This window comes from Podarcis muralis, chromosome Z (assembly GCF_964188315.1).
Source record: "Podarcis muralis chromosome Z, rPodMur119.hap1.1, whole genome shotgun sequence".
NCBI classification, from domain to species: domain Eukaryota; kingdom Metazoa; phylum Chordata; class Lepidosauria; order Squamata; family Lacertidae; genus Podarcis; species Podarcis muralis.
The window spans coordinates 2,509,326-2,580,091 of record NC_135673.1 but is presented as its reverse complement, the minus strand read 5'-3'; the positions used below and the strand labels follow the sequence as shown (position 1 = coordinate 2,580,091).

Sequence of the window (70,766 nt, the reverse complement as noted above, 5' to 3'; positions counted from 1 at the left end):
TTCCCGCCCCCCCACCCCGCTTCGGAGCAGCGTTCCGAAGCGGGGTGGCTGGGGCAGGTGTTCCCGCCCCCCGCCCGGCTTCGCAGCAGCGCTACGAAGCCCGGGGGCGGGGGCAGGTGTTCCCGCCCCCCCACCCCGCTTCGGAGCAGCGTTCCGAAGCGGGGTGGCTGGGGCAGGTGTTCCCGCCCCCCGCCCGGCTTCGCAGCAGCGCTACGAAGCGGGGTGGCTGGGGCAGGTGTTCCCGCCCCCCGCCCGGCTTCGCAGCAGCGCTACGAAGCCCGGCGGCTGGGGCAGGTGTTCCCGCCCCCCCCCACCCCGCTTCGGAGCACCGGGAGAAGCGATCTCCCCGCAGCCCCTTGCTTCAAAAGAGGTCCGGGGGCAGACCTCTTTTGAAGCAAGGGGCGTTGGGGAGAAGCGATCTCCCTGCCGCCCCTTGCTTCAAAAGAGAAGACCCGCTGTCCCCGGGGCAAGCTTCGTTTTGCGAAGCAAGCCCATAGGGAAATTCGTCTTGCGAGGCAACTCGAAAACGGAAAAACCTTTCGTTTTGCGAGTTTTTCGTCTCGCGAGGCGTTCGTCTTGCGGGGTACCACTGTATATAGTTTTGTATCATAGTTGTAGTTACAGAATAAAAGGAAGATATTCTACAGAGCTGCTCTCTGAGTGGTTTATACGCTGCAAGACTCTGCAAAACTCTGCTGCACAACGACTGTATTATTGAGACAGTGAATCCGGTGCTCTCAGCTCTAAGCTGTGAGTCCACAGCACTGTGACCTGTTCCTGTGAGAAAGGAGGTCTCTGGCAGTGCTACCCAGCTCGCCTAGCCCAGTCGGGGTTGAGGTGCATGAGTCCAGTTGGTGCACTGGCTCAAGGGCGATGCTGACAGCTTCCTGTACCCTAGGCAACAGATAGCTGCAGGGAACTAAAAACTCCCTGAGTCCAGATCAGGCCAAATGGGCCCATCTAGTCCGGCACCCTGTTCTTGCTGTAGTGGCCAACCAGATACCCCAACGGAAAACCCTCAAGCAGGGCCCATGCACAACCACACTCTCCTCTCCTGCGGTTTCCAGCACCCAGAAGCATCGCTGCCTCTGACCATGGAGTTTGTAAGGCTGGACCCCTATGTGCAAAACAAACCCTACAAGTGCCCCTATTTTCCAGAGAGAGTGCTGGGTTTACAAAAGCTGTCCCAGTTTCTGATTTGATCCTGAAACGTCCCGCTCTTCTTTAGGATGTCCCTATTTCCATGAGAGAAATGTTGGAGGGTATGGAGTTATGCGACTCCTGAACCAAGGATATAACTATACAACCTTTAGAAGACATCTCAAGGCAGCCCTGTATAGGGAAGTAGTGTTGTTGTTTTTAAATAAGTTTATTTTTTTTATTATGTTTTTATATATGCTTGAGCTAGGGACGCGGGTGGCACTGTGGGTAAAAGCCTCAGCGCCTAGGGCTTGCCGATCGAAAGGTCGGCGGTTTGAATCCCTGTGGTGGGGTGCGCTCCCGTCATTCGGTCCCAGGGCCTGCCAACCTAGCAGTTCGAAAGCACCCCCGGGTGCAAGTAGATAAATAGGGACCGCTTACTAGCGGGAAGGTAAACGGTGTTTCCGTGTGCTGCGCTGGCTCGCCAGATGCAGCTTTGTCACGCTGGCCACGTGACCCGGAAGTGTCTCCGGACAGCACTGGCCCCCGGCCTCTTGAGTGAGATGGGCACACAACCCCAGAGTCTGTCAAGACCGGCCCGTACGGGCAGGGGTACCTTTACCTTTATATATGCTTGAAGCTGCCCAGAGTGGCTGGGGCAACCCAGTCAGATGGGTGAGGTAATAATAATAATAATAATAATAATAATAATAATAATAATAATAATAATAATTTATTAGTTATACCCTGAGTTTCCCCAGCCACTCTGGGCGGCTCCCAATCGAGTGTTAAAAACAATACAGCATTAAATATTAAAAACGTCCCTGAACAGGGCTGTCTTAAGATGTCTTCTGAATGTCAGGTAGTTGTTTATCGCTTTGACATCTGATGGGAGGGTGTTCCACAGGGCGGGCGCCACTACCGAGAAGGCCCTCTGTCTGGTCCCCTGTAACCTCGCTTCTAGCAATGAGGGAACCGCCAGAAGGCCCTCGGCGCTGGACCTCAGTGTCCGGGCAGAACGATGGGGGTGGAGACGCTCCTTCAGGTATACAGGACTGGGGCTGTTTAGGGCTTTAAAGGTCAGCACCAACACTTTGAATTGTGCTTGGAAATGTACTGTGAGCCAATGCAGATCTCTCAGGACCGGTGTTATGTGGTCCCGGCAGCCACTCCCAGTCACCAGTCTAGCTGCCGCATTCTGGATTAATTGCAGTTTCTAGGTCACCTTCAAAGGTAGCCCCACATAGAGTGCATTGCAGTAGTCTAATAATAATAATAATACAGCGGTACCTTGCTTCTCAAACTTAATCCATTCCGGAAGTCCGTTCCAAAACCAAAGTGTTCCAAAACCAAGGTGCGCTTTCCCATAGAAAGTAATGCAAAATGGATTAAGCCATTCCAGACTTTTAAAAACAACCCCTAAAACAGCAATTTAACATGAATTTTACTATCTCATGAGACCATTGATCCATAAAATGAAAGCAATAAACCATTTACTGCAGTCACACAATCAATCAATCAGTAGCTGAACTGGGTTCCACACAGTCACAAAAACAAAACAAAAAGAGTCACAAAAACCCAGACGCAAAATAAGTAGCAAAAACAGACAGACCTCAGCTTGACACTCAAAACGGAAGCGTGGCACTCAAATCGGAAGTGTAAACCCAAAACAGAGCACGTTTGGCTTCCGAAAACAGTTCGCAAACTGGAACACTTAATTCCTGGTTTGAAGTTTGGGTTCCAAGTTGTTTCAGTACCAAGGCATTTTGAGAACCAAGGTACCACTGTAATAAGAGTAAGAATAAATAGGACATCCCTGTTTTCAGCGGAAAAATGTTGGCGGGTATGCAAAGAGGAAGCAGCTCTTGCAAAAATGTACCAGCTAGAGGATGCAGCTTTTTGCCACTGCAATTTAAAATTGAGGAGATGTCTGCCTTGTCTGGACTAACAAGAAAAGTAAACTGAAACTTTTTACAGAATGCCTTAGGTCCCACTTGGGTTTTTTGCTTGGAGGGGGCTTTGTCTCCTTTTGGTGTCTGGGTTGTGTTATGTATTGAAGTTCTCACCCTGGCCACCAGGAGTATCGTGTAGATAGTTTTCACTCAGGTCCACGTCAGTTATTTTAGGCGGGAAACCCTGGGTTGTTGTTGCTACAATGTTGACAGCCGGCTGCCTATAAAAGCAGGCCGGCTGAGCTGTTTGCTGTTCAGTTCTGTTCCAGCTTACAAATAAAGAGCTGCTTTAGAGAAATCGCTGCGTCGTCTGCTATGTCTACCCACTATTCAACAGGTTAAGGGCATGTAAGTGATTTTGCTTGCTTTTGTGGATATCAGGCTCTGAGTTTTGCCAGTATTCCTTTGGGGAAATGGGCATTTTGTTGTATATTCCAAATGCGCCCCTGGGCCTAAAGGGGTTTGGGATGGGGAAATGGCCTCTGATGCAGGCATTTCTGTGTTTGGCAGTAATTCTGAGCACCGCCTCAGACTCTGTAGGAATGAGATGAGTCCCTGGTGATTCAGCGACCCAGTCAGAGTCCCGCCATGGGAAAAGGCATAAGTAAGTAAGTAAGCAAGCAAGTAATAAAATCGTATAAAGGCAACAAATGAAATTAAAATGAGATTAAAATTTCTGAGTCTACAAATTGTTTTAAAACAGTGCAGAAGTTTATCAGCTGTCAAAAGAACATACTATCAGGTCAATCCTAAGCTCACCAAATGAACTCCATTGTTTTCACTGTACACCAAGCAAGTGAGCAGAAGTGTGCACTGTAACAGTACTATATACATAGCCATGCCCTTTCTCTGAGGGTTCCTCTCCCTCCTTTTATCCCCACAACAACCCTATGGGGTAGTTTAGGCTAGGAGATAGTAGCTGTTCCAAGTCACTGCGTGTGTGCACACGCGCATGCGCACACAATTCTTAGTTACTCCACAACTTTCATCTTTTTCTAAAAAAATGGGGGGGGGGGACATTCTAACACCCTATATCTATCCTGTGAAAGGCACAAAGACAACCCCCTGACATTTCATCAGAATATTCATATAAACCCAGCGGACAGCTGAACTGCAAGCCCTGTTTTACAGCTATTCAAAGCCTCAGGCTTCAAAATGCAATCAAATCTCAAAGCACATGGTAAGCACATGGACACTTTTCGCAGCTGCGCCCGAACAGCTTGGTGCAAGCTGATGGACAAGAATTTTGGGTACTTCTGTTTGTTGAAAATATTTTTATCCTGTTTTATAGTAAAATAAATTTATTATTGTTATTAATTGCATTTATATCCTTTTCCTTCAAGGAGCTCAAGGTGGCTGACATGGTTCTCCTCCCCCCCCCATCTAACCCCCCCCCCCCCCAACCCTGAAAGGCAGGTTAGGCTGAGAGAGGCAGCAACCAGCCCTGGGTCACGCCCAGTGAGCTTAATGGCGAGCAGGGATTTCAACGCTGCCCTCTTCCAGGTCTTAGTCTGACTCTAACCACTGCACCACATTGGGGCATGGGAGTATGAGGCAAGGAAAAGCCAAAGTGGTGCCCTAGATGGCCAAACTAGGAAGACCCTGGTTCACTTGGCCATAAAGCTCTTTGCAGGACCCCATCACTACCTATGAGCCTACTAACCTATTCCAAGGGTTGTTAGGAGGGTTAAAAGGGGGGGGGCTCGGTATGTACTCTGCCTTGGACTCCTTTGAGGAAGGGTGGGGTGGTCATGTAATGATTCACGTACATCCACAAATGGATTTTTACTGTCCCAACTGTAAAGGTAAAGGTAAAGGGACCCCTGACCATTAGGTCCAGTTGTGGCCGACTCTGGGGTTGCGGTGCTCATCTCGCTTTACTGGCCGAGGGAGCCGGTGTACAGCTTCCGAGTCATGTGGCCAGCATGACTAAGCCGCTTCTGGCGAACCAGAGCAGCGCATGGAAAGGCCGTTTACCTTCCCGCCGGAGCGGTACCTATTTATCTACTTGCACTCTGACGTGCTTTCGAACTGCTAGGTGGGCAGGAGCTGGGACTGAACAATGGGAGCTCACCCCGTCACGGGGATTCGAACTGCTGACCTTCTGATCGGCAAGTCCTAGGCTCTGTGGTTTAACCCATAACGCCACCCACGTCCCAACTGTACCCTTCCTAATAAAGAAAGGAAATGACCCAGCGTGGCCAGCAGGTGGCACTGCAGCTGTTGCCAAACTATAAAGTGGCGGCAGCGGGGGGGGGGGGAGATAAACCTCCCTGCTCCCCCTGCTTTGAATAATTTGCAAGGGTGTTCTGAACCAGAGGCAAAGGTTGGAGCCCATCCTCTGCCTAGGACCATGTTGAGCTTGCAAAACTTGAAATGGTAAAGTGGGCAGCAAAGACACCATGAGTCCTCCTTATACAGGTAGTTCACAGTTACAGGTTGGTCGTGTTGGTCTGCCGTAGTCGAAACAAAATAAAATACATTTTAAAAAATTTCCTTCCAGTAGCACCTTAGAGACCAACTAAGTTAGTTATTGGTATGAGCTTTCATGTGCATGCACACTTCTTCAGATACACTTCTTCAGTTAGTTCACACTTAGGCTGGTGGCCCAAACCTTGATGCCTATTAATGATACTGAATGTTTTTGATCAGGGCAAAGATTTTGCTCATGGGGCAAAGAGGGGCAGTTCCATTGGGCAGCAGGATGCACAGGAGCAGCAGATTTTATTGGAGGGGGGGAAATCATTTATAAAATGATAGAGTGGGTGAGAAATATTGCTACATTGCCATACATTAATATACAGATGTGTATATTCTTATTAGGGACGCGGGTGGCGCTGTGGGTAAAAGCCTCAGCGCCTAGGACTTGCCGATCGCATGGTCGGCGGTTCGAATCCCTGCGGCGGGGTGCGCTCCCGTTGCTCGGTCCCAGCACCTGCCAACCTAGCAGTTCGAAAGCACCCCCGGGTGCAAGTAGATAAATAGGGACCGCTTACCAGCGGGAAGGTAAACGGTGTTTCCGTGTGCTGCGCTGGCTCGCCAGAGCAGCTTCGTCACGCTGGCCACGTGACCCAGAAGTGTCTGCGGACAACACTGGCTCCCGGCCTCTAGAGTGAGATGAGCGCACAACCCTAGAGTCTGGCAAGACTGGCCCGTACGGGCAGGGGTACCTTTACCTTTTATATTCTTATTATCCCAATCCACATATATAATGGTCAATAATCTAATACACTCTGTGTAAACTAATTCCAAATATCATTGTATTTATCCAAAGAAAGTGTGTCTATAAGCTGTCAGTTCATATGTTGCCAATGTTGTCATGTCGTCAAGACATTGATTAAGGGGAAATGGATCTCTATTCTCCCTGTTCATCAATACCAGTCTCTTGGCTGCCATTAGGGCACGTGGAATCCATTTTCACTGCCCTGTTCTCAGTTTCCATACAATGGGTATACTGTATAGTCCAAGATAAGGTTACCAGATTTTTTTCAATGATTTTTTTTCAATGACTCAAATGCAGCTCCCAGAACTACAGTTCCCAGAGCGGCTTAACAATCAATCCATCACCCTGCATCGCCATACCTCAGTTCACACCTCATTGCTGGACCAGCCTCTCCATGGTGTATTTTCTAGCCATACTCGAGCTGGTGAATGTCCTTCAAAATACGGGATGCCCAGAGCAGGACTCAGGGTGGGAAACTTATCTCTCATGATATGAACACAATGGGTTGACTCCAACTAAGTTCTACTCATGAAATCAACCCATTGAAATCAACCGGCCTTGATTTGTCACATTAATTAATTTCAGCAGGTCTACTCTGAGTAGGACCAGTGTTGGGTGAAACCCTATGCCTCTGTTAAGGCACCCTAAAACTGATGTCTCCAGCCTTGTGACCGACTCTTGTGGCTACTAACAGCCAAACAGATGCATCACGGCTTCAGCTTTCATAAACTAGAGTCCACTTTGTTGGATAATCTCCTGCCACAATCAATCTGTTGGTCTTTAAGCTGCCACTAAACTCTTTTGCTGCAACAGACCTAGCACATCCAGCAACCCCTCAGAAACACACAGATGTAATGCACTGCTGCATCTGCTCCTAGCCACAGAGAACCACAACCACTTTCCAACGAAGTGGTTTTTAAAGCTGCTTGTTGACCTGCAAAACCACTGCACTAGGTTCAAAGGGCAAATTATAGCCATTTATGGAAAGGTGGGACAGTCTCCCTTGGAAGGCAGTAGACTAGGCATCCCCAAACTCGGCCTTCCAGCTGTTTTGGGACTACAACTACCACCATCCCTAGCTAACAGGACCAGTGGTCAGGGATGATGGGAGTTGTAGTCCAAAACAGCTGGAGGGCTGGGTTTGGGGATGCCTGTAGTAGATGCTCCTTCCTCAGAAGTTTTTAAACTGGGGTTGGGTGTTGAGATTACTTTCGTTGAGATTCCTGCATTGCAGGGAGTTGGACTAGATGATCCCATCTCTACAAAGAATGCTGCTGGGGTGCTGAGCCCGTTAAAAATGTGTTTTCCTGCCCAGTCCTTTAAAGGTGGAGGTGGGTCTCCTTGCCTCATCAGAGCCATGAGTTTTGCTGCTGTTGCTGTTTCAAAGTTTATCTGCTTCACATAACTCGCTGCTTGTTGTTATATGTTTTATTTATAGTGCTTGTGCCCCGCTCTGGAAATATTATTATTATTACAACATATTTTATTGATATTTCTTACAGAGATGAACACGGCAGTGGGGAAATACAGAACCACTTCCAGATCCTGGAAAGAGTCTAAAATAGTGGGATTTAAAATAAAATAAAATAAATTTAAAGGCAAAATATGATAGTAAACTTTGTACAGTGATACCTCGGGTTAAGTACTTAATTCGTTCTGGAGGTCCGTTCTTAACCTGAAACTGTTCTTAACCTGAAGCACCACTTTAGCCAATGGGGCCTCCTGCTGTCGCCGCGCCGCCGGAGCACGATTTCTGTTCTCATCCTGAAGCAAAGTTCGTAACCTGAGGTAATATTTCTGGCTTAGTGGAGTGTGTAACCTGAGGTGTATGTAACCTGAAGCGTATGTAACCTGAGGTACCACTGTACATCAGGAGAGGTTACAACAGTGTAGGTACCACATTTCACAGGTAGTGGACATGAGAACATATAAAGCGTTTCTGGTTGATGGTGTTTACAGAAAAATGGTATATTATGGGCCAACATGTGAAATATACCTCAAGTTTGGGGTTGTTAACTATTTTAAAAGAAGAGCAATCTGACCTTTGCAATAAAAAAATAATTGCTTTTCTTTTAGTAGCAGCATACCTACTAGTGACACAGAATTGGACATTGCACATCTATTTTACAGGCATGCCACATTGTATAGTAGGTAGGTTTTTATTCCAGTCCATTTTTTCCCTTTAGATGCGTCATAAATTTGTCCATAATTATTGCATCTTGCGTGGGACGCAGGTCGCGCTGTGGGTAAAAGCCTCAGCGCCTAGGGCTTGCCGATCGAAAGGTCGGTGGTTCGAATCCCTGCGGCGGGGTGCGCTCCCGTTGCTCGGTCCCAGCGCCTGCCAACCTAGCAGTTCGAAAGCACTCCCGGGTGCAAGTAGATAAATAGGGACCGCTTACTAGCGGGAAGGTAAACGGCGTTTCCGTGTGCTGCGCTGGCTTGCCAGATGCAGCTTGTCACGCTGGCCACGTGACCCGGAAGTGTCTCCGGACAGCGCTGGCCCCCGGCCTCTTGAGTGAGATGGGCGCACAACCCTAGAGTCTGTCAAGACTGGCCCGTACGGGCAGGGGTACCTTTACCTTTACCTTTTAATGCAAAGATCCTGAGGATCCATGTGGATCCATGCTTTGTAACTACATTTTAAGTGGGGAGTGAAGGAAACAACAACAACGGGAGCGCACCCCGCCGCAGGGATTCGAACCACCGACCTTTTGATCGGCAATCCCTAGGCGCTGAGGCTTTTACCCACAGCGCCACCCGCTGTCCCAATCTTTGCATTGGGCCACCCCAAATTCACCATCAGATCACATAGCAGCCTGCCCCCCAAAAATCACACACCCACTGTTGCCTGGGGCTGCAATGGTGCAAAAACGTGGTTAAAAAGCATGGATCCACATGGATCCTCAGGATCTTTGCATTGAGCTACCCCAAATTCACCATCAGACCACATGTCTGTGGCCACAGCATGAAGCACAAAAATGATACATCCACTGTTTCATTCAGAATTTTTTTCCTTGTTTTCCTCCTCTAAAAACGATGTGCGTGTTATGGTCAGGTGCGTGTTATAGAGTGAAAAATACGGTAATCCTCAAACTGTGCAGATTATAGATATTTAATGAATTTATAGATCACTTTTCAGGCAAGAGGGATGGGGGAATGCCCCCCAAGACAGGTCACAACTCTATACAAATGCATAAACACCAAATTATATTATGAAGGCCACTTTAAAGCATTTAAAACTTCAATTTCCTTCAAAGCATAGGTCTTCAACCAGTGAGCAGGTAGCCACAGGTGGTTTGTGGCAAAGCTGTTGGTGGCATCTATGGTGGGTGGGAGCCAGAACAAATTACTGGGGCCTGGTGGTCCAGAAGGGGCCCCAACTATCATACATATATTTTATGTAATTCTTAACAAAATCTATTCTAAATGTTCAGTGCACACACAACTCTGAATAATGGCTTGCGAACTTGTGTCGTAAACCGAGCAATTCCGAAAATTTCCAACTCTTTACGAACATTTGCTTCTGCATTTTGATAGTTTGGCAGTGCAGTCTCATCGCAATATGCACAGTTGCGTTTTTAGGTTTTCATAAGTGAAACCTCATGCAAATACAGCAAAGTTGTTGTGAGATATACACTGTGTTATGTTTTGTTAAAGTTTAACATTTAAAGTGTACGGCAACGATTACGTGATTGCTTATATTATTGATATTAGTCATTAGGATCTTAATATTCTCAATGGGTATGAATAATATCATATCGATTATTAACATACAGATGAGATTACACATCTATTTCCTGTCCCATGTAAATATTTTAAGCTGGTCTGGAGTCCCTTTGCTTCTGCTCCGAAACTGACCCAAGATGATAGAGCCAACACAGTATCTCCCCTTCACTGATTTTGCTCTGCAATTAAAGGATTAAATTGAGGCCAAGGTTCTGAGTGGTGAAAATCGCAGCATTCCTTAAACTGCAAGTAGGAATTCTAGAGCCAGACTAGCCAGCGATTAAAAGAAATCACTTTGGTCAGAAGAAAATCCACCTGCAGTGAACATGGGCTCTCTGTGTAATTACTGTACACGTCTTGCTCTCAACTTCCAAAACTGTTTCCCACAAAGTCACTGTTTACGTTAGCTGCAGAAACCTCAGGCACAACCTACTTGCGCCACGCAGATTCTCCCCCCACCCAACCTCATAGAGGCTGCTTGCACAGCACAGGGTGATGGAAGAATGCATAATTGCGGGTGACATTTATTTGTTTCCAAGGCCTCTTGCAAACAGACGCAGGAACTGGCCAGCCGTGAAGGAGGCAGCAGGGAACCATTTCAGTGGCAAATGGTTTATCACCAGCTAAAAAACCTCACCACCACAGGTATGTGATGCAGGCGGATGACTGGGGTTGGGGGTTGCTGGGCAATGTGCCTGAGGTGTGCCCCCCACCCACGACAGTGAAGGGCAGGTGGACAAATGTCTGGTGTTAACATAAGCACCTTTAATCCGGCCTGGAAACAAATCAGCAACGAGTGTATAACGATCTCTGGCAGGCAAGCAGCCTGATAAGAAGCAAGGACTCTCCGTCAGTTTTATGCAAGTTTATTTACAAGCATGGCTTCCCACCTGCTCCCATTAACAGTAGTTGATCTGTCTGACTCACGGTCCCTCCCCCAACAGGAAGAACACCGAAATCCCGCCTTTCTTCTCCTTCCCTTCCGTTGTTCTCTGAGCTTCACCAGTCTCCTAGTATGGGGACTAACAGCTGGCCTGCCTCCTCCCCACTCCCAGAAGACATAGCCTCAGACTCTGGCTTATCTGCTGGTTGCCTTGCAACGCTCTGGCCGCTTTCTAACTCTGGCCGCTTTCTAACATTTGTACCCCACCCTTCTTCGAGGAGCAATGGAGGCAGAGCAGAGCCATCGTGGCTAGTAGCCATTGAAAGCCTCCTCCTCTGCGAATTGGTTTAATTCTCTTTTGAAGCTGCTCTAATCCTCTTTTAAAGCAAGTTTGACAGTTTAGCTATGCACTGCATGAAGAAGTATTTTCTTTTATTTGCCCAGAAAGAAATGAAAGAAATGAAACTGCATCTCCCTTGCTGAAGGAACTTACCATTTAGACCACATATTGAAAGCACCATGATACAGTGGTACCTCATGTTAAGAACTTAATTCATTCCGGAGGTCCATTCTTAACCTGAAACTGTTCTTAACCTGAGGTACCACTTTAGCTAATGGGGTGTCCTGCTGCTGCCGGTGTGCAATTTCTGTTCTCATCCTGAAGCAAAGTTCTTAACCTGAGGTACTATTTCTGGGTTAGTGGAGTCTGTAACCTGAAGCGCCTGTAACCCGAGGTACCACTGTAGTCCTTTAAACAGTCATGGCTTCCCCCAAAAGAATTCTGGGTGCTTAGTTTGTTAAGGGTGCTGAGAGGTGAGAGGAGATTCTGACCCATTCCCCTCAAAGAATTACAATTCTCAGAGTTCCCTAGGAACAGGAATTGATTGTTACACAAGTCTGAGAACTGTAGCTCCCTGAGGGAGGTTTCCTAACAACTCTCACCACCCTTAATAACTACAGCTCCCAGAACTCTTTGGGAGAAGCAATAACTATTTAAAGTGGTATCACAGTGCTTTGAATATGTGGTGTGGATGTGGCGTAAGTGCCTACAATTGCGGAAACAGGGAAGGAAGAACAAACCAAGGAAGGGCAAAGAGATTAGTGCTACCCCCTCCCCTCGCACCCTGATTACAGTTCACCAAAGGGGGAATGACTTATAAACGTTTCCGAGCACAATTCAAAGTGTTGGTGCTGACCTTTAAAGCGGCCTCGGTCCAGTATACCTGAAGGAGCGTCTCCACCCCCATCATTCTGCCTGGACACTGAGGTCCAGCGCTGAGGGCCTTCTGGTGGTTCCCTCACTCCGAGAAGCCAAGTTACAGGGAACCAGGCAGAGGGCCTTCTCGGTGGTGGCACCCTCCCTGTGGAACGCCCTCCCACCAGATGTCAAAGAGAAAAACAACTACCAGATTTTTAGATGACCTGAAGGCAGCCCTGCTTAGGGAAGCTTTTAATGTTTGATGCATTAGTGTATTTTAATAATTGTGTTGGAAGCCGCCCAGAGTGGCTGGGGAAACCCAGCCAGATGGGCGGGGTATAAATAATAAATTATGATGATGATGATGATGATGATGAGGTCATCTAGTCCTGTATCCTGTGGCGAACCAGATGCATAGAGGGAAACCACAGCTGGGGCCTGGAGGCAACAATGTTCTCATCCTTCCTAAACTGGCATTCAAGGTCACTGTGGCTCTGACCCTGGAGGTTCAGGTACAGACCTCCACAGCTTTCACCAACTATTAGTCTGTAATCCCTCTCAGGGCAGAGACCTGTTCTCTTGAACTCAGGAAAGCACGAAGGGGGAATGGGTGGCCTTCCATGTCCATCAGCCCCGGTCAGCACCACCAACAGTCAGGGATGATGGCAGTTCCAGTTCCATGCACCACCCGGGGTGGAAGGGGAAGGCTGCCGTGTGCACAGGGCCTAGTTCCAGGTTGGAGGAAACTTGCAAGGTCAGTGTGGTGCGGCAGTCAAGTGTCAAACTAGGACCTGGGAGACAAGGGTTCGAATCCCCCACTCGGCCTTGAAGATCCTTGGCAGTGACCCTGGGGGCCAGTTGCTGCCTCTCAGTGTAATCTACCTGCCAGGGTTGTTGTGGGAATGGATGGGGGGGGCGTGCGGGGGAAACCATGTACACCATTTTGTGCTCCCTGTAGGAAAAATGCAACAAATAAATAAATAAATCTAAGATAAGCAACGCATAAACATCTTCATATCCCCCCCCCCCATACGAACCTGCCCATGTTTTGAGATCTTGGGGGGAGGCCTTTCTCTCAGGCCTGCCATGCTTGGTGGGAACGTGAGACAGGGCCTTTTTGGTGGTGGCAGCTCCCATGCAGCTTTGGAACTACCTGTCTAGAGAAGCCAGACTGTCTCCCTCCTTGCTTTCCTTACATCAGTAGGCGAAGGCCTTCTTGTTCCAGCAGGCTTTTGGGAACTGGCTGTTGTTACTGAAAGGGCTGGTGCTGTTTTTATTTCAATTGTCTGTATGAATTTTATAAATTTTATATACGTAGATAGTTTTAATTCTATTAATGTTCAATGGTTGTTTAACGATACTTTCCCTATGTGTTTAGTGGTTCCTGTTTTTATCTGTAAGCTGCCTTGTGTCCAGATGGGGGCAAAGGCGGAATATAAATAAAGATAAAATAATAACAACAACAATTGGCCATTTAACAGCACAAGCAACACTGTTAATAACTAACTGCTATGCCACAGGCACTGTTTTTAAATCTCCACAATGTCTGAGTTATAGCAGTTACTATAGTAATAATAATAAAGTGGACTTTGGAGGGTGGGAGTTTAATAATAATAATAATAATAATAATAATTTTATTAAACCGATTAGTCTCCAAGCGACTTACAGCAAATATCTACCTACCTACCAGGACATACGCAACACAGCATCACAATACAAGGAAGGGAAAAGGGTTGTGTGTCATGCATGAATATCTATAACCATAAAAATATATATAAGCCATAAAAATAATAACAAACAACATTAACTAACACCCCTCCTTCTCTGCCCAATGGAGCAGCAAAGCAACCCCCCCCCCCAAAAAAAAAACCACCCCAACACACAAAATTAACCAAGCAGGATCGGGCATGTCTCTGAGCTGCCTGCCTCCGCCCTCGCCGTCTGCAGGAGGTCCCCTTTTCCTCCCCGGGAGGTGCCGTGGCGCGCCCGCCTCCTTCCTCCCTTTCTCCCCCGTCGCCTCCATTCCCGGTGCCCGCAGCCGCTGCCTCGCTTCAGCTCCGCCCCAACGTACCGCATCACTCGGGAAGAGGGAGACGCCGGGAGGAGCTTCCTCCATCTCCTCCTCCTCCTCCTCCTCGGCGCCCTCGTCCTGGGCGAGCCGAGCGCTGCGCTCCCGGCTGCTGCCTCCTGCTCTTTGCTGCGGCGGCGGCGGCTGCTGGCGCGCGCGCGCGGCAGGGACTCGCCGTCGGGGCGGCCGGGCGATGCTCTTTGCAAGATGCCGGTCAAGCTCAAGAACCGCTACAACCTGGTGGACGATGCGGGCGACTCGCGGGTGCCGCTGCACAACGAGGAAGCCTTCCAGCACGGGATCCACTTCCAGGCCAAGGTGAGCCGGGGGTTTGTGGCAGGCGCCTTTGCGCGCCTTTACGCACGGGATCCTGCGCTGCCACCGCTGCTTCCTCCAGGCCGGAGGTCCCGTCCCACCGCCCCACCCCGTCTGGCGACATCCCGGCCGGGATCTCTCCAGTACCCGCAGCCGTGGGGCGCGGATTGTCACCTCCAGAGAAAGAGGTCTGCCCGTGCATGTGCAGAGTGCTTCTCAAGACACGCTTTGGTTCCTCGCAAACAGCTCTCCTCCTCCTCCTCCTCCTCCCCCCTGCGGCGTGTTTGACTAGGAAGCTCCCGCGATTTCCCCGGTCAAAGCCGTAACTCGGAGCGCTGAGGAAAAGGGGTTCCCAGAACATGTGCAGAGCTTTTGGCTCGCGTTGGGCAGCGAACCCCTTGCATGTTTGCAGACGCCTACCGCCTTTGCTCCCAGTAGCAAGAGTACTTCAGGTTGTAGCCTTTGAATCAACACCTAAGAAGGCAGGAATCTCACAGGTGCAGCTTTCCCCCATCATTCCTGCATCCAGGGAGTGGGAATAATTCCTTATTTAAGATTTCTGCCTGTCGTAGAAGTTGTTACAGGTACAGAAGTCCTGTAAGAAGAGAGAGGCGATAACTCTTCCCTTCACCTTTTATTTGCCAGGGGAGAATGCAGCAATTTCATGTGCCTGTGAGGTGGGGGGGGGGGGCGCCTGAGCCCCCTAGGCACACTGTCCACACCTGGGCATCCAAGTCCACTGAGCCTCTGACCATGTTTCAGCCTCCAAGGCAGCCTGCAGGCCTTGTGCACTGGCCGGCATGTGCCAGACAAGTGCTGGGGCTCAAACCTACCTGAAAATGTGCGCCCCCTCCCCAAGCTCAGACTCCCTACTCCTAGCACTTAGGGAAGGGGGCTAGGTTCCCACCTAGGTGGCCATAGTCATAGCCCCTAAAATGGAGCCTCCATGTGCAGGGGCAGTGTGCCCTCTGGGAACATGGCTTGCAGGTTAACAACCTTCCTGGGGTCATCCAGCTGGCCGCTTTCGCGGACAGTGTGCTGGAGCAGAAGGATCTTTGGTCTGATCCGGCAGATCTCTCCGTTGCCTTGTAGCTAAATAGAACCTCTGTGTGTAGCTGCAGTCTGCTTCTGAATGCTGGTTACTGGGAGCAGCAGCTGCAAAGAGCAGGAGAGAGAGTACGCCCTTTATTCTCTGCTTCTGGAAATCCCTCAAAACGTGCAACTGCCCGTTGCTTAAATTGTGGTGCTGATCGAGATGGATGCTTGGCCCCATTGCAGGAAGGTTGCGCCGCTGTACATGGTCCGAGCCCCTGTTCCTAAGCCAGAGCGGAGAGCAGCAGTCTCCCAGGGGAAGGGGTGTGAGTGATTCCTTGCTTGTTGGATTCCTTGGGGGGGGGGGGGCTCCTTAGCACACAGGTAGCAAGAAGGTAGATTAGGATCTCCTGGGAGATATTTGGGTAACTTGGCAGCAGTAGGTGTTCTTATTACTAACTTCTGAATGCTTACCAGTTGCTGGAGGCCACAGGAAGGCAAGTGATGCTTTTGGGCACAGATCCTGCTTGCCAGTGGGGCGTCTGGGTGGCCACTGAGAGAAGAGTGGCCTGATCCGGCACGCTTGTCTTATGTTCTTATATACTGTTTTAAAAGAGTTTCTTGGCGGCTCTCATTTATACGTTCTTGGCTCTCTTTCTCTCTCTTTTATATTTTGGCTGCGTTGTTTTAATTTGTGTAAGCCACCCTGAATCCGAGCCTGGGGGGAAAGCGGGATATAAATAAATATAATTACAATAATGAATTGACAGGGCTACCTGCCTCTCAGCTGCCTGACAATAGCATGGGGGTGTGCCTTATACAGAATCGGGCCAACCACTGCCTTTCTAGCTCAGCGTCGTCCACACTGACAGGCAACAGTAGTGGCTTTTACAGTTTTGTCGATGGGAGACATTCCCACCCTAACCTGGAGAGATAGGGGATTTAGCGTGGGACCTTCTGCACGCAAGACAGGTGCTCTACCACTGAGCCACTGTTAACCATGTGCTAAGGTAGGTTGCGCTGTGGGTTAAACCACAGAGCCTAGGACTTGCTGATCAGAAGATCGGTGGTTCAAATCCCCGTGACAGGGTGAGCTCCCGTTGCTCGGTCCCTGCTCCTGCCAACCTAGCAATGCAAAAGCACGTCAACTGCAAGTAGATAAATAGGTACCACTCCGGCGGGAAGGTAAACGGTGTTTCTGTGCGCTGCTCTGGTTTGCCAGAAGCGGCTTAGTCATGCTGGCCACATGACCCGGAAGCTGGACGCCGGCTCCCTCGGCCAGTAAAGTGAGATGAACGCCGCAACCCCAGAGTTGGCCACGACTGGACCTAATGGTCAGGGATCTCTTTAGCTTTAAGGCAGGTTGCCAGAAAAGACTACTTGGGCTGGTGGGGCACCAGGAGTGGGGGATCATAGGTATAGACCTGACAGTGGTTTCTGGTGTGATCCCAGGTCCCAGGCTACGCTCAGAGAGTTACTGTGCAACGACAGTTACAATTAGTAGTCCAGAATCCTCATAGTGACCAACCATATGCCCCTGTGGGAAACCCACAAGCAAGATTAGAGGCAAGAACAGCCCTTTCCCCTCCTATGGGTCCCAGAAACTGGGATCCAGAAGCATTGCTGCAGAGCTGAGATGGCTAGCCCTCTCCTTCTTCATGAATCCGTGTAAGAGCATCACCAAGTACAGCTGACCTGCAAATCTTTCCAGCCAAATTTAAAAGGACTCCGGCTTTTATTCTTGTAGTGTTTGGAACTGGCTGTTCCCACACCCTGCAGTCAAAATGTGTTTATCCCAAAAGATCTGCCATGTCAGAGGGAAAAACAAAGTCAAGAGAGTCGGGCCAACCAATTTCTTTTTAATTACGTCCTAATCAGATGGAGCCAAGGAAGTTTATTCAGGGAGCGAAGGGCCGCAGATTCAAGAGGTCATAACGGTTGTATGATCTTGTTCCATATAAACTGGCTCAGTATGGTTTCATATTCAAAATTAATCTTCTCTGGTTTTCAGAGTTTAAATCTGTTGGGCGTTTTCCCTGCAGGAATCCTTAGGAACCTGCTCTGGGGTGGTGGGGAAAACTTCCTCACGCCTGGATCCAGTCTTCAGAAGTTGCCTTAACACTCAGTCAGACCCTTGGTCCATCCAGCCCAGTATTCCAGCTCTGGCAAGCAACAGTTCTCCCTAGTCTCCCTCAGCTATACTTGGAGATTCCAGGGAATGAGTCTGGGAACTTTTGCTTGCAAATCTGGTGCTTGTGCCATCGAGGCCTCAGCCCCATCTTCTTGTCTGAATTGAGACTGGTGTGATGGTTGTGTGCCGCCACATGTGTTCTATGAATAACTCTGTGGGTCTTGAAATCTGGGGGAAGAATATGCAGGCTGTGTTGCTGACACAGAATTCTTCATCAAGCAGAGCAGAAGGGAAACTGGTTCTTTTTAAGCCTAGAGAATGAAGGTTTCCATGGCAAAATTTAAGAAGTGTAATGTGAATATTTGCATTTGAAGTGGCATTTAAGGTAAGTGATGCCAGCATTTAGATCCCAGCTTTATAGAGGACTGAAAACAAAGTCTAACATTCCTTGGAGCCTCTAATCATGTTCTTGCCTGCCTGGGCAGCCAGTTGCCGATACCAGCTTGGTATCAAAATCCCGTTTGCGTCTGAAAATAATGCAAGCTTCCAAGCTATACAGAACCCTTCACAAGGCAGAATAGCAGTGGCAGTTTTGCCAGCTGTTTATTGTTACAACTGTGCTCAGCAGACGGGCAAGCAAACCTCAGTTCCGCCCTGCAAAGAGTTCTGTGTCAAAGGGACACGTGGAATTTGATTTGACCGTTTGACCTGTATTTAGCCTGTCTCCCAGTGTAGGTGGTGCAGAGAGAAACAAAATCAGAATGTGCTTACCTTGTGCAAAAGTAATTTGTAAATGCTTGCCAGGTGTGGCAGGGGTGAGCTCCAAGAGGGTCTTACGATCTTGACCTCTCTTATGGGACCACCCTTCCATTAAAGGCGCTCTGGGTGGCAGCAGGATGGTGGGAGGAGCTGTGTGGAGACTGACCTTCGGAGACAATAATGGGTGTTTCGGAGGGCGGGAGTGGGGGCTGGGGGAGAGAGATGCTTTAGATGCCGGACACTGTCATCGGCCCCCTCCCCCTTCTCAAGCTGTGCCACTGCTTTCCTCCTTTTTAAAATAGCCAGCTCCCCTCCCTGGCTGGGAATCTTCCCTTGCCAAACCCTCTCTGTCTTTGTTCCCAAAACCACAGTAAATCCTAAGATTGCAGTCCTAGAACCCAGTTGCTAGATAGTTTTAAGCCCTGTGCGATTGAGCCAAGCTGGTTTCTGAGCCGAATATGTAACGCAGAGAGTGGTGTTTTCTGAAGGAGTTTGAGCCCAGAAGCACATTAGCACTTTTAGAAAATATCTGGAAAAAATGGGAAAGGTGCAAAGGAACGTCTTGTTGATTTCAGAGGGTGGACGGGCTTTTAAAATGGTAATGGTAATATTATTATTATTAATAATAATGTGTGGTTTATCAGTCTGTTATTAACAATGCTGCTCATGCTTTTAAAGGAATGCAGATGTTTATCTTCGGATTTCCTTATATCTTGCAAGCTTCCTCAAGCCTGGAATTAACTATTAGAGTGCCTTGGTATTTAATAAAGATTCCCCGAACAGAACTTGTGGCGGAGCACAAGAATAGGGTAAAGAAAGCCAAGGTCACCAGTTCTTCATAGGAGAGGGAGATTATAGTCTTGGGAAAACATTGGTCCCTCTCATTGCTTGAGTAGTGATATTCTGATGGACAATTGTGAGAATGATCAGCACCTGATGGGGGGACGGACAGTGATTTCAGTGCATCAATTTCCCCCTTATGATTCAGGGTTATTGGCTTTTGTTGTTATTACAGTGGTACCTCAGGTTAAGTACTTAATTCGTTCCGGAGGTCCGTTCTTAACCTGAAACTGTTCTTAACCAGAAGCACCACTTTAGCTAATGGGGCCTCTTGCTGCCGCCGCGCCGCCGGAGCCCGATTTCTGTTCTCATCCTGAAGCAAAGTTCTTAACCTGAAGCACTATTTCTGGGTTAGCAGAGTCTGTAACCTGAAGCCTATGTAACCTGAAGCGTATGTAACCTGAGGTACCACTGTATTATGTTATTTATGCTGCGAACGTCCCTGTGATCTTCAGATGAAGGGTGGTATGAAAATTTAATAAATATAAAATAATAATAATAAATAATAATAATAATAATAATAATAATAATAATAGTCATAAATTAATTAATGAAGAAGAAAAAGAAGCAGACCCTCATTACTGCAGACTGCAGTCTTCTAGGGCAGTGTTCCCCAACCTTGGGCCTCCAGCTGTTTTTGGACTACAACTCCCATCATCCCTCGCTAGCAAGACCAGTGGTCAAGGATGATGGGAATTGTAGTCCAAAAGCAGCTGGAGGCCCAAGGTTGGGGAACACTGTTCTAGGGGACAGAGCCCTGTGCTTGTTTTGCTTTGTGGTTTGGCATTCTTACAGATCAGGCAGAGAGCACTGGCTGTTCATCATTTTTATGAAGGAAATACGTTTCACAGTTTCGTGGCGGTGGCACAGCTCTGCTTTGGACTGGCAGACCCTAAAGTGCCAAAGGTGTCTAGGAGTCTGGTCTCCGTGAAATAAGGCGGATTGCAGAGCGCCACAAAGACCCCTGCGCCCCAAGAGAGCTGGAATGGGGAACAGGGCCTGGGAGCATCTGGGGGTCCTGACCCTGCCTACCTCGCAAGGCTGTTGTGAGGTTAAAATGAGGAAGTGGGAAGCCATATACGCTACCTTGAGCTCCTTGGGGGAAAGGAGGGCTATAAATGCAAACAACAGCAACCACACAGGTGAAACTCAAAAAATTAGAATATCGTTCCTTTATTTCACTAATTCAACTTGAAAGGTGAAACTAATATACGAGATAGACTCATGACATGCAAAGTGAGATATGACAAGCCTTGATTTGTTCTACAGGTGAAACTCGAAAAATTAGAATATTGTGGAAAAGTTCCTTTATTTCCGTAATTCAGCTTGGAAGGCGAAACTAATACAGTGGTACCTCAGGTTAAGAACTTAATTCGTTCTGGAGGTCTGTTCTTAACCTGAAACTGTTCTTAACCTGAGGTACTACTTTAGCTAATGGGGCCTCCCACTGCCGCCGCGCAATTTCTGTTCTCATCCTGAAGCAAAGTTCTTAACCCGAGGTACTATTTCTGGGTTAGCGGAGTCTGTAACCTGAAGCGTCTGTAACCCGAGGTACCACTGTATATGAGATTGACTCGTGACATGCAAAGCGAGATATGTCAAGCCCTGATTTGTTACAGTTGTGATGATCATGGCGTACAGCTTATGAAAACCCCAAATGAACCATCTCAGAAAATCAGAATATTCAAAGAAATCAGCAAAACAAGGATTGCAAATGGAGCAAGATTGGACCTCTGAGGAGTAGAAGCACATCTTGTTTTGCATGTCATGAGTCAATCTCATCTATTAGTTTCACCTTTTAAGTTGAATTACTGAAATAAAGGAGCTTTTCCACGATATTCTAAATTTTTGAGTTTCAACTGTAAATAACGTTCCCTCCTGCAGCATAAACAGGAGAACAGGTTTGGCAGAGGTTCCCTTCTTGATCTTCTGGATAAGCTGCAGCAACTGTTTTAGCTCCAGCTCCCTTGAGCACCAGCCAGTGCGGTAGTGGCTGGCTAGGAATGATGGGAGTTGGAGTCTACCAGCATCCAGAGAAGAAGAGGAAGAAGAAGAGTTTGGATTTGATATCCCGCTTTATCACTACCCAAAGGAGTCTCAAAGCGGCCAACATTCTCCTTTCCCTTCCTTCCCCACAACAAACACTCTGTGGGGTGAGTGGGGCTGAGAGACTTCAGAGAAGTGTGACTGGCCCAAGATCACCCAGCAGCTGCATGTGGAGGAGCAGAGACGCGAACCCGGTTCCCCAGATTACGAGTCCACCGCTCTTAACCACTACACCACAGAGGGCACCGTATTGCTTCTGTACCTGGCCTGCAGGTGGCCAGTAAAGCAAAAACTGGTGCCCTGGGATTATGTGTTTTGCTCCTGGCATGGATCCAGTTGCAACCATGAGGAGATTTATGGGCGCCAGGTTGGCGGCCACAATTTAAAGACCCACCTTGGTCCATAGTTACCGTAATTCCATTTCCACTGTGTGTGTTTCTCCTTCTTGCATACTGGGACGAGTGAATTGTTGCAAGAGCAAGATACAGTCAAGCAATACAGTAGTTGAGATCATGTTGTTGTTGACCCCCTGGACCAGAGCACGCCAGGCACTCCTGTCTTCCACTACCTCCCACAGTTTAGTCAAACTCATGCTGGTAGCTTCCAGAACACTGTCCCACCATCTCGTCCTCTGTCGTCCCCTTCTCCTTGTGCCCTCCATCTTTCCCAACATCAGGGTCTTTTCCAGGGAGTCTTCTCTTCTCATGAGGTGGCCAAAGTACTGGAGCCTCAGCTTCAGGATCTGTCCTTCCAGTGAGCACTCAGGGCTGATTTCCTTCAGAATGGATAGGTTTGATCTTCTTGCAGTCCATGGGACTCTCAAGAATCTCCTCCAGCACCATAATTCAAAAGCATCAATTCTTCGGCGATCAGCTCTCACTTCCATACATCACTACTGGGAAAACCATAGCTTTAACTATACGGATCTTTGTTGGCAAGGTGATGTCTCTGCTTTTTAAGATGCTGTCCAGGTTTGTTATTGCTTTTCTCCCAAGACGCAGGCGTCTTTTAATTCGTGACTGCTGTCACCATGTGCAGTGATCATGGAGCCCAAGAAAGTAAAACCTCTCACTGCCTCCATTTCTTCCCCTTCTATTTGCAGGAGGTGATGAGACCAGTGGCCGTGATCTTAGTTTTTTTGAGATCATTGTTGTTGTTGTTTAGTCGTTTAGTCGTGTCCGACTCTTCGTGACCCCATGGACCAGAGCACGCCAGGCACCTCTGTCCTCCACTACTTCCCGCAGTTTGGTCAGACTCATGCTGGTAACCTCGAAAACACTATACCCAGGTTCATGGTTCTTACATTCCAGGTTCCTATGCAATATTTTTCTTTACAGCATTGGACTTTCCTTTCGCTTCCAGGCATATCCGCAACTGAGCGTCCTTTCGGCTTTGGCCCAGCCGCTTCATCAGCTCTGGATCTACTTGTACTTGCCCTCCGCTCTTCCCCAGTAGCATGTTGGACGCCTTCCGACCTGAGGGGCTCATCTTCCAGCGTCATAACTTTTATATGCCTGTTGTCTTTGTCCATGGAGTTTTCTTGGCAAGGATACTGGAGTGGCTTGCCGGTTCCTCCTCCAGGTGGATCACGTTTGGTCGAAACTCTCCACTATGACCTGTTCATCTTGTGTGCCCTGCTCGGCGTAGTTCATAGCTTCTCTGAGTTCTTCAAGCCCCTTCGCCACGGCAAGGCAGTGATCCATGAAGGGGTTTTGAGATCATAGAGTCGTAGAATTGTTGTGTGGGAAGCAACCCAGGGGATCCTCTAGTCTAATTCCTTGGCCAATAGACATTCTGTTGTGGCGACTGCAACCTGGATTTAAGGTGCCATTTGGCACCTAGCTTATATATCTGAATTTATAATACTAATGCCAGCCTCCCCCTTTCTTGGGACTTTCTTGAAATCTGAGTGTTCCTATGTGCTCCATCCACTGTTTGCTGTGTGCCCATGGCAGCCTTGGCCAAGCTGGTGCCCTCTAGATGTCTTGGACTCCAGCTCTCATCAGCCCCCAGGTGGGCTTGATGATACATTGACCCCAAATGGCTTTGAGGTCCCCCACCCCCCACCCCACAAAATTTATTTGGAATTGATTGTAAAAATCAAACAAACCAATGGTGACCTCAGAACGGTTTGCAGAAAGAGTGAAACAACGAAATTATCAGTAAAAACACGTGAAACAGCTATTTAAAACATTGAGATATTAATTTAAAGAAGTGGTTGAAAAATACTCGGAGTCCTGCAGTGATTTCATGCTCTTTATTGCAGCTTGTAAAACAGTGACTGAATTGCCCCCCCCCCCAACATCAGGCTTTTATATACATTATTTACACAATGAATCCCGTCTGATTGGCTGATTCCGCTTCCCTCCTGGAGCCCTTCTCCTGCAGGCCAATCAGTTGTTGCATTCTTCGATCCTACCAGCCTAATAGGCTGATTAACTTCCTCCTGGAGCCTGATTGGTCTTCGCCTGCAAGCCAATCAGTTGTTGCATTCTAGGATCCTACCTGCCTATTGTTCTAGGGATCCAAGCTTAGTACATAACAGTGATGAAACTAAAAACCAGATTAAAAGACTTGCCAATGTTCCACATAGCTGGGTAGGCTTAGCAGGTACCACAACCAGCAAGTTGTGCCTTCCTGGTGTCAAGAGGCAGGGAGTTCCAGAGTATGGGTAACACTGCACTAAAAAATCAATTCCTTACAAATTTGGAGCGGGTATTATGTGGCACCCGTAATAATAATTCCAGTTCCGCAGGTCAAAACGGCCGACTGGGCAATCTTATGCAGCTGAGTGCTATATGAATTTTATGAAATAAATATATAAATGGCTTCCCTTCTGGTGCTCAGGTACAAGACCATTAAGCAGGATTAGAATCCCCATTTCACCTCTAAGCCCCCACCCCACCGAAGCTCCTTTCCACCACCCTTGTGGCTTAAAGAAGGTTGAGCAACTAATCTCCAGTTGAGCAATGTTGGCACCCTCAGTTGCAAGCTTGATGGGTATCACTCGGGTCCAAGTCCGACGGAGTGTGTGTGTGTGTGTGTGAGAGAGAGAGAGATGGGCAACAGAAATCCTTCCACTGGCGTGCAAATTTTTGTACAGTCCTAGCCTGGTTCTCAGTGTCTTCACCTTGCCCTGCCGTGACAGAGCCTCATTAAAACGAACAATTTGCAAATCAGTTATTTCCTCCGGCGGGTACCAATTCCAGGCCGGCTGAGTTTGGCAAGAGGTGGGATTCTGTCGGCTTGGCTTATCTTGCGAGGAGCAGCATAATGCCAGGAAACGGAGGGTGAGGAAATGCAGGCCAGAACTTTGTTTTTGCAACTCATTTCCACCGCAGGGTCAAGGGTGTTATGACATCCCCAGGATAGGCACACATCAACTGATATGGAACACCCGTAGGGTTACTCAACAGACCAGAGGGTTGCAATCCAGCTCTCGCAGTGCAAACACAGAGCTCTGTCCCAGCCAGAGTGCTTGCAAATTTTAATGCCAGGCACCCAATCTGTGTGTACTTGTGTAGGCTTAGGCCCCAGGCTTTCTGAAGGACCGTATCTTCCCATGTGAACCTGTCCAGATTCTGAGATCTTCAGGGGAAACCCTTTTCACAGTCCCACAGCCTTGGTGAGGACACAGGAGAGGGTCTTCTCGGTGGTGGCTACTCCCAGACTCTGGTACTCCCTCCCTAGAGAGGCAAGCCTGGCTCGCTCCTTGTCTTTTTGCCAGCAGCTGAATACTGTTTAATTCCCACATGCCTTTGAGAACTGACTTTTTGAAAAAGGAAAAGGCTTTGAAATTATGCTGTGCTTCTTTTTTAAACTGTATTTTAATACATTGGTTTTTAATATTCCTTTAATTCTATTGCAGTCGTACCTTGGAAGTCGAACGGAATCAGTTCCGGAAGTCTGTTTGACTTCCAAAACGTTCGAAAACCAAAGCACGGCTTCTGATTGGTTGCAGGAAGCTCCCGCAGCCAATCAGAAGCCCCGTCGGACGCTCAGCTTCCAAAAATAGTTCGCAAACCGGAACAGTCACTTACAGGATTGTGACGTTCGGGAGCCAAAACGTTCGGGAACTAAGGTATTCGACTTCCAAGGTCCGACTGTATAGTATTTGTTGTTGTTTAGTCGTTTAGTCGTTTAGTCATGTCCGACTCTTCATGACCCCCTGGACCAGAGCACGCCAGGCACTCCTGTCTTCCACTGCCTCCCGCAGTTTGGTCAGACTCATGCTGGTAGCTTCAACAACACTGTCCCACCATTTCGTCCCCTTCTCCTTGTGCCCTCCATCTTTCCCAACATCAGGGTCTTTTCCAGGGAGTCTTCTCTCCTCATGAGGTGGCCAAAGTACTGGAGCCTCAGCTTCAGGATCTGTCCTTCCAGTGAGCACTCAGGGCTGATTTCCTTCAGAATGGATGCGTTTGATCTTCTTGCAGTCCATGGGACTCTCAACAGTCTCCTCCAGCACCATAGTATTTAGTTTCTGTATTTATGTTTTTAGCCTGTGTCTGGGGTGTTAGGGGAGGGGCAGTACCTCTGGTAGGGGGCATGTTGTGCTCCTTCTCAGGTAGTTCACCCCCCTTTGGTCCCCACCCTGCTCTCAGCTCTCACCTGTGGCTCCTAGAAGCTGCCGGCATGTGACAGCAGCCACAGTCCTGAGAACGGCTTCGAGTGGCCGTCTGCATCAGGTGAGGGTAGCCAATGGGTCGCAAACCCTCAGTGAGTTTGGGACTCTGTGTGCGAAGACAGCCTCCGAAAGATTGAGCAGACCTCATACCTACGGGACCGCCTCTCCTGGTATGTCCCACGGAGGACCTTACGGTCTTCAAACAAAAGCATCTTGAAGGTCCCGGGCCACAGGGAGGTTAGGCTGGCCTCAACCAGAGCCAGGGCCTTTTTGGCTGTGGCCCCGATCTGGTGGAGCGCTCTGTCACAAGAGACCAGGGCCCTGCAGGACTTGACATCTTTCCACAGGGCCTGCAGGACGGAGCTGTTCCACCAGGCCTTTGGCCACGGCACAGTCTGAACCCCTCCTTCTGTAATCCTCATAGAACTCTAGCCCAATGGCTGCCTTTAATTTGATTCTGAATTGATTTTAGAATGAATTGATTTTAGAATGTATTTCAATTAATTGATTGTGATTTTATGTAAATTGTGTTACTTTTACTGCTGTTAGCCGCTCTGAGCCCGGCTTCGGCTGGGGAGGGCGGGATATAAATAAAAAATTATTATTATTATTATTATTATTAAGAGTGGGTCCAACAGTCAAGAAGGTGGTATCTGCACATGCTGTAGAGGGAAGTGAGGGGCAGGTGGGGCCAATCCACCTGGGAAGGTAGCCCACCTGGGAGAAGGAAAGCTCTGGTTCCAAACCTTGTAGGATAACTTCAAGAAAAGAAAAAACCCAGGAGCAAATCTTACACAAATCCAGAGTGGAGTCCCTAAGGCGGTTGGATGGCACCTTGTACTCCACCTTCCATCCAACTCCTGCAACCAAGCGGGTGCCAAACGTATTGCTCTGCTTTCCTTTGGAAAGAGGGGTCTTGTAGTCTGGTCAGCCCAGGACCTCCTGACACACTGCCCAGGCTTGTGCCCCGGGGAGCTCACTTCGGTTCTGCTAACACAGTGGTTGGACTTCACCTCCAAAGGGGCACTCCATTGTCTCTCGAGACAGATTGATGCCAACAAAGCCTTTGTATTTTATTTGTGCTGCTTTGATTTGCGTAAGCTGCCTTGAGTCCCAGTCTCTGAAAAAGATGGGCTATAGTAATAATAATACGGTGGTACCTCGGATTACAGGGACGTGGGTGGCGCTGTGGGTAAAAGCCTCAGCGCCTAGGGCTTGCCGATCGAAAGGTCAGCGGTTCGAATCCCCGCGGCGGGGTGCGCTCCTGTTGCTCGGTCCCAGCGCCTGCCAACCTAGCAGTTCGAAAGCACCCCCAGGTGCAAGTAGATAAATAGGGACCGCTTACTGGCGGGAAGGTAAACGGCGTTTCCGTGTGCTGTGCTGGCTCGCCAGATGCAGCTTTGTCACGCTGGCCACGTGACCCGGAAGTGTCTCCGGACAGCGCTGGCCCCCGGCCTCTTAAGTGAGATGGGCGCACAACCCTAGAGTCTGGCAAGACTGGCCCGTATGGGCAGGGGTACCTTTACCTTTACCTACCTCGGATTACAGACGCTTCAGGTTACAGGTGCTTCAGGTTTCAGACTCCGCTAACCCAGAAATAGTACCTTGGGTTAAGAACTTTGCTTCAGGATGAGAACAGAATTGTGCAGCGGCAGCGGGAGGCCCCGTTAGCTAAAGTGGTGCTTCAGGTTAGGAATAGTTTCAGGTTAAGAACGGACCTCCGGAATGAATTAAGTACTTAACCCGAGGTACCACTGTAGTAGTAGTAAGAAATAAGTGTGTGAATGCACAGAGCCCTTGCAGATACCGATGGGAATGGGGCAGATGTGCACAGCACCAAGCTTTGGAACAGGGGCAAATTGTTCCAAAAGTCTTTAACGAATCACTCCTGGCTTTGCTCTCTCCCTTCAGTACATTGGCAGTCTGGACGTGCCAAGACCCAACAGCCGTGTGGAGATAGTGGCCGCGATGAGGAGGATCCGGGTGAGTCATTGCATGCGTCTTCCTTCCTTCCTTCCTTCCTTCCTTCCTTCCTTCCTTCCTTCCTTCCTTCCTTCCTCCTTTCTCCTCCCCAACCTGCAGATATCTTCTGCTTACATTGAGCCGCTCAATGATGCAATCAGAGAAACGTTCTCTTCCCCCTGTGCCTTGTACTTCGCCACCTCCGAAAGAAAAAAGCACTCTGCCCTTGCCTTCCTTTCCCCAGGAGGCATTCAACCAGAAGGCTGGCTGGACTCCACTTCACATACGCCCCCGCCACCCCCACAAATGGCTGAGCCCACGGATGAGCTGCGTTTCCTCCTGGAACAGAAGCCCAGATTCTCTCAAGAGGCTAAGAAGGACTTCTGGGAATGAATGACTGCAGCTTAGGAGCTGTCTTCTGGAGAGTCTGTGGGGGGCACACATGGCAGTGCTAGACCAGGTGGTGCCTCTGTCCACTTCTGGCTCTGCAGTCAGTTTGCATTTCTCTTTCTCCTCTCCCGCGGCCCCCCCACCACTTTGCCTGACTTGAGGCAAGGCTGACTCTTTCTTGTCAGTTCTGAGAAGGAGAGCGAGGCCAAAGTGTCTCTTTTCATAGACTTGTAGAACTGTAGAACTGGAAGGGATTTCCAAGGGTCCTCTATTCCAGCCCCCCTGCAGGGCGGGATCACAGTGCAAGAACCCCTGGCAGGTGGCACTTCAACCTCTGTTTCAAAACCTCCAGCAGAGTCGTGTCCACCACCGTCTATAGCTCAGGTGCTCTGGAGCTGGCATGGCAACGTGCGTTGAATTTTTCAGCTTCCAGCTTCCAAAAATGGGAGCTGCTAAAAAAAGTTGTGACATGACTTGGGAATTCAAAACATATTGTACAGTCATTCCTCACGTTACGTTCTTTCAGGTTGCGTCCCGCGGCGAACCGGAAGTACCGGAAAGGGTTACTTCCGGGTTTCACGCTTGTGCATGTGCAGAGGCGCAAAATAACGTCATGCGCAGAAGCGGCGAATCGCAACCCGCGTGTGCGCAGGCACGCTGCTGCAGGTTGCGCTCTTTTCATGTTGCGAACGGGCCTCCGAAACGGATCCCGTTCACAGCCAGAGGTACCTCTGTATATTAAAAAGTTAACATAATTTAGTTTTGCTTGATGAGTAACAAAATTAGAAATACTGACTTTTCTATTGTTTTTGTGGAATTTCTGGGTGTACCAGGTGCTTCTGGGCCAGTTCTACAAAAACAGAAAGTGGGCCAAGTTTTCTTGGGGGATACAGAAGAGGTGCGCAGCAGAAGCTGCCATATGCAGTGCCCCCCCTTGCCACAAATTCCTGTTTTCAAAACAGGGAGGTGGGGGAGGGGATTTAGATCCCTGGGTTTTACTGCAACCCTCGGCTCCCCCCCACCTCTGTCCACTTGCCACATGAGCTGTTCAGAGTTGTATTGCATCAGCACCTGGAGGACTGCAGGCCCCCCCTCAACCAGTCCAGCTGCCCCCCCCCCCAGGGACTGGGTTTTTGCACCTGCTTCCACCCGTGAAGCCCGGCATCCAGTCTCCAGCTTGGGAGGCTGTTTGGGATAGCCTTGGCAGAGCACGGTGGGTGGACCAGTGATGGTCTGAGGTGGCCCCAGACCATCTCACCCCTCTGTTCACTGCACCAGGGAGTGCTCCTGGCAGCTCAGGGGATGGGCACTTGGCTTGGCACTAGGCTCAACCAAAGGCACTAGGCTCAACCTTGGGCGCCCCTTTCCCTAAGGGTTGCAAAGCTGGGAGGGGCCCCCTGGTTGGCAGCTACTAGTCAGAGGAGATAGTACTGAGCACTGGGTGGATGTGTGGATCTGGCAGATAACAGGCCCCTCTGCCCATAACCCTAATAATAATGTAATAATTTATTATTTATACCCCGCCCATCTGGGCGGCTTCCAACTGAATATTAATAACAATACAGCACCAGACATTAAAAACATGCCTAAAGAGGGCTGCCTTCAGTTGTCTTTTAAAAGTAAAATAGTTGTTTATTGCCTTGACATCTGATGGGAGGGTGTTCCACAGGGTGGGTGCCACCACCGAGAAGGCCCTCTGTCTGGTCCCCTGTAACCTCACTTCTCGCAATGAGGAAACCGCCAGAAGGCCCTCGGCACTGGATCTCAGTGTCCGGGCTGAACGATTGGGGTGGAGACACTCCTTCAGGTATACAGGACCGAGGCCGTTTAGGGCTTTAAAAGTCAGCACCATCACTTTGAATTGTGCTCGGAAACGTACTGGGAGCCAATGCAGATCTCTCAGAACCGGTGTTATGTGGTCCCAGCGGCCGCTCCCAGTCACCAGTCTAGCTGTCGCATTCTGGATTAATTGCAGTTTCTGGGTCACCTTCAAAGGTAGCCCCACGTAGAGCGCGTTGCAGTAGTCCAAGCGGGAGATAACTAGAGCATGCACCACTCTGGCGAGACAGTCCGCGGGCAGGGAGGGTCTCATCCTGCGTACCAGCTGGAGCTGGGAGACAGCTGCCCTGGACACAGAATTAACCTGTGCCTCCACGGACAGCTGTGAGTCCAAAATGACTCCCAGGCTGCGCACCTGCTCCTTCAGGGACACAGTTACCCCATTCAGGACCAGGGAATCCCCCACACCTGCCCGCCCCCTGTCCCCCAAAAACAGTAACCACCCACTCAGGGTCTCTGGGTGTTTTGCTGCGGATCCTAGGAAAAACACAAGTGCGGGCACAAGCCCTCGCCCACCACCACCATTGCAATTCACACCAAAATCCTGTTGCTTTCTCTGCTTCCACCCCGCTGTGCCAGCCAAAGGCCCTCCAATCCTGTTTTCCAACAGCTGCCTGCGCTCAGGTGCCTTGCAGGGGTTCTCCCTTAGGCTGCCCCCCTCCCTGTCGCCCTGTGGGCTCTGTAGGCTGGCATCCGCTAATCCCCTAATCAGCTGTGCTGAGTGGCTTTATGAAGCATCCTCCTTGTGTTCCGGGCCAGCTATTCCTCCCCCCCTTCCCCCTCCCCTTTTATAAAAAGGCTTCCGAGATTTAATAAGGAGGAAGGCATTCCTTGTGTTCGCATTTCCCAGCTGGGGCTCGGCGTGGGCGCCTTGCTTGTGACAGTTAATTGGCAGTTAGAAAGGGGTTGGGGGTGGGGAGGCCAGGCAGCGGCGTCAGTGGAGGAAAGGGGGACGGGACCTATGTGCTCCCAAGCAAAGCCAAGTCTACGTGACAAATCCTAAAGCAGTTTCAAGCATGCCAAAGGTCTATAAAATTGTGTGTGGCATGGAGAAAGAGGAAATGGCACCTCCCTCTCTCCGTCCGTCAGAACTTGGCACCCAGTGAAGCTAAATGATAATTAATAATAATAATAATAATAATAATAATAATAATAATAAATTTTTATTTATACCCAGCCCTTCCCGGTTCAAAAACCGGGCTCAGGGCGGCTAACAACAAATTCAAAACACTTTAAAACACTTAATTATAAAAGCAGCATAAAAACATGAATGACAATAAAAATCAAAAATCAATTAGATAATCCTCAGGGCTAGCTGGCTGAATTGGTCCTACTTGGGCCAGCGAGGAGGTCAGGAGAGAATTAGCAGTGGGGTCTCAGAGCAGGTGATCTTCATAAAAGGGGAGGGAAGAGAAGGGAAATGATGATGGAAGATTCAGCTTCCAACATAAAAAGGAGTGCTTCTTTGCACAATGCGTAGTTAACCTGTGGAACTCCCGCCCACAGGAGGCACATTCATGGAGGAGAGGGCTGTCCATGGCTCCCAGCCATGATGTCCACAGTTGGAGACAGCAATGTTCAGACCCAGACAGAGGCAGGAGAGGAGGAGTTTTGGATTTGATATCCCGCCTTTCACTCCCTTTAAGGAGTCTCAAAGCGGCTGACATTCTCCTTTCCCTTCCTCCCCTGCAACAAAAACTCTGTGAGGTGAGTGAGGCTGAGAGACTTCAGAGAAGTGTGACTGGCCCAAGGTCACCCAGCAGCTGCATGTGGAGGAGCGGAGACGCGAACCCGGTTCACCAGATTATGAGACTACCGCTCTTAACCACTACACCAGGAGCTGGGTAGACTTGCCCTGCGTCTCAGAGGACTAAGCTGGCCAGGGCTCCCCGCCAGGAACATGCCAGACCGACATTGTCATGCCAAGATTGCCCCATGCCTCCCAGCTGACTTGGGAACTCCTGCCCTGGGCCTCAGGCAAGCTCTGCGCAGGCCTGGCTATGCTTCTGAAACCACAGAAAGGGAGAAGGCTCTCATGCTTGGCTCTGCTTGCAGGTTTCATCCAGACACCTGGAGGCCTGACCCAGCAGCGCCCTCTTATGTTCAGCACCAGGCTCCTGATCAGGACACCTGGAGGGATGGGAGCTGTAGTTTTCTGAAGGGGGTGGGGGTGCCTGCAAGGAGGGTGAGAAAGTTTTCCGAATCCTGTGCTAAACTGCAGTCTTCAGGGTCCTTGTGAGGAAGTCTGCAATAAGAGCTGAGCATTTTAGGAACCTTCTCCAGCCAAATATGAAATGTCACAGGATCGGACTGACACTTTTAAAACGGTTTGCAAATGGGATAAAACAATGCAAATATCACTGAGAAAAATTAACAACAATAATTTAAGACCTTTCGGAAGTTAAAATAATGATGAACTAAAAGCAGATTAAGACTCACACCAACCTTCTATTTTTTCCCCCCAGTACATTTTTATTCAAATTACACAAAGAAAATATACAAATAAACATACCGATAAGCATATCAGTATACATATAAGTACATATTTACATAATTTATTATTTCCCTTCCCCAAATTATACAAAAAATCATAAAAAGAAAAAGAAAATCATAATATTTCGGGCTCTGCCGAGCCCTGGACTCCCCTCCACCCTTTTGGTAAGTATCAAATAAATTCCACAATCACGTATTTTGTTTTTATTCTTAAAAGTTAATCACTCACTGTTAGATTTATTCCAACCCCGCCAGTTTCCTCTACAAATTGGTTCCGATATAATTCCAATATTTATTCCAATTTTCATGAAATTTCTGTTCATCTTGGTCTCGTATTCTACCTGTTAGTCTAGCAAGCTCGGCATAGTTTACCATTTTGACCTGCCAATCCTTTATACTGGGTATGGTTTCCGTTTTCCAGTTTTGTGCCAACATAATTCTTGCAGCTGTGGTGGCATAAAGAAATATGTTCTTATCTCCAACCTTCTAAACTTCTGGGTTGGCATGTCTAAACAAAAATGCTTTTAGCAGGCACCAAAAGGAGTATAGCAAAGGCTCCTGACATCAGGTAAAGGTAAAGGTACCCCTGCCCATACGGGCCAGTCTTGACAGACTCTGGGGTTGTGCGCCCATCTCACTTAAGAGGCCGGGGGCCAGCGCTGTCCGAAGACACTTCCGGGTCACGTGGCCAGCGTGACAAGCTGCATCTGGCGAGCCAGCGCAGCACACGGAAAGCCGTTTACCTTCCCGCTAGTAAGCGGTCCCTATTTATCTACTTGCACCCGGGGGTGCTTTCGAACTGCTAGGTTGGCAGGCGCTGGGACCGAGCGACAGGAGCGCAACCCGTCGCGGGGATTCGAACCGCCGACCTTTCGATCGGCAAGTCCTAGGCGCTGAGGCTTTAACCCACAGCGCCACCCACGTCCCTGGCACCCACGTACCTGACATCAGGTAGAGAGTTCCAAAATTACAGGTGCTGCCACCCTACGAGATCGAGTTCCCACAAATGCCAGAACGGGTATGATGTGGCCAGTCCCACAGATCGAAGCAGGCGAGTGTGCATATAACAAACAAAGGCAAAATATTTGCACACTGACTCTCAGCAGTTTTAAGGCATCCCTTTCTCACAAAGCTGCTGGATGCGAGATTTGGCTTCAGTGTTTCAGGACTTTACTTTGAAGCCATGCTGGTAAAGTTGTCCATAGCACAGGTGTCCCCCTTGCCTCCTACCTGCTGCTCAGGGGGGGGTGGGGAACCCAAAATGAGTGGTGGGAGCCCTCTGTTCTTTTGAGAGCTCCTGGATCCACCCAGAGACACAGCCATGCCCCCCCCCCCCCAGGCTGGTTTATTGGCAAGAGGTGTTCTTTAACAAGCAGAGAGAAAGCTCAGCCCTTGGAGCAGAATGTAAATTTGGTGGATGTAAATTTGGTGCTTGCTGGGTTGGCTTGACATTAAGGCTAAGCTAAGCCTGCATTTAAATGTGTGTGGGGGGTTTTTCTGCGTTGAAAATTGCCAGCCTTTCTTCTGGATTATTAGTAGCCTCCTGGAGCCACCGACTTTTTCTGCGACTGACTGAGCTGTAGCTAATCCTCCCTCCTCCCCAGCCAATTCCCCCAGCTTTGACAGTGACAGTGGATGTCATTATTCTTGCCGCTTGAATATTAAGTGGGGCGGCGATTGATGCGCTCGTTGGCAGGCGCATCCTGGCCCCCATTACATTCTGGTTCTTTGTAGCCTATGCTTGCTTTCAGAGCCTGGGGGTGGTTTAGGAAAGGGCCTCACCCTGAGACCAGCTGCTGGTCTATCTAGCCCAATGTTGTCCATAATTGGTGTGAGGGAAGCTGCAGACCTCCAGGCGTGGCTGGACTACAACTCCCATCCTCCCTGGTTGTTGGCCGCACTTGCTGGGGCTGATGGAAGTTGTAGTACTGGAGGGCCAAAGGTTAACACCCCCCCCCCCCGGGTCTGGTCTGAACTGACTGGCGGCCTCTGCCTTCCAGGGCCCTAGGCCAGGGACATTCCCAAGCCCTACCTAGAGATTAGTTTTATTTTAGGGGGAGGTTATTTGTTTGGTTTTGTTTTGTTATGCATTTTGCATTCTCATTCTATATGCTTATGTTGTGAACCACCCTGTGATCTTCGGATGAAGGGCTTTGTGCAAATTTAATTAATGATGGTGATGATTATGATGATAATAAATATCTAACCTTTATCTCCCAGGAGCTCAAAGTGGAGTACATGGCTCTTCTCCCCACTCCTCACTGAATCCCCACAACAGCAACCCTCAAGGTAGGTTAGGCTGAGTGGCCCAAGGTCAGCCCACGAGAGCTTTGTGGCTGAGCGGGGATTCGAACCCTGGTGCTTATCTGATGCTGCAACCACTACACCACGCTGGTGCTCTGCTACTGGGGATTGAACTTGCAACCTTCTGCATGCAAAGTGGATGATCTACCATTGAGATACGACTCTTCTTATGCCACTCACAGCGTTAAATGGAACAGGTTGCACGCCTCCTTTCTCTCCATGGCAAGATAATTCGTTCAGGCTTTGCCTCTGGAGGTGCAGTGTCAGAGCAAGGCCAAAGCAAGCTCAGAGTGCCTTGCTAGGACCTGGGAGGCCAGGGTTCAAATCCTCATCTCACCTATCAGGCTATTGCCTCTCAGCGTGACTTACCTCGCAGGGTTGTTGTGAGAGGCTAACATGGGAAGAGGGAGAGCCAGGCATGCCACCCTGGAGGAAAAGGTGAGATAGACATGCAAAATATAAATCTATTAACCCCCCCCCCCCGAGAACCCAGGTTAATACAAGGGAAGCAGAGAGGCAAGCTGGCACTGAAACCATAAATCACATTTTCAGAATAAGTAAATAAACCAAACACAGGGTTGAAAGTCAGAAGGCAGCAAAGCCAACGTTGCAGCCATATTCCTACCAGCAATCCATCAGTCAGGAGCCTTGCTTTAAAAGAGAGGATTTAACCTGGCACCTGAATGCTACAATTGAAGACACTTATTTGGGGGTGCCACCAGCGAAAAGGCCCTACCCCTTGGCATGTGCGTTTGGGGGTGGGAAGTTCCTGAAGAACTGCCTCAGAAGAAGGTTTTTAAGGCCACCTATAGGGCTGCCATTTCCCTGCCTGTTTTATCCTTTGCAAACAACCCTCCGAGGTAGGCTTGTCTGAGAGAGAGGCCTCCAGTTCTTTCAGCCTGGCATGTAACTGCTGCACTGGTGGTGAGGAACATCTGTGGCACTCCAGATGTTGTCAGGATCCCAGCACCCATCAGCCCCAGCCACCTGGAGGTCTATGCCCCGCATCCGCTTCACTACGCTTCCCTGCCTCTCAGTGTGGGCTAATTGAAGTTGGGAGGTTGACGGATCAAGCCTCTGCCTTTTAGCTGATGGAAACATTTAAGAATTGATTGAGCCAAAGTTAAATGGGGACAGTACAAAACCTCAGCAAAGTTTCCTTGTTCAGAACCATCAAGGATAGGCAGAGAGGTGAAAATGAAAAGACAGGCCTGTCTAGACCAAGCAAAGTGCCGTATTTTTCGCTCCATAAGATGCACCTAGTTTTTAGAGGAGGAAAACAAGAAAAAAAATATTCTGAACGAAACCGTGGAAGAATGATTTTTGTGGTTCATGCCGTGGCCACAGACATGATATGTGATTTGATGGTGAGTTTGGGCTAGCCCAATGCAAAAATCCCGAGGATCCACGTGGATCTGTGCTTTGTAACCATGTTTTTGCGCCATTGTGGCCCCACGAAACTGGATGCGTGGGGGGGGGGGAGTTTGTGCAGGCTGTAGCCATGGACAAGCTATGTGATCTGATGGTCAATTTGGGGTGACCCATTGTAAAAATCCTGAGGATCCATGGGCTTTTACCTCCCCCCTCCCAGGCAGCCTCCTTTGTTGCTAGTGTCCCTTATCTCGCTCCCGATCGCTTGCCGATCAGCTGGTTTGTTTCAACACCCCCTTCCCTCTTTCAGAAAAAAAGAAAAGAAAGCATGATCTGCTTTTCGCCCCTGGGCAATTCGGCTCCAGGAACCACGCATTCGCTCCATAAGATGCACAGACATTTCCCTTTAATTTTTAGAAAGAAAAAAGTTCGTCTTATGGAGCGAAAAGTAATAGCTCCATAGCACTGCTGTGGTCTGCCTTGGTCAGGCCACAACTGGAGTCCTGTGTCTGGTTCTGGGCGCCACAATTTAAGAAGGATGTTGACAAGCTGGAAGGTGTGTGGAGGAGAACAACCAGGATGATCAAGGGTCTGGAAACCAGGCCTTTTGAGGAGTGGTTGAGGGAGTTGGGTCTGTTTAGCCTGGAAAAGAGGAGACTGAGAAGCGATGTGGTAGCCACCTTCAAATAAAGGCAATTACCCATTTAGACATGTCTGATTGATATGCGATTGCACACACACACGTGCAGCGCCAAACCTGGAAGTGACCTGAAAATGTCACCAAAATGGCACTAGAAGGTTGGGGCAGTGTGGAATGGAACGTTTAACATGAGCCCCACTGGGGTCCAGAATGTAACCCAAAGAAAGACTGCCTGGACCTGGAGGGCTGTCACACGGAAGATGGAGCAAGCTTGTTTTCTCCTGCTGTGGAGGGTAGGACTCGAACCAATAGCTTAAAATTACAAGAAGATTCTGACTCAACATCAAGAAAAACTTTCTGACAGTAGGGGCTGTGTAACAGTGGGACGGTCTCCCTCGGGAGATGGTGGGCTCTCCTTCCTTGGAGATTTTTGAGCAGAGGTTGGATGGCCATCATGGATGCTTTAGCTTGTGATTCCTGCGTTTCAGAGGGTTGGACTAGATGACCCCTGGGGTCCCTTCCAGCTCCACAGCTCTGTGATTTGACACTTTTTTGGGTCCTAGCACTTAGTGCTGTAACCCTGAATGCGTCCCTGCTCAGTAACTCCTTTGGAGAAGGGTGTGCTTCTGTAGCAAACAAAGGTCCTGCTCTGCTAAGCCCAGCAGTTTTGGTTACCATTGCAGCTGACCACCACCCCTCCTCTTTCGTCTTCTGGGTGACATTCCCAGGCTGGTGGTGCTCCTGGTGCTATTGGTTGCCAACCCTGTAAAGACAAGCTGCAGTCCTGAAGAGGAGGTTGAAAGCTCTGAAAGTCATGGATTCAGTACAGGCAGTGGGCCAAACTGATCCTTCGGGAGCAGCTATGAACCACAGATCTCAGCCACGGGAAACTGGCTCCGTAACACACACTAAGCAAGTTCCTAGCCCTCATAGGTGAGAATAAGCATTTTATAGGGAAGCTTTTAATGTTGAACAGACCATGTATTTTAATACTTTGTTGGAAGCCACCCAGGGTGGCTGGGGAGACCCAGCCAGATGGGCGGGGTATAAATAATAAATTATTATTATTATTATTATTATTATTATTATTATTATTATTATTCAAAATAATAATAATCTAAAGCCAGTTGAAGAGAAGCTGAGAAAGGTTTAGCATAACCAAGGGGGTGGATTCAGTGCCATGAAAAATCTCCCATCTCCCCCACTCAATGACTAGAAAATTAAGGTAAATTACACTCCTACTGTTTGCCTCCAAGTCTGCTTTAGCTTGCAGAGTTTGTGGCACAGGTTTTTGCTCTTGAGCAAGGACGAAAAGAGCAGAGATACCGTCCTTTGGCCTCCTTGCTCTGCTGCCTCAAAATTAATCTGTTCTCCTCTCCTACGCCTTAATTGTTAATAGAGAGGCAGGCGTGACTTTTCCCCAGAAGGGTCATTATTCTATGGGTAAGTCAGCTCCAGAGCCAGTCGAAAGTTGCATGCAAGAGCATGCCAGCTGTGCATGTGTGCACCTCCCACCCTCCACCCTGGGGGGACTGGTTTTGCCCCAGGCTTTCTGTTGGAAACCACACAGGGCTCTCCCAGTGACACCCTCTCTAAATGTGGATTTGCACGATGCTATAATGCGAAGTCGGTGGAGAATTCATATTTTGTTCCCCCCTAAAAAACCCTACTGGGATTCTGTCCCTTTGGGGGAATGGTCAGGAGATGCCAGGGCCGTCTTAAGCATATCTGGCGCTGTGGTGCAAAGATCCCTTTGGCGCACACACACACCCTTTCCCAGAGTTTCAGCCTTTTTTTAGGGCTGGAGGAGGTGGGTAGCTCGTTCGGTGTTCCCCAGACTCTCGCCTGGCGCCCTCCAGAACTTGGCGCCCTGCGCCACTAGCCTCTATGGGTAAGGCGGGCCTGGGAGGTGCACTGCAATAATACAACTGCAGGCCTCATTCACAGGCAGCTTCACGTGCTGATTGCATTGGGCGCCTTTTTGCAGTATTGCAGCAGCAGCCCTGCAAGCCAGGAGCAACACCCCCCCCCCCAAATAAGGCGTCAGGTTTCAAAATGTTTAAGAGCCTCTTCGGTGCTTCAGCAGCACGCTCCATTGTCTCTTGAGACAGATCGACGCCAACAAAGAGCATAAGAAGAGCTTGCTTCTACTTTATAGGTTATCTTTCAAGAAGTGGCTGTTTTCTGTAGTTTGTGCAAGGTGCTGAGAGGTGTTAGGAGAGCCACCCCTGTTCCCCTCCCAGAACTACAGTTCCCAGAGTGGTTTAACACAGGGGGTGATGGAGCCAGCTTGTTTTCTCCTGCTCTGGGAGGTAGCACCCAAACCAGTGGATTCAAATTTCAAGCAAGGAGATTGAGATTAAACCTATAGCACAATATTCTGTACTCACCAAATGCCACAATAGGAACCCCCCCCCCCCCCAAATTAGGACCTGACGGCAACAGAGTCTGAAGGCATAGGCTCTTTCTCAGTGCCTGGAAGTTAGTAGCCTATTTCCTCTAAATGTGGAGGGATGCCTCCCTCTGCAGTAGTGAGTTCCATAGGCACTGCACCGAATTGGCTTTGAGAGACTGCCCTGAGTTCCAGAACAATGGGAGAGGGAGAAAACCCCCTCTCTCTATCTGCACTCCGTCAGCGACCCACCTGGCAGGACTGTAAGGAAGACACGTACGGAAGGATGCAAGTTATCTTTGGACTATCTGGGTATTCTACTTTGCAGTGGAGAGAGGGCTTTGCATAGGCAGGGCTCTTTAAAAATAATTATTATTATGTGCCAGGATAACCTGAGCTCAGTTCATGATTATGCAAATCATGAAGATTTGCATGCATTTTACATAATTCTACATTTCATCATGCAGAATGAGGAGTCCTCACCCCTGGCCTGCCGCAAGCGTTGCTTAGCCCCTCTCCATTTCCATCCTTATCTCTGCAAGGGCAAAAAAAATAGGCCTTTTTTATTAGCAATAGTAGAATAGAATAGAAAGCTAAAATCGCGATGTATCCCCTTGGGGTCGCTCCAATATATGGTGGCCGCCATCGCCATGGCCATCTCCTCCTGTCAGAGTGATGGTCACTCTGTTAGCTGAGAAGAAAATGCCGCAGTTATGAGATCACGTTCCAGGGATGATTGATAGCAGATGGGCTGATGGATCAGCCTGCAAAACATGTAATCTCTAAGCAATGGTGACCTTTTAATGCCATGCTCAGAATTGCTGGAACTGGATTCCCAAGAGCCGTGTGGGTGGGGTGGGGGGGCGTGCCTGCTGCTGGCGCAGTCTCTGCAAGCTTGTGTGAATGCTGATTTGGGTTAGCCAAGGAGGGGTCAAGGAGCTAAACTAAACATGATGGATAGACCTCATTTGGAGACATGGCTGCTTTGGGGACATGGCTGTCCGTGGGGAGGGGAGGGGGCGCAGATAAGCCATATCTTTAATTTTTAATTTTAATTTTAAAGAGTAAAAGATATAATACGAGCCCTTCTGGATCAAGCCAGTGGCCCTCCTACTGCAGCATTTTGTTGAACAGATGCCTGTTGGAATCCTGTACGCAGGACCCAAGCGCAAGAGCCATGCTTATTGATTTTACTTATTTCCTAAAATTTATACACCACTTGGTTGTAAAAAAACAACACCACCAAAAAACCAAAAAAAGAATAAAGCAATTATCAGTAAAAACAGCCAACGCTTATTTAAAACGTTAAAAAAAAGTAGTATTGGCAATAAATTAAAAACAACAACTACCAGGCTTTTAGAAGACATCTGAGGGCAGCCCTGTTTAGGGAAGCTTTTAATGTTTGATGTATTTTAATATTTTTTTGGAAGCCGCCCAGAGTGGCTGGGGAAGCCCAGCCAGATGGGCGGGGTATAAATAATAAATTATTATTATTATTATTATTATTATTATTATTATTATTATTATTATTATAGATTAAAACATACACCAACATTCTACAAGTCTGGGTAAAGGTAAAGGGACTCCTGACCATTAGGTCCAGTTGTGGCCAACTCTGGGGTTGCGGCGCTCATCTCGCTTTATTGGCCAAGGGAGCTGGCGTACAGCTTCCGAGTCATGTGGCCAGCATGACTAAGCCGCTTCTGGCGAACCAGAGCAGCACACGGAAACGCCGTTTACCTTCCCGCCGGAGCAGTACCTATTTATCCACTTGCACTTTGACGTGCTTTCGAACTGCTAGGTTGGCAGGATCAGGGACCGAGCAACGGGAGCTCACCCCGTTGTAGGGATTCGAACCGCCGACCTTCTGATTGGCAAGTCCTAGACTCTGTGGTTTAGACCACAGCACCACCCGCATCTCTACATGTCTGGGTACGGTTGCCTAAATGAAAATGGCCTTAGCAGGTGCCAGCAACAATACAGTGTTCTGACAAAGCATTGTGGATCCGATATAATTATGTGTAGGATCACACCAAGATTCTTGGGTGGCAGGTGTTAACCACTGTGCACACAGTGCAAAAAAGCACTGTGGATGCGGTCAGCGCATGAAGATTGGCTTTGTGCAGTGTCTGGTCAATGCAGTGATGGAATCATAGAGTCAGGAAGAACCTTAGAGACCATCTTCTCCAGCCCCTGCTTAGGGCAGGGCAGGGAATGCAGGAACGTAAGCATCCCTGGCAGAAAGCTGCCTGGCCTCTGCCTAAGTACCTCCGGCAAAGGAAGCAGGTTGTTGCAGTGGTGAATACCTCCTACCATAACGAAGTCTCTGCTGATGTTTAGCCAAAATCTGCCTTGTCTTGCCCTGCAGGGCAACATTGACAGCACCCAAGCAGAATACGCAGACCCTCCTCTCTTGGGGCACTTTCGAATGTCACCACTCCTGTGTGGGTGTTTTTGGAGGAGATCTCCTGGAAGAGTGCTGTGTGTGGCTGAGCATGATGTTCCTTTGTATCTGCCCAGCAACCTATAACTTTCCATTAAAAGGCCGCTGTCTCCAAACCGTCTCAATTTTTATTTTATTTCCTACCTGCCCTTTATCTGCTGCCTGGAAGGAAATGGTGGGAACCTCAGCAGGCTGCTGAAAATAATACCAGCTGGCCTTTGCTAATTCATATTATTATATCATTGGCAAGCTGAAAGGTGTGCAGAGGAGGGTGACCAAGGGCCTGAAAAGTAAGCCTTAGGAGGAAGGGCTGAGGGAACTGGGAATGTCTAGCCTAGAAAAGAAGAGACTGAGAGAAGATATGATAACCAGCTTCAAATATCTCAAGGTCTGTCCCATGGAAGATGGAGCAAGCTTGTTTTCTCCTGCTGCGGAGGGTAGGACTCGAACTCATGGCTTCAAGGTACAAAAAAGGAGATTCTGACTAAACATCAGGAAGAACTTTCTGACAGTAAGAGCTGTTTGACAGTGGAACGGTCTCCCACGGGAGGTTGCGGGCTCTTTTTCCTTGGAGGTTTTTAATCAGAGGTTGGATGGCCATCTGTCAGGGATTCTTTAGCTGAGATTCCTGGATTTCAGGGGGTTGGACTAGATGACCCTTAGGGTCCCTCCCAACACTGTGATTTTGACTCCTTGGCCTGCTGGTTTGGTTTTTTTAAACTGCCCCTGTTCTGATGTTGCCTGTGCTCCCCTTCTGAGCCGGAGCCAGTGCTGTACTGACAGATGAACACAGGCGTGGCCAGTCACGAAATGTACCTCCCCCCCCAGGAGGTGGCCAAGTCCTGGGATGGGGGCAGGCTGTGCGTTCGTGCACCAGGGGCGTGGGGTGCTCTGGCTGCTTCAGGAACGGTCTGTGTCATTATGCCATCTGGGCCCCGGCTTGTGCCAGCACAGAGAGCGATTCAAACAAGGTATCCTGGCGCCAGGAGGTGAGCGTGGGAGCCGGAAAACGGAGGCTTTTTACTCAAGAGCAACACCATCCTCCGCTCGCAAAGAAGCTCTTTTCGGGAGGCTGGCCTGGCTCCGTGCTCCTTTGCTTCCAAGAAGGGGTGAGGAGCCAAAGATTCTTCCAAACCAGCATTCCAACCCTTGTGGGGACCACCCCCTGGGAAAAGCCTAGCTGCGCTGTCCAGACATCTGACCCCCCCCCCCCCCCCGCACCCTCCAAGCCCTACTACCTTAAAGCAGGCTGCTTCAGCTTGCTTCATGGTGGGGCCATGCATGCCAGCCCCCGACCCCACGCTTCTCTTTCCTCCTCCAAACGTCATGCCTTCCACCTCTGCTTCTCTTCGGGGAGTCCTTTCTGTGAAGACTGGCTCAAGGGATTTTTGTTCTTTTCCCATGCTAAGTGAATGAATCTCTCCCCACCTCTCTCTGGCTTGGAAATCCATCCAGCCCGAAATAGCTCCTTTGCAATGAAGAGGAGAGGGAGGTCGGGTGTGTGTGTGTGTGTGTGTGTGTGTGTGTGTGTGTGTGTGTGTGGAGATGCATTATTTAGTATCCAGGATGCGCTTGGCGCCTTCTCTGCCCACACAAGACGGCAGCATTTGGGATTCTCCTTGTGTCTGCAGTGCCTCTGCAGAGACGCCTCTTGACTGCCAAAGGGAGGCCTGTGCTCATTAAACTCCCCACTCCCCCCGCCAAATAATTCCGATGAGGCTCCATCCATCACGCTCTTCTGCAAGCGCATTTCATTCTGCAAGTGGGACATGACTGATGCTTGTGAAATCATGCGCAGCCCTAAGAAGTGTGTACAGGGGAGGTGTTCACCTTCTGGCATCCTATTTTAGCTCAGGGTGGGATTGGCGGGGAGATCAGCAAATGAAATGCACATTTCACCAAATGCACATGTTTCATGTGCCGATGGACTCCGCTGCCATGTTGAGGGTGTTTTCTGGCATATATTAAGACGCAAGCGCATGGCTGGCTGGCTCCCACCGCATCATACTTCATTTGGTACTGATTTGGTACATACTGATATCCACTACTGCAAGGCCTTGTTGTTCCTGCAGGAACAGCCATCCTGTTGTCTTGTCTCACTTCAGATAAAACTCATTCGGGTTCAAATGTCGTATCCAGCCATGTACCGGTACTCTGGATCTATAATAATAATAATAATAATAATAATAATAATAATAATAATTATTATTATTATTATTATTATTATTATTATTATTATTATTATTATTATTATTATTTGTACCCCGCCCATCTGGCTGGGTTTCCCCAGCCACTCTGGGCGGCTTCCAACAAAGATGAAAGATACACTAAAATATCATACATTAAAAACTTCCCTGAACAGGGCTGCCTTCAGATGTCTTCTGAATGTCAGGTAGTTGTTTATCGCTTTGACATCTGATGGGAGGGCGTTCCACAGGGCGGGTGCCACCACCGAGAAGGCCCTCTGCCTGGTTCCCTGTAACTTGGCCTCTTGCAGTGAGGGAACCGCCAGAAGGCCCTCAGAGCTGGACCTCAGTGTCTGGGCAGAACGATGGGGGAGGAGACGCTCCTTCAGGTCTACTGGACCGAGGCCGTTTAGGGCTTTAAAGGTCAGCACCAACACTTTGAATTGTGCTCGGAAATGTACTGGGAGCCAATGTAGGTCTTTCAAGACCAGTGTTATATGGTCTCGGCGGCCACTCCCAGTCACCAGTCTAGCTGCCGCATTCTGGATTAGTTGTAGTTTCCGGGTCACCTTCAAAGGTAGCCCCACATAGAGCGCATTGCAGTAGTCCAAGCGAGAGATAACCAGAGCAAGTCGCCACCTGACTCTTTGTTTTGCTTCATTGCAAAATATTTAAACCACTTAGTAAAGTGTGTTTTTTTCTAAATAAAAACTTTAACAACAACAACAAAAGATCAGCAGGGTGGAATCTACACATGTGAAAATGCTTTTTTTAAAAAAATTGTTTTGAAAAATGCATTGAATCTGCTATAGCTCACAGTCGTCATCTGGTGTCACAATTGTATATTGCACTTTGCAACACATTCAAAATGTTATATTTGCAGCTGTATATCTGAGTCCCAGGTAAATTCAGAGCAGATAATATTTTATGCATGCATTTATTTATTAAATTTGTATACCACCCTTCATCCGTAGATCTCAGGGCAGTTAGCGGCATAAAAATACAAGATAAAAACACAAAATACATAATAAAAACAAGAACAAAAGGGGGGGAGGGAGATTAAAAGGTTTTTTAAAAAACGATTTCTTCACGAAGCTAACTTTTGGAATTCACTGACACAAAATATGGTGAGGGGCAGTGGCTTAGGAGGCTGTTGAAAAGGATTATATAAATTCATGGAGAAGTGGGGGCTATTTGGGGGCTAGTGGTCAGGGCACCTAAATGAAGCTTCCATGTTAACACAAAGTCTACCTCTGAATATTGCCGGTTGGGGACAGCAGAGATCCTGAGCCCTCCTTCTGGCCTTCTCAGAGGCATCTGGCTAGTTGCTGTTGGAAAAATGAGAAATTTTGGTCAGATCTCTCAGAGGCTCATAACAGGGAAGTCGGTGGTGGTGTAGTGGTTAATTGTTGGACTAAGACCCGGGAGACCAGGGTTCAAATCCTTCTTGGCCATAGAGTTCATTGGGTGACCTTGCGCCAATCACTGACTCTCTGCGTAAGCTCTACCTCACAGGGTGGTTGTTTTGAGGATAAAATGGGGGGGGGGGGAGGAAAACCTATGTACTTGAGCTCCATGGGGGGGCGGGGGGAATATGAGATAGAAATGCAGTAAATGACTGCATGAATATTCTCCATCCCCACACCAATAAAAGTTCAGGACTCTGATCATATCTTACCTTGGGATTAACGGTGCCCAAAATGCTTTTTGTGCAGCTTCAGTAAACATGTTTTGCCAGTTAAGCTTTCCGTTCTGGAGGAGGCAGGTGCCCATGTGCCCAGTGGGCATCTCCACCTGGGCAGGTGCTTGGCGGTGGTTGTCTCAGGGTGGGGGGTGGAGTTGGGGTCTTTCTGTGGCTGCTTTGGTCCTCTGAGATGGAAGCTAGGCGGAGGGAGAAGGGTGGTGCTATTACTGGCTTTCTAAACAGAGGCAGGACCAGGGTTGCTGCCAGGAGTCTCTTAACACTCCTGCATCGCACGGGGTTGGGCTAGATGACCTTTGGGGGTACCTCCCAACTCCATGATTCTGTCTTCTTTGTGTGAAGGGAGTTGTGCATTGGAATGCAGGCCCATAAGGAAATGTGAACCAGAAGGGCGGTGCAAATGGAGGCAGAATCTGGCAGGGCCAACTGTGTTTTGTATGCTAAAGAAAAAGTAAGTTGGACTGGTTTCCTGTGTCCTTTACATGGTGCAAATATTTTTGTTGGTCATGCGCCATTTATCCCGATATGGAGTTAAGGCTCCAAAATGCTGGGAGTCATTTTCACACACACACACACATCATCATCATCATCATCAATTATTCCTAGCCTGGCAGCCGTGGAATCATAGAATGGTAGAGTTGGAAGGGATCTCCAGGGGTCATCTAGTCCAACCCCCTTCAATGCAGGAATCTCGGCTGAAGTACCCCTGATAGATGCCCATCCAAAGGAGAGCCCACCACCTTTTGAGGTAACGCATCCCACTGTCACGCAGCTCTTACTGTCAGAAAGTTCTTCTAAAGTTTAGCTGGCATCTCTCTTATTGTCGTTTGAATCTACAGTGGTACCTCGGGTTAAGAACTTAATTCATTCTGGAGGTTTGTTCTTAACCTGAGGTACCACTTTAGCTAATGGGGCCTCCTGCTGCAGCGGCACCTCCTCATCCTGAGGTAAAGTTCTTAACCTGAGGTACTATTTCTGGGTTAGCAGAGTCTGTAACCTGAAGTGTCTTCTAACCCAAGGTACCACTGTACTGGTTCAGGTCCCAACCTCTGAAGGAGCTGCAGCTGTCAGTCTTGCTCAAACATCCAAGTGGTTTGTTGTTGTTTAGTTGTGTCCAACTCTTCGTGACCCCATGAACCAGAGCACACCAGGCACTCCTTGTCTTCCACTGCCTCCCGCAGTTTGGTCAAACTCAGTTAGTAGCTTCGAGAACACTATCCAACCATCTCATCCTCTGTCTCCCCCTTCTCCTGGTGCCCTCCATCTTTCCCAACATCAGGGTCTTTTCCAGGGAGTCTTCTCTTCTCATGAGGTGGCCAAAGTCTTGGAGCCTCAGCTTCAGGATCTGTCCTTCCAGTGAGCACTCAGGGCTGATTTCCTTCAGAATGGAGAGGTTTGATCTTCTTGCTGTCCATGGGACTCTCAAGAGTCTCCTCCAGCACCAGAATTCAAAAGCATCAATTCTTCGGCAATCAGCCTTCTTTATGGTCCAGCTCTCACTTCCATACATCACTACTGGGAAAACCATAGCTTTAACTATACGGACCTTTGTCAGCAAGGTGATGTCTCTGCTTTTTAAGATGCTGTCTAGGTTTGTATCGCTTTTCTCCCAAGAAGCAAACCTGCTTTTAATAATTACAGTGGTGCCTCGCAAGACGAAAAGAATCCGTTCCGCGATTCTCTTCATCTAGCGGTTTTTTCGTCTTGCGAAGCAACCCCATTAGCGGCTTAGCGCTATTAGCGGTTTAGCGGCTTAGCGGCTGTTAAAGGCTTAGCGGCTGAGCTGCTAAAAGGCTATTAGCGGCTTAGCGGCTTAGAAAAAGGGGAAAGCGGGGGAAAAATGGCAAGACTCGCAAGACATTTTCGTCTTGCGAAGCAAGCCCATAGGGAAATTTGTCTTGCGAAGCAACTCAAAAACGGAAAACCCTTTCGTCTAGCGGGTTTTCTGTCTTGTGAGGCATTCGTCTTGCGGGGCACCACTGTAATAATAACAGTAGCGATTGAGCCCCTCTGATAGCAGATCCAGCGGCTTTTGGCCTCTTCTCCCGAACAGACAGATGTGTTCAGAACCTGCGCAGAGGAGCCAAAGCACAGGTCTCAGGAGGAGCCAATCCCATCACTCGCCCTGGGGTGCAAATATTCTTTGGCTTCCAGTTCCCTTTTCAAAGCAGTGAGCGGCTCTGCGTGAATGCTGAGGGCAGAAGAGGGCAGCAGCCAGCTGGCACCCATCCCTGGCATGGCTCCCCTTCTCACGCCTTGGAGAGGTGCTCAGCTCCAACAGCGCGAGGGGGCAGCCTCCGCCATCCTGAGGAAGCAGAAAGGGCTCTCCACGCAGCTGCACTGCCCTACTGGGGTATGGAGCTGTAGCAGCCCACGCCTGGGCCTCTAAAGCCCCAGCAGTTCAAAAGTGGAAACAGATCTCTTAGGAGGGCCTTTGCCCAGGGCTGATGGGAGTTGTAGTCTGAAACTGCTAGAAGGCCTCCTGGCTGGGGGAAAGGGTGTGTTCGAAGGAACAGGCAGCACCTGGCTCTGCCCTTGGGCAAAGGGAAGATTTTGGTTCCACAGGTGCATATCCGGTATGTGTGTGTGTTAGGGGAGAGAGAATCCATGTTCTTAGCCACAGGCAGAGGTTGCGGTGGCAATGCTTCTGAGCTTTGGCAGAGCGGCTGCTGTCCTTTCAGCAGGGATCATACCCTGTCCCTCTTTTTTGTGTAAACAAGAACACAGCTGGCTGGCCTGCATTCTTTCTTTCTTTCTTTCTTTCTTTCTTTCTTTCTTTCTTTCTTTCTTTCTTTCCTTCCTTCCTTCCTTCCTTCCTTCCTTCCTTCCTTCCTTCCTCCCTTCCTCCCTCCCTCCCTCCCTCCCTCCCTCCCTCCCTCTCTGTGTGTTCACACTTTGTGGCTAAATTTAGCTTTCTAAACAGCTTGCCCTGTGTAATAATTCATGGATTGATCAAGAGGTCACAGCTTAACGGGGACCAAGTGGTTGCCTGGGGCGGGGGCTGTTCTTGCCTGCTTGCTGCCTTCAACCCTGGACCCAGGGTTGTGGGTGGTGGGAGGCTAGGCTAATCCATCCTTCTGACTGAGTAGGTGGAGAGCAAACTTCAGGGCAGGGTGGAGAAAGGCTACTGATGGAAGGTCAAGCAAGGAAGGCTTAAAACACAGCTGAGACTGACCTTGGGACCCTTGCCTCTGAGTGCATGAAGCAAATGCAGGCGCCTCTGAGGATGTGCAGAGTTCACACATCTGCACCCCATTGAGTAAGCACAACTTGCATTCCAAGACGGTGCCCTTCAAATCAAAAGATGAAATCAGAGGGCCTTCTTGGTAGTGGCGCCACCCTGTGGAACACCCTTCCATCAGATGTCAAGGAAATAAGCAGCTATCTGACTTTCAGAAGACATCTGAAGGCAGCCCTGTTTTTAATGTCTGATTTTTATTGCATTTTTAATATTTTGTAGCTACCCAGCTACCCAGAGTGGCTGGAGAAACCCAGCCAGATGGGCAGGGTATAAATAATAAATTATTATTATTATCATCATCATCATTCGTCTGACTTTCTCTCCAAATGATTTTATTTGGGGTTTGGGGAGGGCTGTTTTCTTTGCTACAACACACACAAAAACTGCTCCGTTCTGCTGCTTCGTTCAAAACCCGCTTTAATGAATATTTAAGTGGTGCAGCCACATCTGGGGCCGTTTCAGTCTGACAGCCCCCCGCAAGTGGTCTTTGAACATTCCCACTGCAGGCCTGAGTTGCCTCCCTCCCTCCTGAGCTGAGATAAAAAAAGCCCAGCACATACAGTTAAGAGAGAGAGGAAGGGGGGGGGTGATGGGAAGCTTTGCTTCTGCACATGACTCTGGCAAACATCTAAGCTGAAGCATTCCTTCCTCACCCATCCTAGAATGTTCAGTTCACATTGAGTCCATGAAACATCGTACCCTGACCTGTTCTTAATGCATGGTTGACCACATCTATGGAATACAATAGTTATGCTCTGTTAAGTTTTGCTATATCAATCACTAGTAATAGTTTATATGCTCCTTTAAGTTTTGCTATATCAATCACTAGTTATAGTTTAATAAGGAGGTTTTCATGCCTGTCCAATTCTGTGTTCCCTTTCCCAACCTTTAATCTATTGATGATTAATGCCTATATGCAACCCTTGCATTGTATTTGTGTTAACCAATCAGCAACAAGCACATATGTGGCAATGCTGCAATATTCAATAAAAGGGACTCCCCGAGACATGCTCGGTAGATGCCTCCCATATGACACTTGCCATTCGTCTGTCGTTTATTTCAACCCAACGGGGGGGGGGGGGGTTGCAGTCTGCAATTAACAAAAATCAGGGTGGGCAATGCAGCAGGAGGCTTTGGGTGCAAATGGTTGCATTTACAAATTGACCAGCATGAAATCTAGAAGTGGAAATTGGATAGGTATTTTTATCCACTCACCATGTGACAGGGCTGCTGTCATGACCTCCCCCCCCCCACTGCAAAGCCTTGGGGCCAAGCTGGACGGCAACTGGCCGCCCTAATGCATCTCTCCGCCCTCTTCCTTCCCGCAGTATGAATTTAAGGCCAAGAACATCAAAAAGAAGAAGGTCAACATCATCATCTCTGTGGATGGAGTGAAAGTGATCTTGCGCAAGAAGCAGAAGGTGAGGAGTGGGGCCTAGATGAGTCACGCTGGAGAGCTGGGAGGGGGCAGGGAAAGGGCCCCCACCCTCTCATCCTGCAAAAAATGATCAAGGGGGTGGAGGGCAAACTCCCTTAGCAACATTTGAGACTTCTTGGTTTGGAAAGAAGGGGAGGGGAGAGTGTGAAAGTGTTGGAAATCATTGATTGCGGAAAATTGGAAAAGTGGTATTATACCGGCCAAAACAGAGCGGCTTGCCAGATTATTGGAGTATTACAATATATCCAAAACAATGGGAGAAATTGGAAGGATCTCAAAAGAGAAGATAGACAGGGACTGGAAGGTGTTAAAAGGATACTTGCAAAACCATATTGAAAAATCAGAACTATTAGAATAAACAAGTTCTGTTTTAAATACTGAAATACTAAATAAGACGGGTAACAGTGTGTAACAGAAAAAGAAGCATGAAATTAGGTTAGAGGTGTGTGATAGAAAGTAATAGAAGTGGAAAGAAATTGCAACTGAGTAGATTGGAAGTCTAAGACAAAGGTGGGGTGAGGGGTGGTGGATGGTGATGGGGAAAGGAGTGATCTGTGGGATTGAGTGTAGGTATGTTTGAACATTTTTAAGGATTGTATGAAATGTATGTTTGTATGCTTGTATATTCGCAATGTGTATTAATGCTGAATTATTTTAATAATAAAAACTTTTCAAATAAATAAGTAAACCAAATCATGCATGAGGCTGAAGAAGTAGATGGGCCTTTCATTTCCCTCTCTACTGATTCTAGAAACTAATGGGGTCCTCCAGTGATGCTGAGTGCTGGGAGATTCAGGACAGACGAAATAAAGTACACAGTTAGACTGCGGAACTCACGTCCACAGGAGGCAGAGATGGCCACCGACTTAGATTGCATTAAAAGGGCGCCAGGCAAATTCATGGAGGAGGAGAGGGCTATACTAATTCTTTGTTCCTGTCTGCAGAGAAAGGAGTGGGCCTGGGATGAGGGCAAGATGGAGGTCATGCACGACCCCGTATACAGGTACGTTGCTGCAGATTCTCCCTACTTGCATGCAAGGATCCAGCGCGGCTCCAAAGGTGTAATATAGCATCAAGTCATTCAAATATTCCCTTTGCAAACAATTAAGATTTATAAAAATAAATGGTGTTATCCACCTGTGAGTTCCATTGTTTTTGAGAATGAAGGTTCTGTGTACTCTTAAAGGAACCAAACTTTCATATATACTGGTGGCAGTGAGTGGCCATGTGCCTTAATAACTGTGATAAATAAAAACACAACATATATGCAAAGCTGCCCTATTATTCCACATTGCCCAGAGATGAAATGGAGCCAGATTGACCCCTGGCCCTTTGGTGGGCTAAAAGGTGGCCACTAGTGGCTCAGCTCCCTTCAGTTGCCCCACTGCCCATTGGGCATATATTGGTCCTGCTCTCCTCAATAGGGAGTGCCAACCCGGCCTCCGTTCCAGTTGGTCTCTGCAGTGCCAGCTGGCCTCTCTGTCTGTGCTGGTGCAAATTCCTGGGGTACCCCTGCTGACCCACCCAGGCAGTCCCTGACAGCTGTCCTCCGCACTACCAGATTGGCAAAGCTGCTAATTTGGTCCAGGTGGCTCAATCCCCTAAGCTGGTAATTGCTTCCACCTCATTGGAGTAAATCTGAAGGACAATCTGCCCAGCATTCCTGGGAAACAAGGGAAGGGTTTGGCACAGTGCAAGGCAACTCCCTTGGGATGCAGGTGGCGCAGTGGGTTAAACCACACAGCCTCGGACTTGTCTATCAGAAGGTCGCCGGTTCGAATCCCCACGACGGGGTGAGCTCCCGTTGCTCGGTCCCTGCTCCTGCCAACCTAGCAGTTCAAAAGGACGTTAAAGTGTAAGTAGATCAATAGGTGCCGCTCCGGCAGGAAGGTAAACGGTGTTTCCGTGTGCTGCTCTGGTTCGCCAGAAGCGGCTTAGTCCTGCTGGCCACATCACCCGGAAGCTGTATGCCGGCTCCCTCGGCCAATAAAGCGAGATGAGCGTCGCAACCCCAGAGTCGGCCACGACTGGACCTAATGTTCAGGGGTCCCTTTACCTTAAGGCAACTCCCAAGCTATGCTGTTACCATTCCCCTGTGCCCAGGACTTTGGAGACGCTTTTTCCTCCTGGTTCACTTTGCGGACCTCCCCTCTCCTCTCCTCTCCTCTCCTCTCCTCAGGATCTTCTACGTCTCTCATGATTCCCAGGACCTGAAGATATTCAGCTACATCGCCAGGGACGGTGCGAACAACTCTTTCCGGTGCAACGTCTTCAAATCCAAGAAGAAGGTGGGCTGGCTTGGGCGGGGGGCCCTTTGCGACGGGACCTCCTCCTTCCCCACCACTGCTGCTGCCTTTAACTCCCCCCGTCTCTCCTTGTGCTAAGGTGGGCCTTCTCTCTCCCCACAGACGCAGGCCATGCGGGTGGTTCGGACAGTGGGCCAGGCCTTCGAGGTCTGTCACAAGCTGAGCCTCCAACATGCCCTGCAGAATGCCGATGGCCAGGCGGATGGAGCCAGCAACAACTCCGCGGATGACCCCCAGGTGGAAGGTGAGGGGTCTGGGTCAGATCTGCGTGGGCATTTCAAAAGGGTTGGGGCTTGGTTTCTTTCTTTAAATTTAAAATACCTGCCTGGTGGTAGCCTTTCTCCCCAGAAGGAGGAGGATAAACACTGACTGGTTTTGGAAGCGTCAGGAGGCACTCAAAAGAAGATGAGAGGATGGATTCCCCCACCCCAGCAAATTGGTGTTTGCTTGTTTATTTAAATAACTATTACTTCTTTCTTATTTCATAAATTTTATATATGGCTAGATGTTAGGGAGCATGGAATCATAGAACTGTAGTATTGGAAAGGATGCACTGGCTCCCGGTGGAGTACAGGGTCAGATTAAAGGTGCTGGTTTTGACCTTTAAAGCCCTTCACGGCCTAGGACCCTTGTACCTACGGGACCGCCTCTCCCGGTTTGCCCCACGGAGAGCCTCTAGGTCCATAAATAGCAACACCCTCGAGGTCCCGGGCCCTAAGGAAGTCAGATTAGCCTCAACCAGGGCCAGGGCCTTTTCAACACTGGCCCCGGCTGGTGGAATGCTCTGTCTCATGAGACCAGGGCCCTGCAGGATTTGATTTCCTTCAGCAGAGCCTGTAAGACAGAGTTGTTCCGCCTGGCCTTCGGCTTGGAATCAACTTGACCCCCTCCCTTTCTTTTTTCCTTTCTCCTTCTGTGATGGAACTCCTATTTGGGGACTTCCCTGGCTTTTTTCTGGCCCATGTAGGACCAGTCTGGATAGTTGGCCTTGGTGAAGACTTGACGTTTTCATCTCCCAAAAAGTTTTTGATTTGAGTTTCTACTGAAATGAGGCTGCATTTTAATGTTGTATTTTAATCTTGCTTTTAAGTTGTATTTTAATCAGTTGTTTTTATACCTGGTGTTAGCCGCCCTGAGCCCAGTCTTGGCTGGGGAGGGCCGGGTATAAATAAAATTTATTATTATTATTATCATTAAGGATCATCCAGTCCAAAACCGCCCCCAATGCAGGAATCTCAGCCAAAGCATCCATGACCGATGGCCATCCCGCCTCTGCTTCGAGAGCCCAGCTCCTCCTGAGGGAGACCATTTCACTGTTGAATGGTTATTACTGTCAGAGAGTTCTTCCTGGCGTTTAGTTGCAAATCCTCAAAGCGCCTTATTTCTTGCATTGATGTCCCACCTTTTTCTCAAGGAGCTGAAGGTGGCAAAGTACATTGTTCTCCCCACTCCTCATTCAAATCCTCAGAACACCCCTGCAAGGTAGTTTAGGCTGAGAGTCAGTCATTGGCCCCCAAGGTCACACTGACTGAACTTCATGGCCATTGGGGGTGGGTGGAGGGAAGAGAGATTTGGACCCTGGTCTCTCACGTCCATCCTGACCATCTAACACATTAATCAATTCATGTTTTTAAAAAATCCAAAGCTATGTACAAGAGGAGGAGGTTCTTCTTCTTGTTGTTTAAATAGCCGCACGTAGAACAAGAACATACAATAAATGATACGAAAGATGTCAGCTCCAGGAAACTTCCAAGAGTATTGGTACTTCAAGACCTGGACCATTGCATTAATGGGAAAAGTTAACAAAATATATCTGAACCTTAAAAAGGTAAAGGTAAAGGGACCCCTGGCCATTAGGTCCAGTCGTAAACGACTCTGGGGTTGTGGCGCTCATCTCGCTTTACTGGCCGAGGGAGCAGGTGTACAGCTTCCGGGTCATGTGGCCAGCATGACTAAGCCGCTTCTGGCGAACCAGAGCAGCACACGGAAACGCCGTTTACCTTCCCACCAGAGCAGTACCTATCTACTTGCACTTTGACGTGCTTTTGAACTGCTAGGTTGACAGGAGCAGGGACCAAGCAACGGGAGCTCACCCCGTCGCGGGGATTCGAACCACCGACCTTCTGATCGGCAAGTCCTAGGCTCTGTGGTTTAACCCACAGAGCCACCCGTGTCCCTGAACCTTACACCACCCAAAAATGAAGGACAACTTTGTAAATTATGCTTGGCACCCGTTTATCAAATGTACTAAAAATAAAAGGGACCTCATTGGCAGCTGCCCTCTTCTCAGTGGAGTTCTCTGGAAAAACATTATTGGATAATATGCAGTGCTGTTTTCGGAATGCTACCAACTCCCTCCTCATTCCCGTCCTTTCTTTCCTCCCCCTCCCCACTTTCTTCCTTGGGATCATTTCTCTCACTCTTTATTACCGTTGCTATTGCTTTCCATGCATTAGGAAATGAAAATAAAAACAAATGTGGGCTGGGGGGGGAATGATATAAATTCTGATGTAGTACAGTTCTGTTGTTTTGTCAAGTTTCTGCTGGACATGGCTGGGCTCAGCCCTGTGGGAAGTTTTGTCTGAATTGACAGAAAGCCTTCATTTGGTGCTGAATCCCCAGTAAGAGTCAGCAATGTCTAGGCAACATGATGACCATGTACATACGTGATAGACAATCTTTATAGAATTCCTTCAAACCACAAGAAGTAAAAAATGAAATCTTTAGTCTCAAAGTCTCTGAAAATCTTTAAATGAAGCGAGGTACCAGAGTTTGTACGATGAAGGACAAGCTGTGAAGCTTTGTGTATTCAGCAAATATGATGTCCAACACTGAACAGTGATTCCGGATATTGACTACTGTTTTGTAGAATTCTTTGTCAGCGTGGTGGGAGGATATAGAATTGCTTCATAAACCCATCTTATTTCGAATGAATGTATGTAAATGCTGTGGAACAGTGCTCATGTAATAATGTAGTCACATTATTGACTACATTATTACATGAGCACTGTTCCACAGCATTTGATATTTTCATTTACACACATTGACTACTTCTTATGGTTTGAAGGAATTCTGTAAAGATTGTCTATCGCGTATGTACATGGTCATCGTGTTGCCTAGACATTGCTGACGTTCTCCTTGCAACACAGAAGCTCCAGTAAGGTCAACACCTGTCTAAATGTGCCTGGAAGCGGGAAGCACCATGTTGCCTTCTCTTGGCTGAGTTGATAAGGGATTTCCTGCGTGAGGTTGAAATCGGGGGCCACCTTCAAGGCAACGCTCTCCCAGGTTGCAATGCAGCCCCCCTCTCCCCCCCCCGCAAGATGGGCTCCCTCGCCCTTAGGAGAGTGACCCCCCCCTGCTCTCTGTTGTTGTGTCACTTCCAAGGTTTCCAGCTGGCTGGGGCAGCAATGGCTGACGAAGAAAACGGCCCAGAGGGGGCATTTGCACCTGACTTTGGAGGCTGTGAGCTGCGCTTGGCCGCACCCAACCTAGGGGTCCCACAATCTGGGATGATCCTGAAGGACAGGAGCAGCCAGGTAAGAGCCCCGTGCAATGTTTTTTTCTCCTCCGGGGAGGCCCAGAAGAGCATGAACAGGTACCTCCACTTTGCAACTGTGTTCTGCCATCTCAGCCACCCTCAAAGTAGATTAGGCTGAGAAAGAGTGGCTGGACCAAGCTGGCCATGCTCCACTTCATGCTAGAAAAATGCAAGCTGTGCTGCTGAGAGAAGTTGTGCAACTCATGCAACACGTTGGTGATTAATGTACACAGAATAATTATACATACCGTATTTTTCGCTCTATAAGACGCACCTTTCCCCTCCTAAAAAGTAAGGGGAAATGTGTGTGCATCTTATGGGGCGAATGCAGGCTGCACAGCTATCCCTGAAGCAAGAAGATCCCTCTTGCTCTCCTGGCTTCAGGGATAGCCACACAAAGCCTCTTGAGCAAAGCCTCTTGAGCAAAGCCTCTTGAGCAAAAAGGGAGCCTTTGCGTCGCTTTCTTGTTTCTTGTTTTCCTCCTCTAAAAACTAGGTGCGTCTTATAGAGCGAAAAATACGGTACTTTATCAACCTTCTGAGAAATATACAAAACATTAAAGAAAAGCCACAAAGAGTTGCGAACTACCCAGCCTATAATGTCTGGTTTCAATAGATTTTTTAAATGCTTAACAGTCTTTTAGATAAGTTCATGAAGATACCAACGAAAGGTAAGTTCGGTGATATTCACAATACCGAGAGATGCTAGTAGAGTTGTAGAGACAGGGTGCTGGCGTTTTGCACCTGTTTCGCCCTGGCAGTCCAAGTAATCAAGAGGCCGCTGTTCACCCCTGATGGGGCCCTTTAACTGGGGCTTGCAGGTAGCACACTCCCAAGGTAGTTTTCCGGGCTTCTTCAGTGGTCTAATCTCAAAGTATTGATACGTATATTGATATTCAATCTTATAGAGAATACTCTTTCTTGGCTTAAGCTTAAGAGACTTTGAGATTAGACCACTGAAGAAACTGTGCATGCACAAAAGTGTTCTGCGCTCTTTGTGCATGCACAGAAGCATTTTGTGTGCTTCGCACATGCGCAGAAGCGCTCTATCTCACTCCGCGCTTGCGCAAAAGTGCCGGTCTAGTTGCGGACTTTTTGGGGTGCGAACGGCACCCCGGAACGGTTCGTGTCCACAACTAGAGGTACCACTGTAAATAGGTTCAGTTGGATTTTGGATAAATGTGCGATTGCTACTGTTATGAGTTTTATAGTGTTGCTGTCGTCCTTAGTGGGCCGTGCAAACTGCTACTCTGAATAATGCTATTTGTAGGGTAATGCAGTCCTGGCAGGGGTGAAACTAGGCTTTATTTCACCCAGGCCAAAGACCCCCGTTTGGCATACACACACCAATGCACAGTTGCGTACACACATACTGAGGCTGGGAGCTTCAGTGGCACCCCTCTGGGGTCTTCACCTGGGGCAAAAACCCATCTAGCCTTTCCCCCTCTTAGCTACAGCACTGGGTGTACTAGGGATGAGTTTATGGAACCAAGGGAGGGGTGGTCCCAAAATGTTTGGGGAGCACTGATTTAAGGTGTCTGTGAAGTCAAGATGATTAGCCCCTAGCCCACACTTTCTCAGTGAGGCAGAAGCCAGACGTGGGGGCACCACTCCTGCCCTCCACCTCTACAAACATTTGGGGCTAGGGGCCAAACCTAGAGCAGAGATGGGATTTTATTTTTAAAATCTATACAAGGTAGGGTTTTGTTTTTTTCATTTGTTCATAGAAGTTCAAACTGTAACAATAAGCACATTGTGTTCTTATTGTCAGCAAGGGGGTTCCCCATTTGTGGAATGCTCTCCCTAGGGAGGCTCACCTGGTACCTTCATTATAGACCTTTAGGCATCAGGTGAAATGTCCCTTGAGAGCCAGTGTGGTGTAGTGGTTAAGAGCGGTAGTCTTGTAATCTGGTGAACCGGGTTCGCTTCCCTGCTCCTCCACATGCAGCTGCTGGGTGACCCTGGGCTAGTCACACTTCTCTGAAGTCTCTCAGCCCCACTCACCTCACAGAGTGTTTGTTGTGGGGGAGGAAGGGAAAGGAGATTGTAGGCCGCTTTGAGACTCCTTAGGGTAGTGATAAAGTGGGATATCAAATCCAAATTCTTCCCTCTTCAACCAGGCCTTGGGCTGATTAACATTCCATGTCCTTTTAAATGGGGGAGGGGGTGGGGTCATTGGTCTGTTTCGTTCTTATTCTTATTATGTATTTCATATTTTTATCTTGTGATTTTTTTGCTGCGAGCTGTCCTGAGATCCTTGGAAGAAGGGCCGTATACAAGCTACATAAATAAACAATCCATTTTGTGCAAACAATAATTGCATAAATTCACAAAAATCAGGGATAATTTGTTGTCTTGGGTAATGACTACTACCAAAACAGGAGTGCTGGTTGTCAGGAGCTCGTCCTACACTCGAGTACACTCCTCTTCCTTTGTTCAGCACTTTTTATCTAATCTTTTGACAACCGTTCACAATTATCAGCAGAACTACTCCAGGGAGAGAGAGAAAAGTATTTTTAAAAAGGCTTCGCGTCATGACATTCTGCAAGAAATATGTGGAGGAGCTGCAAATCGCTTGGGCAGCCAGCAGTTCTCTTTGTGTGGCACGAATATGTGTTGTAGAAGGGAAGGTGTGGAGGGGGTTCCTGACTGTCCCCTCCTTTTCGCTGCATGCTGGATTCCAGGAAAATGAGACCGGGTCGCTCCGCCCTTCCACCGCACAGCCGCTGGGCAGTCCTGCAAGCCCCAGCTCCTCCGCCTCCGTGACCCCGCTGGCCTCCCAGCACTGCCTCCAGCTCCTCCAGCACCAGCTCCTCCAGCAGCAGCAGCAGACGCAGGTGGCTGCAGCTCAGGTAACTATGCCCCTACCTGTCTGGCAACCACCTGACTGCACTTTCTTTGACACAGTTTTCAGCAGGAGTTTCACCTCATTCCCCAATCCTCTTCTGCATTACTGTGGGGTATGTGTGTGTGAGAGAGGGAGAGCCACTAACTTGCCCTAAATTGCCCCATATAGGATGTTGTTGTTGTTTTACATCCTGGCTTTTCGCCAGGTGACTCACACAAATTAAAGCAATTCAGGTAAAAAGCTAAAACCATGCAAAATGCAAATAGTTAAAAAGTAATTAAACTCTCAGTGGAATAAAAGCAGTGTAGAATAATGGATTTTGGAAACTTGAAAGCAAACTCTGTTTGCAACAGCATGTATGTGCTTGTGTGTGTGTGAGTATGCATATATGCATATATTTATAATATAATAAAGGGGATAAATATGATAGATGGCTCGAAAGGAAAGGAAACCAACACCAACACGCCTCTGACAAATCCACTGTGGAGGAGAACTGTATTGATAGCTGCCACAATGCCTAGTTGGGAACTCTGTGTTCAGAGTTTCTCTGAACTGGAGGCCAAAGCAGCAGAGAATGGCTGTCGTCTGCCTGCGTATGGGTTGCCCAGTGGCAGCTCTAGCTGACCACCATTAGAAGCAGAGAGTCGGGCTCAAAGGATGCATTGGCCTGATCCAGCATGGCCCCTGGTGGCTTCACTCAGCCCTCTCAGCTCATGAGACCCCCTCATCGTGTCCCCACCCCACCTCCCGGCAGGTGCAGCTACTGAAAGACCAGCTGTCAGCCGAAACCACAGCCCGGGTTGAAGCTCAGGTCCGTGTCCGGCAGCTCCTGATGACCAACCGCGACCTCCTCCAGCACGTCTCCTTGCTAGTGAGGCAGCTCAAGGAACTAGAGATCAAGGTGCACCTACGACATCCAGGTGAGTGACCGGAGTAGGCTGGAGGGGGCGTGTCTCCATGGAGGGTCACTCAAGGGCCTCTCTCTGGTGCCCAGTGATGTACTTGATCCTCCCTCTCTCTGCATTATCCTCCTAACAACCCTGCCAGGCTCAGTAAAATTAAAACGGTTTGTAAAGTAAGTTTGCATGAAACACCAGAAGGTACCCAATTATTGCCATTGTATAATTACTATAAAATGGTTGTATAACCTTAGAAAGTTGTATAGTCTGAGAAAGAGGGTGGCTGTGCAGGGCATGGCTGCAACTGCCATGAAGGGACCCTGAGCTTCTGAATTTGCCACAGCACTACTGCAATGCAGTGCAGAATTAGAGCAACGGATGTGCTCAGTGGCTGGTGTGGCTTTGCGAGGTCTATCAAATAAATGGCTTTATATCCTGATGGATGGGACGCGGGTGGCGCTGTGGGTTAAACCACAGAGCCTAGGACTTGCTGATCAGAAGGTCGGCGGTTCGAATCCCCACAACGGGGTGAGCTGTACAGGTGAGGTGTACAGGAGTTCCTGGAAGCTGTATGCCAGCTCCCTTGGCCAGTAAAGCGAGATGAGCGCCACAACCCCAGAGTTGGTCACGACTGGACCTAATGGTCAAGGGTCCCCTTACCCTTTACCTTTATCCTGATGAATAGATGGAGCCTCCAGGCGCAGAGACAGTCTGCCACGGAATACCAGATAAAGGTAAAGGGACCCCTGACCATTAGGTCCAGTCGTCGGTGCTCATCTCGCTTTACTGGCCTAGGAAGCTGGCGTACAGCTTCCAGGTCATGTGGCCAGCAGGACTAAGCTGCTTCTGGCGAACCAGAGCAGCGCACAGAAACACCGTTTACCTTCCCGCCGGAGCGGTACCTATTGATCTACTTGCACTTTGACGTGCTTTCGAACTGCTAGGTTGGCAGGAGCAGGCACCAAGCGACGGGAGCTCACCCCATCGCGGGGATTCGAACCGGCGACCTTCTGATCGGCAAGACCTAGGCTCTGTGGTTTAACCCACAGCGCCACCCGGGTCCCTTCAAATACCCGATACTTGGGGGCATAAAACAGGGCCAGGGAGGGCTATTGGCCTGCACCCACAGCTTGGGGGCTTCCCAGGAGCCTATGTGGGAAGCCTTTGGTCTCAGACAACAGGCACGGACACTCCATCCTTGTGTTGTTACCTATTTACCATTCCCCCCCACACCTTGCTTTTAGTTGACCGTTCGCTGCAGAACCTGACGCTGGCTCAGTCGCTCTCCCTCAACTTGAAGAACCACTACAGCCTTGAAATCAACCTGCCATCCACCTCGACACCGGCCAGCGTCCTGGGCAGCCCTGTGGCACAGATGGGCAGCGCTTGCGAGTCTTACCTGAATCTGTCCAACCTGGAGAAGGGAAGCCAGCTGAGCCACTGGGCAGAGAGCGAGGAGCACCTGGCAGTCCTGGAGGGGCCAGACGGCCTCCGCAGCGTGGAGGGGTCTGAGGCCGCAGACTGTGCGGTGCTGGGAAGAACCGGCCGGCAGAAGAGCAGCAACCTGGGCACTCCGGCACAGGAGGAGAGGTAGGGAAGTCTTGGCGTAGTGGTGCTCATGATCAACCCACGTCTGGGCCCATGCAAGGCAAATCGCACAGCTTGGTTCTTAGCACTGTGTGGTGGGAAAGGGGGGGTAGGCTGCCATACATGCAGATTTTTGCAGTTTTGCAGCTGTTCTGTCACACCCATTGGTCTGCTCTCATAGAATCAGAACTGGAGGTATCTCCAAGGTCACCTACAAGTGAAACTCGAAAAATTAGAATATCATGGAAAAGCTCATTTCATTCAGTAATTCAACTTAAAAGGTGAAACTAATATATGAGATCGACTCATGACATGCAAAGCGAGATATGCTTCCACTTCTCCGAGGTCCAATCTTGTTCGATTTGCAATCCTTGTTTTGCTGATTTCCTTGAATATTCCAATTTTCTGAGATGGTTAATTTGGGGTTTTCATCAGCTGTACGCCATGATCATCGCAATGATAACAAATCAAGGCTTGACATATCTCGCTTTGCATGTCACGAGTCTATCTCATATATGAGTTTCACCTTTTAAGTTGAATACCAGAAATCAAGGAACTTTTCCATGATATTCTAATTTTTTGAGTTTCACCTGTATGTAGTCAGCTGTTTTGCTCACAGATGGCTGGCGGGGGGGGGGGGGACTTTTCTCAGCCCAAGGGCCATGTTTCCTCCTGAGCAGCTTTCAAGGGCCCACATGGCCAGAGGCCGAAGTGGGTGGAGCCATGGATGTGGCTGACCCCTTCACACAGAACCCTATAAATGCAGCTTCACCACAGCCAGAGATTCCTATGCTCCCACCTGTCCCATCTCTCTACCTATCCAGGCAGGTGAGAGGCACCATCCCGATTTGAGGACACATACCAGCCTGGAAAACCCCCTTTCTCAACACAGGACGGTCACATCTTGCACAATTATGCTCTCCGCCTGTTCAGTTCACAGGCTCTGGGTGCTCTTGTGAGATCTTGCTTAAAATCTCTTTCCACACCGGGGGAAAGAATGCAAAAAGAGTTTTAAAGCTCTCTGCCTTGTGTGCAGTTAATTTGTGCAGTTTCGACTGGGGGCTTTCAACCATGCAAGGTTAAAGTTGTGCAAGTTAGTTGCACGCAGGAAGCGATTATACTGTATGCCGGTTTAGTAATGGAGAATGCAAAACCTGGCTAGCTGTGGGAGAGGTGTGCTGCCCCAAGGTAGCACCCAACTTACTGTTTGCTAGAATTGCAAAGTTGTGGGGGCTGCTACTCAAATCTCGCTACAGGCAACCCATGGAAGGGGCTGCTACTCAAGGGTGGAACAGCTGCTTTGCATGCAGAATGTCCCTGGGTCAATTCCTGGGCAGCACCTCCAATTTAAAAGAACCTCAAGGCTGCACTGCTGCACTGCGCTCTGCGTGGGGCTGCCCTTGGGTCTGGTTCTGAAGCTCCAGCGACTGCAGAGTGCGGCGGCCAGATTGCTGGTGGGGTCACCTGGCCGACAATGTGTGGCCCCCTTGTTGAGGCATCTGCACTGGCTGCCCATCTGCTACTGGGTCAGAGTCAAGGCCCTTGTATTAATTCACAAAGCCCTGGACAACTTGGGTCCAGGGTACCTAAGACCCTTATATCCCAGCTTGATCACTCAGATCATCAGCAGGAGCATCGTTGGTCGTTACCTCGGTTGGTGAGGCTAACTTGACAACAAGAAACCGAGCCTTTGGTGTCCATCAGCCCAGCCCTGTGGAACACTCTGCCACTAGAGATTCAGCAAGTGCTTTCTGTTTCAACTTTTAAATGCCTGCTGAAAACTTGGCCTGTGCAGGTAATTAAGAATACATCGTTCTTCGTTCCACAGTAGTTGGCTGATTTCTGATCTTAGCATTCTTACATGGTTTTTATTGTATGATTTTATCTATAGTTGTTGTGAACTGCTCTGATATATCTATATTTTTTAAATGAATAGGGAATACAAAAAAATATACCATATTTTTCCATGTAGGGTTTTTTTTTAACCAAAAAATTAGGTTTAAAATTGGGGCTCGTCTTATACACAGGTAGTGTTGAGGGGGTGCTTTCTTAATTTGGAGGCCTCCCCAAAAGGGGGCGTCTTATACATGGGGTCATCTTATACACGGAAAAATACGGTATATATTATTTTTATTCCTTATTAAGTTTGTACAATGCCCTTCATCCGGAGATCACAGGGTCGTTCACAACATAGAGTTATTTATTTGTAGAAGTACTTCTCTGCCGAACATCAGGGCAGTGTGCAAAGTCACGAGAAGCCTTTGAAAGCCACCCAAAGCCACCCAAAGCCACCCATCCTTTCTCCGTTTGACAGGTTGCAGCCCCTCATCCCCAAGCTGAACCCACCCCCTCCAACCCTGAGGAGGAGGTCAAGCAAAACCACCTCGCCCAGCCTAGAAGCAGAGACGGACGCCACAGCAGCAGCAGCCACCAGCACCACCACCTCTGGGTCCGGCCACAGCACCTCCACGCTCACCAGCATCACCATCTTCTCCCTGGCCAGCTTGGAGTCTGAGCCCAGGACGCTGGGAAGAGGTCACACTTGCGGCCGTGCCGAAAACCAGGTGGCCCTAAGCCAGGAGCGGGCTGGGGAGGGTGGACAGGCACCTCCGGCAAAAGGGGCCTTGGGACGACCCGAGAAAGGCCCCTCTAGGGATCTGGATGGCAGCTTGTCTCTCCGGCGTCCTTTCCTCTCCTCGGCCGGCAATGAAACCTGTTTGCGCATCAGTCTTTCGGAGGACGAGCTGGACACATCAGGGGCCTGCGTTGCCCGTGCATAAACCATGCACTTGGGGAGCAGGCTATTAGCTTGCACTGGTTGCCAGGCACAGATTGGGGGGTTAGAGGTGGCTTGTAGGGTGCTGCGGCATCAGAGGGGAGTCTCTGAAATGGCCACCAGTGGAGGCTGGCAGTTCCGTAAGAGCAAAAGTGGGAGACTTTGAGCCAGAAGCCGCGTGGTCTCCAAAAGAAGCGAGCTGGGAGGGTCTCCTGCCTTTGTCTTCCACACAAGCAGAGGTCCTCAACAGACACCAGGAAATGACCAGAAGCCTTGACAAACTGGCTGACCTGGCATGGAGGAACACCTAAGGACCTCGTGTCACCCAGGGTACAAGCACCAGTAAACAACCAGGCGCAAGGTCCTCAGTCTCTGTGCCCCAGGGAAAGAGCTCAGCACGACTGGCTGAAATCTAGACTGTGTGCCACAGATTGTCCCCCCAGCCAAGAAAAGCTGCTTGCAGTTTTTGGGGGGCAAAAGAGGTAGGGAGAGGGAGGTCGTGGGGTGGCCTGTAGCATTCGGCGTTGTGAGGCAAGGTTAGCACCTGAGCAAGGTGGGTGGTGGTTATCCCAATGGTCATTCCAGAAGTCTCCACTGGAATGAGAGGGTTGCACACAGGTGATATTAGTCCAGCATTTTGAAGTCACTTGATAGTAGAAGCCCAGCCCCCTTCCTGGTCGAGAGGGTCAAGAAGCCCCATCTTGGACGCCCCTGTAGGAACCAGTGCAAGGGCATCTTGGCTGCCATTTCCAGACTAGGCGTCGGCTGTTAGGCCAGAGAGGGGCTGTGGTGGTGCCTTCCAAAGACCTTACCTCTAACCTTCCAGGGGGGGGGGGGAGGATGCTGAAGGTGCAGGAAGTTTGCACCTGAATGAAGGAGAGCCACCCTTCAGATTCCCCCCCTCCAATTTCCCCCAGCTGCAGACCATCCCTTCCTTCAGCAGGAGTTTAGTGGCACAGATGCTCCTTTCGGTTTTATTTTATTCTGAGGCTGGAGAAATTAAGCATATTGGTGTTTCCTAGATCCTGAGGTAATTATTATCATTTCTGCTTTCCGATTCCTTCTCAGTAGTGGCACCCACCCTGCGGAATGCCCTCCCATCAGATGTCAAGGAAATAAACAGCTATCTGACTTTTAGAAGACACCTGAAGGCAGCCCTGTTTAGAGAAGTTTTTAATGTCTGATGTTTTATTACTTTATTATTATTATTATTAATAATAATTTGGTTGGGAGCCGCCCAGAGTGTCTGGGGAAACCCAGCCAGATGGGTGGGGTGTAAATAATAAATTATTATTAAAATTGGTGAAATCCAAACAGTTTTGTTCTGAGTTGGAGGCACAGGAGTGAGAGAGTGCAGAAAGCAAATTCCAGGGCATGCCTGAGTGGTGGACAACAAAGTTTTACTCCGAGTAGACCCATCCCCAGAGGGTCTCACTGTTGGCAACTTGTTCTGCCACGCATCATATTGCACGCTCACAGGGGCGTTGAAGGAGATATCCCCCCCCCCCCCCCAGGCCATCTGTGCAAATTAAAACACTGGAATTGGGGACCAGGCTGGTTTCTCCAAAAGAGAAAAATAGAGAAGGCCCTTGCCTGTACATTTTACCTCATCCATCAGGTTCTGTGAATGCTGCAAACCTAGTCTTTCTTTTGAAGCGAAAGCTGGAAATTGGGGGTTGTGGGATCCAGAGGAGGGGGCACAGCTGTCTCCTCCCCTCAGTGGATGCTCAGAAGGGTGGAAATGGGTTGTTTTTGTTTCAGAAACAAAGCTCACCAGCCATGCAAGAGAGGGTGGAAAGTGTAATGTTTGGTGACGGAGAGAGCGAGAGTGGAGGAGGACCAGGAGCAGGTTGCTGAAAGGATGAATTTGAGAGGAGGGAGAGTTAAATTTGGGGCCAGGTGGGTATGCAGTCGGGAGAACTGGTCAGCAAGCCAGTTGCAAGAGGTGGGCTCAGGAGGAGTCGGGAGGCCTGAATGCTCAGGGGCGCCATTAGATGGATCAGCCACTGAAGGCTGCCCCAGGTGAGCACGTGTCGCGGGAGCGAGTGTGAAGCACGTCAGCCAAGCAAGCTCAAGTGGTGGTGGTGGGGAGGCGGCTTTCACCACGTCAGGGGCATTTTCCTGCCACCCCCAAACTTTCAGGACCCTCAGAGCTGCCGCCCACTAGTGAACAAAGGCACCCCCAGTTTGTGGTTCTCACTGCTTTGCACATGGGCCTTGCAGGTTGGTTCACACAAGCAGAGGAGCCGTATTTCGAAAGGGATCTGAAAAGGAAAGGAATTGGTGATGTGGATGGAGCGCCTTGTGGGCTTTTATCCCAGGGTGCCTTTAAAAGGTGTGTCCCATAGCTGGGGGGGGACGACCCAGAGGGGAGGGGTATGTAGTGTACCTCCTTTGGGGGCCAATGCACAGTTAAATGAGGCAAGTTAGGAATGTGTTTAGAAGGTTGATTTGGGGTGAAGGGATGTATTGTTGGTAGCAATTCAGGGGAGAGAGAGAGAGGAAGAGAAAGACAATGGCCATCCATGTCTGGGTTGCCTAGCAACCCTCTGCACAGGTAGAACAGGCCCAGCAGAGGCCAAGTAGCCTAGGGTGGTCACCAGAGCAGGGCACCACTGGAAATTGTGGCCGTTGCCTGTCAACTACCACTAAACAAGTCCTCAAGGGGCAAGTTCAAAGGGCAATTAGAGTTAAAAAATCTCTGTGCTGCCAAGATTTCTGCATATGTTGGAGGGTGGGAATGCTCTTGTGTACATTTTTTTCACACATGCAGAAATCTTGGCAGCACAGAGATTTTAACACTTGCTTGTCAACGCATGTGCTGATCAGGCTGCTTTCAAAAAGGCACAGCTGTTTAGCCAGTTGAGTATTCAGCAGGGTGGCAGGGTGAGAATCCTGCCTCCTGCAGGTAAAGGTAAAGGGACCCTTGACCATTAGGTCCAGTCGTGGCTGACTCTGGGGTTGTGGCGCTCATCTCGCTTTATTGGCTTTATTGGCCAGCATGACTAAGCCGCTTCTGGCGAACCAGAGCAGCGCACAAAAACGCCGTTTACCTTCCCGCTGGAGCGGTACCTATTTATCTACTTGCACTGGTTTGCTTTCAAACTGCTAGGTTGGCAGGAGCAGGGACCGAGCAACGGGAGCTCACCCCGTCGCGGGGATTCGAACCGCCGACCTTCTGATCAGCAAGTCCTAGGCTCTGTGGTTTAACCCACAGCGCCACCCGCGTCCCTCCTGCAGGTAGATGTACTCAAAAATCAAGGCATGACGAGTGAGCACCCAGGCAAGTCACTGCACATGCAGAATGGCTTCAGTTCGGCAGTTACGTGTGTTTGGAAGGGAAATGTCACTTTTCATGTGTTTGTGTGTGCCCTTAACAATCGATGGGACCACGTGTGTGTTCCATACTTGGATATTTCTAGCCATGTGCAATGTGCTGAGTGGGAATCTGCTGCAAGGCAGGCTGAAGTTCCACTGATGGTGCTGATTTCTTTTATTACAGTGTTGCATAGTGGGAAACTAAACAGCTGACACGCACGCACCTCAACGAGGTGGGAGGAGAGGAAAGTGTCCATATCTTGCTTTTTTAAAATCATCTATAGGAGCCTCTGAGCCAAAAACCACATTCTCTCAAAGCTATTTCCAAGTTAGCACAGAGGATGGAAACCCAGTGGTTAAAAACAAACAAACCGCCTGTTTGAAATAATCAGGATTTTTGCAAAATGCAGGACTCTCTTTTGCAACCTGGGAGCTGTAGTCCAGGACATCTGGAGGCTACCAGGTTAAGAAAGACTAATGTAGGATGTATCTTATAGTCTCCTCCCCACAAAACGTTTGTTCTTTACGGCTTACATTTCCCAGTTCACACTGGAATCCTCGCTTCATTCAAACAGCCAAGCTTCACTTGAAATAAAAATCTCTGGAACAACCTGCAGGGGAGGTTGCAGAAGCATGTGCAGAGTGCCGGAGCTGCCAGCTTGAATGATCTGCCACAGTTTTCTTGCCAGGGCCAAAATGCTGGGCCAGAGGTTTGAGTCGGGGGCTTTTCTGTGGGTGGGGGGGACAGAAATTGTGTCATAATTTAAAGCCTTCTTGAGAGCAGAGGAGTGGAGGGTTCGTTTTAATTCCAAGTGTTATCCTGTAAATTGTTGTTGAAGACTTCGAGAGAGAGAGAAAGTTTGAATTTATTGTGTAAAGAGTTCAATGTTGTTGGGACCATGAGTATAATTACAGATTTCTTTCTCCTTACAGTTTGTCAGCGTGTTCTTTCTGGTGCGGCGAGGGGGGGGGGGAAGAGGTGGTTTTTGCCTGTTTTCCACCTATTTCACACAGACGGATTGTTCAGCTTAATAAAGCCATTGACATATTTAAGTTTTCTCTCTCGTGGGGGTAGAAGGGGGGTCACTTTGGTTCCTGATGCATTAATTTCTCAAAAAACAAAACAAAACCCATGTTCTGTCATTCATCCAGTGCACCCCCCACATCATAAAATCCAGTTGGAGTGTTTCTTCATCTCCCCTCTTACTTTATTTATTTATTACATACATATATGCCCTACCTTTTCCCTTCAGGGAGCTCAAGGTGTCAGACATGGTTCTCCCCCCTCAATTAATCTTCACGACAACGCCGTGATGAAAGGCAGTGCCTGGCCCTCAAGGTCAACCAAGAGGGCTACTTGGCCGAGGCGAGATTTGAACCCTGGTCCCCCAGACCCTATGCCACTAAACCAGAACAGAGCTACAGGATTGTATGGACAGAAGAGTCTCGGGTCTGGTTCCCAAAAAGCTGTTCCAGAGGCTGAACATCAGCTCAAAACACTTATTAAAAATGATTTCATGAAGAATATTCTAGGAGGGATACTGAAAATACATTAATCCAGCCTCATGCAATAGGTTCAGCGGTGCTGGGGGGCTTTAAAAAGTCTTCTTTTAGAAAATGGTGCAAGTCAAAGATAAGTACACTTCAAAAAAGCAAGCCTTCCTTGATACATTTGGTACATTTTTTCTCTCTAGCATCTAGAAAATTATTATTATTATTATTATTATTATTATTATTATTATTATTTATATCCCGCCCTCCCCAGCTGAAGCCAGGCTCAGAGCGGCTAACAACAGTAAAAATAACACAGTTTGCATAAAATCACAATTAATTAAAATACATTCTAAAATCAATTCAGAATCAAATTAGTGGCAACGATTGGGCTAGTTCTATGAAGATTACAGAAGGAGGGGGGGTCAGACTGTGCCTTGGCCAAAGGCCTGGTGGAACAGCTCTGTTTTGCAGGCTCTGCGGAAATATGTCAAGTCATCCAGGGCCCTGGTCTCTTGTGACAGAGCGTTCCACCAGATCGGGGCCACAGCCGAAAAGGCCCTGGCTCTGGTTGAGGCCAGCCTAACCTCCCTGTGGCCCAGGACCTCCAAGATATTATTTGCGGACTGAAAGGTCCTCCATGGGGAATACCAGGAGAGGCGGTCCTGTAATACGAGGGTCCTAGGCCGCATAGGGCTTTAAAGGTTAAAACCAGCACCTTAAACCTGACTCTATACTCCACCGGGAGCCAGTGCAGCTGGAAAAGCACTGGATGAATGTGATCCCACGGCAAGGACCCCGTAAGGAGTCTTGCCGCAGCATTCTGCACCTGCTGAAGTTTCTGGGTCAGTCTCAAGGGCAGCCCCACGTAGAGCGAGTTACAATGTGTGAGTGCAGCCACCTTCCTCATTCTGCACTTGGCAGTATTCATTTGTTTATAGAATCGTATCTCCCACTTTGTTCTCCAAGGAGCTCAAGGTTCTTCCCCCTCTTACAACAACCCTGTGAGGTAGGTTCGGCTGAGGTACAGTGACAAGGCCACACCCAGGAGGCTTCATGGCCAAGTGGTGGATTAGAACCCTTGTCTCCCAGATCCTAGTCCAACGCCCTTAACCATTACACCATGCTGGCTCTGTAGTCCAGATCTGGAGGGGCACCAGGTTGCTGGCGGATGAATGCCTCTGCCTTCTTCAGGGCCTCCGGATTAACTCTTGCCCACAATCTCTGCCCTGCAATCACTAGGATTTCTGATGGAAGTTCAACACGCTGTGGCACAGGCATATCGCGCCCTCTAGTGGCCATAATTAATTTGACATTGCCACCTATGTTTGGATTGGATTTGATATCCCGCCTTTCACTGCCTTTAAGGAGTCTCAAAGCGGCTAACATTCTCCCTTTCCTTCCTCCCCCACAACTTCAAAGAAGTGTGACTGGCCCAGGGTCACCCAGCAGCTGCATGTGGAGGAGCGGAGACGCGAACCCGGTTCCCCAGATTACGAGACTACCACTCTTAACCACTACACCACACTGGCTCTCGTTACACTCCTGCCTTGCTCACTTTTAAGCTGGGGCATACCTACTGGTTGGATAGGTTTGCCCCCTCCAAGAGCGCAGGCCTGGGGTGTGTGCAAAAGTCACCTCTCTCCATTCTGGCTTGCAG

The 70,766-nt window shown here is 48.9% G+C and overlaps 1 protein-coding gene across 2 annotated transcripts; it reads left to right on the top strand.

Moving 5' to 3' along the window:
- The first annotated feature begins 14,274 nt into the window (after positions 1 to 14,274).
- LOC114589048 (carboxyl-terminal PDZ ligand of neuronal nitric oxide synthase protein-like) lies at positions 14,275 to 68,545 on the top strand. Of its 2 annotated transcripts, XM_028715029.2 has the most exons (12): positions 14,443 to 14,508; positions 27,852 to 27,923; positions 34,845 to 34,913; positions 50,232 to 50,324; positions 51,286 to 51,344; positions 52,521 to 52,629; positions 52,750 to 52,891; positions 56,035 to 56,186; positions 58,872 to 59,039; positions 59,790 to 59,955; positions 61,179 to 61,524; positions 63,836 to 68,545. In XM_028715029.2, the coding sequence occupies exons 5-12, from the start codon at positions 51,316 to 51,318 to the stop codon at positions 64,299 to 64,301; spliced, it is 1,578 nt and encodes a 525-aa protein (XP_028570862.2). In that variant the 5' UTR covers positions 14,443 to 14,508; positions 27,852 to 27,923; positions 34,845 to 34,913; positions 50,232 to 50,324; positions 51,286 to 51,315; the 3' UTR covers positions 64,302 to 68,545. The 2 variants fall into 2 exon arrangements, with proteins under 2 accessions (XP_028570859.2, XP_028570862.2); XM_028715026.2 differs by lacking the exon at positions 34,845 to 34,913 and having other exon boundaries at positions 14,275 to 14,508.
- Positions 68,546 to 70,766: the final 2,221 nt, after the last annotated feature.

What these genes read in the sequence shown, in the direction of transcription:
- LOC114589048 (XM_028715026.2), top strand. Translation starts at nt 14,398, where the DNA reads ATGCCGGTCAAGCTCAAGAACCGCTACAACCTGGTGGACGATGCGGGC. An exon ending in GGATGACCCCCAGGTGGAAG is followed by an intron (nt 52,892 to 56,034) that starts GTGAGGGGTCTG and finishes GTCACTTCCAAG; the next exon opens with GTTTCCAGCTGGCTGGGGCA. An exon ending in GGTGCACCTACGACATCCAG is followed by an intron (nt 59,956 to 61,178) that starts GTGAGTGACCGG and finishes CCTTGCTTTTAG; the next exon opens with TTGACCGTTCGCTGCAGAAC.